General features: G+C 37.8%; 2 protein-coding genes and 2 non-coding genes across 5 annotated transcripts; 2 read left to right on the top strand and 2 right to left on the bottom strand.

The window, feature by feature from the left end:
* Window positions 1–31,309: 31,309 nt before the first annotated feature.
* Window positions 31,310–33,021, bottom strand: LOC130940267 (uncharacterized). Of its 2 annotated transcripts, XM_057868368.1 has the most exons (5): window positions 32,870–33,021; window positions 32,481–32,548; window positions 32,215–32,345; window positions 31,811–32,119; window positions 31,310–31,621 (listed from the first exon to the last, which is right to left on the bottom strand). In XM_057868368.1, the coding sequence occupies exons 3-5, from the start codon at window positions 32,218–32,220 to the stop codon at window positions 31,568–31,570; spliced, it is 369 nt and encodes a 122-aa protein (XP_057724351.1). In that variant the 5' UTR covers window positions 32,221–32,345; window positions 32,481–32,548; window positions 32,870–33,021; the 3' UTR covers window positions 31,310–31,567. The 2 variants fall into 2 exon arrangements, with proteins under 2 accessions (XP_057724351.1, XP_057724353.1); XM_057868370.1 differs by lacking the exon at window positions 32,481–32,548 and having other exon boundaries at window positions 32,870–32,953.
* Window positions 33,022–35,784: 2,763 nt separating this feature from the next.
* LOC130942135 (protein FLX-like 1) lies at window positions 35,785–39,655 on the bottom strand. The gene is made up of 5 exons (XM_057870832.1): window positions 39,399–39,655; window positions 38,590–39,251; window positions 38,144–38,298; window positions 37,853–37,935; window positions 35,785–36,092 (listed from the first exon to the last, which is right to left on the bottom strand). The coding sequence occupies exons 2-5, from the start codon at window positions 39,225–39,227 to the stop codon at window positions 36,000–36,002; spliced, it is 969 nt and encodes a 322-aa protein (XP_057726815.1). The 5' UTR covers window positions 39,228–39,251; window positions 39,399–39,655; the 3' UTR covers window positions 35,785–35,999.
* Window positions 39,656–47,652: 7,997 nt separating this feature from the next.
* Window positions 47,653–47,760, top strand: LOC130943032 (small nucleolar RNA R71). Its single transcript, XR_009071570.1, has one exon. It is a non-coding gene; the product is annotated as a small nucleolar RNA R71 (small nucleolar RNA).
* Window positions 47,761–57,983: 10,223 nt separating this feature from the next.
* Window positions 57,984–58,091, top strand: LOC130942558 (small nucleolar RNA R71). Its single transcript, XR_009071126.1, has one exon. It is a non-coding gene; the product is annotated as a small nucleolar RNA R71 (small nucleolar RNA).
* Window positions 58,092–72,089: the final 13,998 nt, after the last annotated feature.

Below are 72,089 nucleotides of genomic sequence, written 5' to 3' on the forward strand. Positions count from 1 at the left end.
AATACAAACATAAAGAGTTCATAAACTAAATTGGAAAAATATATAAAAGGAATATTGAACCTGTGATTGAAGAAGATGAAATCATAATCCTAATCCTAATCCTAAGAGAGAGGAGAGAACCTCTCTCTCTAAAAACTACATCTAAAACTAAAATTATGAATTATGAGAACTTCCTCATGAATGGATGCATTCCCTCACTTTATAGCTTCTAATCTGTGTTTTCTGGGCCGAGAACTGGGTCAGAAGCAGCCCAGAATTCGCTGGTTGCGAATTCAAACACGCTGATTTTTGCCACTGCGACGCGGCCGCGTGGATGACGCGTTTGTGTCACCTATCGTCAGAGCAACTATGGCAGATTATATATCAAATCAAAGCCCCGGACGTTAACTTTTCAACGCAACTAGAACCGCGTCGTTTGGATCTCTATAGCTAAAGTTATAGCCGTTTGAGTGCGAAGAGGTCAGGCTGGACAGCTTAGCAATTTCTCCAACTTCTTGTATACCTTCCACTTTTGCATGCTTCCTTTCTATCCTCTAAGCCATTCCTGCCCTGTAATCTCTGAAATCACTTAACACACATATCAAAGCATCTAATGGTAATATGAGAGGATTAAATATAGGGAACTTAAGGCTAAAGAAGCATGTTTTCAATCAAAGCACATAATTAGGAAGGCAAATGTAAAACCATGCAAATAGTATGAATAAGTGGGTAAAGAGTTGATAAAATCCACTCAATTGAGCACAAGATAAACCATAAAATAGTGGTTTATCAACCTCCCCACACTTAAATAATAGCATGTCCTCATGCTAAGCTCAAGACTAGCTATAAAGGGATGAAGAGGAATGGTAGAATGTATGAAATGCAACCTATCTATATGAATGCAACTACATGCAAAATGTTTCTACCTACTTAGTTAAAAGTAAATAAACTCTTCAAGACAAACATAAATCAGATTTCACTAATTCAAATCATACAATAAAAAGCAAGTAAACTTGTAAGAAGATAGCTCATGAAAGCAGGGAACATAGAATTAAGCATTGAACCCTTACTGGTAGTGTATATGCACTCTAATCTCTCAAGTGTATAGGGTAATTCACTCTACTCTTCTCTAATCATGCTTTCTAAACCTTGTTCTCCATCTAATCAATCAACAAAATTTAGTATACCAATGCAAACATCATGAGGTCTTTTCAAGGTTGTAATGGGGCTAAGGTAAGGGTGAGGGTATATATATATATATATATATATATATATATATATATATATATATATGGTTAAGTGAGCTATAAATTGAATCTTTGACTAACCAAGCTCTCGCCTAGCATACATACACTCTATATAACTCTAGAATCATGCCTAACTACCCAAAATTTTCACTTTTGTATGATTCCCATACTCATGTACCAAAATTTTTTTTTGATATTTCTTTACTTTTGTCACATGTGCATTGATATTTTCATTAACTTAGCATTGGGGTAATTTTGTCCCTTTATTTATTTATTTATTTATATTATATATATATTTTTTTCTTTTTCTCTTTTTTTCTCTTTTTCTTTTTTGAATCATAAAAGCAAACATAACTTATCAATGCACATGGATTCTCCATTATTTTTCTATTTTAGTTTTTCATGAGTAGGTTCCCAAATTTTCAATATTCAAATAATTTAGAAACATGATACATTCCCTTATTAACCCATGTTCCCACAGTTTCCCCATACTTAATTATTACACAATCCCTATCTTAAGCTAACCAAAGATTCAATTGGGATATTTAATTGTTTTTCTACTTTAAGGCTAGTGATGTGGTAAAATACAGAACAAATGGGGATTAAAAGGCTCAAAGTGGCTTGACAATGGTGATTTAAAGGGTAGGTTTATTTGGGATAAGTGAGCTAAAATCAAACAATGGCCTCAATCATATGCAAGCATGTAAATATACTAAATAATGGACATATAGATTGGAACAAAATATAGATTACAATCATAGAGAAGGGAACACACAGGAATAAAATATTTATGGTTAAATAATGTAACCATATAAATAAGCTCAAAGTCTCACAGGTTGTGTGTTCTTTGGCTCACAAACCATGTTCCAAATACAACTTCAAACAAATTTAAAAAAAATTTCAATTTAAATTAGTGAAATACTATAAAGATTTCTTGAAAAAGAAAATATTACTTCAACCAAGTAGTAACTAAATGCACAAAATCAAATAAATATGCAATGAAACATGCAAATGCAACAACTAATAATAAAAATAAACCATTGGTTTTGAGATAGAAGAGTGACTAACCCATGGAGATCGGTATCGACCTCCCCACACTTAAAGATTGCACCGTCCTCGGTGCATGCTGAGATGTGTAGGTGGACGGGTTGTTCCAACTGATGCTTTCCTTCAAGGATTGTGCAGATGGACTTGTTTGTCTCCCCTTTTAGAAGTTTCTTCCTTTTTCCGTCTTCGGTGGCCAGCCTGGAAGAAGAGAAAAAGAAGAATAGTAATACCCAGAAGTAAAGATAAGAAAATAAATAAAGTATGGGTGGGTTAATGCCAAATAATGAGGGTCTCAATTACATGGTAGCTACAACATGCAAGTGAGAAAACAATAGAAGTCATGGCATGCCAGTGGTACAAAATGTACAACAATGGGGAAGAGAGTGGAGGAGGAGAGATAATATAAATCCATGTCAATGCAAAAGTAATACAAAGAAAAAAAAAAGATTGGCATTGATAATATTACCTAACCAGAATAACACAAGTCACTAAGCACCCAAAATAGTTCAAGAGAAGATGCACAGTTAAATAAGAAAATCAAACACCAAAGGAAAAATAATGAATTTAGAAAAGAAAATAAAAATTATGCACAAAATGAAGATGCAATGAATGAAATATGTAAATAAATTAAGTAAAATAAAATAAGAGATAAGAAGAATGAGAAGGGAAAGAAGGGAAGAAGAAGTAAGTAAGAAGGGAGGGAGGAAAAATTAGGATTGGGGAAGAAAAGATAAGATATTTGGCAAATTAGGATAAGCTGTGCGGCGCAAGCGACGCGATCGCATGGGGCACGCGGTAGCGCGACTTGCGCTGATACTGATTGACGCGGTCGCGTCGGTCACACGGTCGCGTGACACAATTCATGCTACTGGCACGAGGGCAGCCTTGCGCGCGCATAACTCTCTGTTCAAATTATTATTAGTGCCAAATTTTAAGTGACGCTTTAGAAGAATGTGACGCCCACGTGGCCGCGTGGGTAGAATTGTGTGTTCAGCACCAATCCAGCACCACTCTAGCACAATAATTGGATGTGCACCCTTTTACGTCGAAATCCAGGGCACGCAGTCGCGTGGGAGGCCATTATTCCCATATGACGCAGTCGCATTAGCGACGCAGTCGCGTGGGACGATTTGTGCCATTGGCACGCCTCCAGCCACGCTCTCGCGTGACTCTCTGTTCATTTTATTATTCTCTCCAACACATGTGACGCGGACGCATCAATGAGGCAGTCGCGTCGCATGAAACTTTTTTTTTGTAAAATGCAGAATGCAATGCTTAATGTGAATGCTATGCATGATTCCAGGTTCAATAAAATAAAATAAAATTCAAAAACAAACAAAACTAAATAAAATTAAAATTGAAAAAGAAACGATCATACCATGGTGGGTTGTCTCCCACCTAGCACTTTTAGTTAAAGTCCTTAAGTTGGACATTTGGTGAGCTCCATGTTATGGTGGCTTGTGCTTGAACTCATCCAGGAATCTCGACCAATGTTTGTGATTCCAGTAACCTCCGGTGTCCCAAACTAAGCATGTAAAGCCCATAAGAGGCTTCAAACAGATTCTTAGGCTCCCGGGGTAACAAGTGTCAGAGCAGATCCCAGGATCCCAAATCTTTCTTTTACACCCATCCTTGTCGGGATCTGTATTTTTCCAACTGGGTGATAAGTAATTTGAATTCTCACTGCAGCCACCAAAGAGCTTTCTCGACCCATTCAATTGAGCTTTACACCAACATTTGCATTTAAACTTAAATCTTTGTAACCATGATGAACCTTGCAGGACAATTCTTACCACTGGCCATCTTCCTCTTACTCTTAATGTTACAAAGAGTTCTAAGTTGACCATCCGTCTCTAGTATCCCATATTCAAGTGGAATTAGAAAGTTAAGGGATATGAATTTTACCCATTTGAATGTTGTGAAGGATGATGGCAACTTAGGGGGAGGTATTTTTAATGAAATTGCAAGCTCCACTCCCTCGTGCTCTTCTCTGATAATTACCACTTCTTTGCAAGCTTCTTCAATTTCAACCTCTTCCTCTTGGTAGCTTTCTTCCAATTCAATCTCCTCTTCATTGCTTTCCAAGGGCATGGGAGGTTGTGCTCCTTCTTCTTGAATCTCCATCTCTTGATCAACCTCTTCCAAGTCTTCAATTGTGATATGCCTTGGAGGTTGTACACCCTTCTCAGCATCAATTTCAAACGTCTTGGAAGGGGGGTTCTATGACTGGACTTTCCCATGGAGGTTCTGCATCTCCTAAGTCTTCAACCACTTCTTCTTCTTCAATAATTCTGGCTTCCTCCACTTGTTCCAGTACAAATTCATGCTCCGTACTGTTCACTGGAGTTTCTAGTATCTTCTTCATGCTACGTTCTTCATTAGATTGTCCACATGAAGCCATGGGGGTTCCTTGAGTGTCCGAACGTCGGGAAGCTAATTGAGTTATCGCTTGCTCCAATTGACGAATGGTTGCCTGAAATCGATCCACTGTTTCCTTGAAACGATCCTTTGTCTCTTGATGCACTCGGATTTCATAAATAGGATCATAGTGCTCTTGGATTGATGGATATGGAGATGGTGAATATTGAAGTGGTGGTTTTTGTGAGTAATTGGGTTGGAATTGGGGTGGTTCTATATATAGTTCATATGGCTCATAAGGTGGTTGGTATGGTGGTTGAGGGTTAGGGTCATATGGAGGTGAATGGCGGAAAGGGGCTTGTGAGTTCGGTGGTCCAAAGTTATGTTGAGGAGGGGGTTCATAGGCGTATGGTGGTGGTTGTTGATAATCAAAAGAGCGCTCACCATAGCCATTGCCTTGATATGCATCACAGAATGGTTGTTGATAGTCCATTGGAGGTGGTTGTTGCCATGAGGGTTGATTAAATCCTTGTGGCTCCTCCCATCTTTGATTCTTCCAACCTTGATGCCTGTTCTCATTATAGTTTCCATTTCTAACAACAACATTGGAATCAAACTTGAAGCGAGAGGGGTGAGAATTTATAGTAGTAGGAGAAAATAAAAATAAAAACTAACAAAAAGAAAATATTTTGAAAAAGAGATTATTTTTTTAAAAAAAAATTGAATTTTGAAAAATAAGATAAGATAAGATAAAAATTTTAAAATCTGAAATTTTTTTTTATATTTACAAAAACCAATAATAAGGTACACGTTTGCAATTCCCCGGCAACGGCGCCATTTTGAAGAACTGAAGATTGACGGTTTAGAAGTTATAGTAAACTCTCGTTGTAAGTATAGTTACTAAACCAAGCAATCAACATTTCTTACAAACGTTTTGGTTGTCACAAGTAACAAACCCCTTTTTAAAATTGATAACCGAGTATTTAAACCTCGGGTCGTCTTCTCAAGAAATTGCAGGGAGGTATGTTCTTATTATTGGTTATGAGTTTGTAAATTGGGGTTTTAGAGTTTGGGCAATGGGCACAGGTATATTTAAATGACAAGTAAAATAAATTAACAATAATAAAATCTCTTGGCAAGGTATGAAGAACTGGAAGTCCTATCCTAGTTATCCTTATCAATTATGATGAGAATTGGATTTTTCTCCCACTTTGTTAACCTCTAACTATGAAGGTAAGTTAAGTGGATGAATTACTTCGAATCCTCAAGTCCCAGTCTTTCCTTGGGAAAAGTTAGAGTTATTGGATCTCAAATTAATTCTTGAAGAATTCCAATTTTCAATCAACAATGAGTTTGATAACTCAAGAGTCACGAATTATTTAACCAAAGCCAAAAGGGAAAATATCTAAATTAAATTAAAAGCATTCATATAAATAAAACAATCATAAACTGAAATACCTCAAATAACATTAATTAAGAAAATCAATCAAACATAAAGAGTTCATAAACTAAATTGGGAAAATATATAAAAGGAATATTGAACCTGTGATTGAAGAAGATGAAATCCTAATCCTAATCCTAATCCTTAGAGAGAGGAGAGAACCTCTCTTTCTAAAAACTACATCTAAAACTAAAATTATGAATTATGAGAACTTTCTCATGAATGGATGCATTTTCCCACTTTATAGCATCTAATCTGTGTTTTCTAGGCCGAGAACTGGGTCAGAAACAGCCCAGAATTCGCTGGTTGCGAATTCAAACACGCTGATTTTCGCCACTGCGACGCGGCGGCGTGGATGACGTGTTCGCGTCGCCTATCGTCAGAGCAACTATGGCATATTATATATCAAATCAAAGCCCCAAACGTTAAATTTCCAACGCAACTGGAACCGCATCGTTTGGACCTCTGTAGCTAAAGTTATAGTCGTTTGAGTGTGAAGAGGTCAGGCTGGACAGCTTAGCAATTTCTCCAACTTCTTGTATACCTTCCACTTTTGCATGCTTTCTTTCTATCCTCTAAGCCATTCCTGCCCTGTAATCTCTGAAATCACTTAACACACATATCAAGGCATCTAATAGTAGTAAGAGAGGATTAAATATAGGAAACTTAAGGCCAAAGAAGCATGTTTTCAATCAAAGCACATAATTAGGAAGGCAAATGTAAAACCATGCAAATAGTATGAATAAGTGGGTAAAGAGTTGATAAAATCCACTCAATTGAGCACAAGATAAACCATAAAATAGTGGTTTATCAACCTCCCCACACTTAAATAATAGCATGTCCTCATGCTAAACTCAAGAGAAGCTATAAAGGGGTGAAGAGGAATGGCAAAATGTATGAAATGCAACCTATCTATATGAATGCAACTACATGCAAAATGTTTCTACCTACTTAGTTAAAAGTAAATAAACTCTTCAAGACAAACATAAATCAGATTTTACTAATTCAAATCATACAATAAAAAGTAAGTAAACTCGTAAGAAGATAGCTCATGAAAGCAGGGAACATAGAATTAAGCATTGAACCCTTACTGGTAGTGTATATGCACTCTAATCTCTCAAGTGTATAGGGTAATTCACTCTACTCTTCTCTAATCATGCTTTCTAAACCTTGTTCTTCATCTAATCAATCAACAAAATTTAGTATACCAATGCAAACATCATGAGGTCTTTTCAAGGTTGTAATGGGGCTAAGGTAAGGGTGAGGGTATATATATATATGGTTAAGTGAGCTATAAATTGAATCTTTGACTAACCAAGCTCTCGCCTAGCATACATACACTCTATATAACTCTAGAATCATGCCTAGCTACCCAAAATTTCCACTTTTGTATGATTCCCATACTCATGTACCAAATTTTTTTTTATATTTCTTTACTTTTGTCACATGTGCATTGATATTTTCATTAACTTAGCATTGGAAAAATTTTGTCCCCTTATTTATTTATTTATTTATATATATATATATTTTTTTTTCTTTTTTCTCTTTTTTTTCTCTTTTTTTTTGAATCATAAAAGCAAACATAAATTATCAATGCACATGGATTCTCCATTATTTTTCTATTTTGGTTTTTCATGAGTAGGTTCCCAAATTCCCAATATTTAAATAATTTAGAAACATGATACATTCCCTTATTAACCCATGTTTCCACAGTTTCCCCACACTTAATTGTTACACAATCCCTATCTTAAGCTAACCAAAGATTCAATTGGGATATTTAATTATTTTTCTGCTTCAAGGCTTATGATGTGGTAAAATACAGAACAAATGGGGATTAAAAGGCTCAAAGTGGCTTGACAATGGTGATTTAAAGGGTAGGCTTATTTGGGATAAGTGAGCTAAAATCAAACAATGGCCTCAATCATATGCAAGCATGTAAATATACTAAATAATGGACATATAGATTGGAACAAAATATAGATTACAATCATAGAGAAGGGAACACACAGGAATAAAATATTTATGGTTAAATAATGTAACCATATAAATAAGCTCAAAGTCTCACAGGTTGTGTGTTCTTTGGCTCACAAACCATGTTCCAAATACAACTTCAAACAAATTTAAAAAAAAATTCAATTTAAATTAGTGAAATACTATAAAGATTTCTTGAAAAAGAAAATATTACTTCAACCAAGTAGTAACTAAATGCACAAAATCAAATAAATATGCAATCAAATATGCAAATGCAACAACTAACAAGAAAAATAAACCATAGGTGTTGAGATAGAAGAGTGACTAACCCATGGAGATCGGTATCGACCTCCCCACACTTAAAGATTGCACCGTCCTCGGTGCATGCTGAGATGTGCAGGTGGACGGGTTGTTCCAACTGATGCTTTCCTTCAAGGATTGTGCAGATGAACTTGTTTGTCTCCCCTTTTAGAAGTTTCTCCCTTTTTCCGTCTTCGATGGCCAGCCTGGAAGAAGAGAAAAAGAAGAACAGTAATACCCAAAAGTAAAGATAAGAAAATAAATGAAGTATGGGTGGGTTAATGCCAAATAATGAGGGTCTCAATTACATGGTAGCTACAACATGCAAGTGAGAAAACAATAGAAGTCATGGCATGCCAGTGGTACAAAATGTACAACAATGGGGAAGAGAGAAGTCATAATAATTCTCTAAATTCCTATTCCTTATACATCAACATCCTTTGATTCAAATTAAAATATGCACTATTCATGTCATGCATTCAAAATTACAAATAATACCACCACATTTAAGTAAATAAGACTACTTTTAAAATTAGACTCAATTTCTCATGCAATACATCACTTCTTTTTCTTTTGAATTCAAGCTCAATGAGCAATACATGAGGTAATTTTTTAGAGATAAAAGCACTAAAATCATGCAAGCAATCAAAGCAACAGAGAACAGAAGACAACAAAATAAGAATAGAGGAGAAATAGAATGAAAGAAACTCAACCACCTCAGTTATGCTGGTGGTCATCTCATTCCTTCATGAAGAACATTCTTCTCACTTTGGTGTTACACAGAAAGCCATAAGCGAAGCATCAACACCAAACTTAAAGGTTTGCTTGTCCTCAAGCAAAGAAGAACTGCAAACAGAGAGGGATATAAAAGCAATTAATATGATGAAAGAAGGATAAAAAGATAAAAGAACAAGAGAGAGTTAGGATTTCGGAGGGGATGATTTGAAATCAGGCACTGAGGTGGTTTAATTGGGCGTCGCATGCGACGCGTACGCGTGAGGCATGCGTATGCGTGGATTGCACGAACCTCAAGCGACGCGTACGTGTCAGGGACGCGTACACGTGGATAGCCAGCATGGGAAAACAACGCGAACGCATCAGGGACGCGTCTGCGTGGTGGGGCTTGTGCACCCAGCATAGTTCCAGCCCCACACCAGCATAACTTTCTGGCCAAAACATCTATTACGCCGATTTCACTCATCCACGCGTGCGCGTTCTTGACGCGTGCGCGTGGAGTGCCAAAATTGTAATTGACGCGCACGCGTCACGGACGCGTACGCGTAATCCAATTTGTGCGCAACGCACACTTCCTTCGCCACTCCCGCGCAACTCTCTATTCACTTTTATTTTTCACGCACAAACATATGACGCGTACGCATCAGCGATGCTTGCGCGTCGTGTGTTCGTTTTTTTTTTTTTTGAAGTGTCCGGTTCCTGTTCAAAAATATCTGCATGATCAAAAAATAGTGAAAAATCAATAAAAATCAAATAAGTAAGAAAACAACTACTACGAAAAACAACTAAGAATGAAAATGAGCGATCATATCACGGTGGGTTGTCACCCACCAAGCACTTTTAGTTAAAGTCCTTAAGTTGGACATGTGGTGAGCTACTTGTCATGGTGGCTTGTGCTTGTACTGATCCAGGAATCTCCACCAACGTTTCTAATTCCAATGGCCACTAGGATTCCAAGCTAGGCGCATAACGCCTTCGAGCAAGTTGAAGCAAGTGACAAGGCTCCAAGAGTGTTGATTGTGGGAATGAATTCCTGGGTCCCAAACCTTGCTTTTACACCCGTCTTCTTGTGGATCACCATTGTTCTCACCGGGTGGCAAGCAATCTGAATTCTCACAGAGACATCCAAACAACCTTCTAGACCCATTCAATTGAGCTCTACACCAATCCTTGCACTTCAATTTGGAGCATGCAACCATATTGAACCTTGCTTGACAACTCTTGCCACTAACCATCTTCCTCTAACTCTTAATGCCACAAAGAGATCTAAGTTGACCATCTATCACCAGTAGCCCATATTCAAGTGGGAAAGTAAAGGTTAAGGATAGGAATTTTACCCACTTGAATGTTGTATTGGATGGTGATGGCTTTGGAAGAGGTCTTGCAAGCTCCACTCCCTTGTGTTCTTCTTTAAATTCTTCTACCTCTTTGCAAGCTTCATCAATTTCAACCTCTTCCTCTTGGTAGCTATCTTCTAATTCAATCTCTTCTTCATTGCTTACCAAAGGCATGGGAGGTTATGCATCTTCCTCTTCTTCCATATGTGAGGATGGAAAGTTCTCTAATTCACTGGAGTATAAACTCCTTTGATTGGTTTCCTCGCTTTCTTCCATAGGATCTTGCATTGTATCTCTTGGGAAGGAATTTGCTTGTTCCTCTTCCTGGTTCTTGATCATCGTCTGCACATATTTCTCTACATTTTTGACACTTGTCTTTATATCATGTAGGAATTCTTTCATGGGAAGCTCAAGATCTGATGGTATTTGAGATGAATAAGGAGATGGTGACTCTTGGTATGGGTAGAAAGATGACAGTTCTTGATATGGATAGAAAGATGATGGTTCTTGATATGAATATGGAGATGGTGGTTCTTGGTATGAATATGGAGATGGTGGTTCCTGATATGAATATGGAAGTGGTGGCTCTAGATAGTTGGAACATGGAGTATTGAAGTTTCTTTGGTTTCGATTTTACCAACCAAAATTTGGATAGTTCCTCCATCCACCATCATATGAATCACTACTTGGGTGTGAGTAGTAACCCATGTGATCTCTCTCCATTATTTTTCCTTAACACAAAACACCAAACAGAATTAAACGCACCATGTGGTAAACAGGAAAGCAAAGAAGACATAACAGAAATTTTTTTTTCGAAAAATTTTTAAATAAAATTTAAATTAAATTAAAACTAAAACGTCTAATCTAAGCAATCAAACAACTGATAGTTGTTAATCACAGTCAATCCCCGGCAACGGCACCAAAAACTTGGTGCGAAATTTTACAACCCACAAACTAACCGGCAAGTGCACCAGGTCGTACCAAGTAATACCTCAGCTGAGTGAGGGTCGATCCCACGAGGATTGATGGACTAAGCAACAATGGTTGGTTAAACTACTTAGTTAGGCAAACAGAAAATAGTGTTGAGTGTTCAAAGAGAATGAAATAGTAAATTCAGAGTTTGAAGACAACAGGTGAATAAGTTTGGAATAAAATATGGGAGAAAACAGTTAAGGCTTCAGAGTTATCTATTTTCTGGATTGGTTTTTCTTACTAACTATTTTAATCATGCAAGATTTAATTTATGGCAAACTATTGTGACTAGACCCTAATTCCTTAGACCTTCCTAGTCTCCTCTAAAATTCATCAACTGCCAATTCCTTGGTCAATTAATTCCAATTAAAGGGTGATGATCAAATTCCAGTTTATATGCCACAAGAATCCTAATTATCAAAAAATAAGGGGATTATATTTCACGTATCCCGTTAAATACAAACAATTAGAAATTTAGGATAATATGTTTTCAAGCTGTTGTTCAAGTAAAGAGCTTTTCCAAGTTATATAAGAACTCAAGTAGAACATGGGTCATACTTCCGTTCCATCCAAATTCATAAAATAAAGAACGAAAACAATTATTAAAATATAAATCAAAACATGAATTAAAATAGAAAAATAATAGTCTCAATCCATACAATAGACAGAGCTCCTAACAATGGAGGTTTAGTTGCTCATGACTCAGAGAAATTAAGGATTCAAGTAAATTATCTGAGATGGAATGTAAATTGGTATAGAATTCCTTAATGGAAAGTTCCAAATCATGCGCACGCGTCAGGTACGCGCACGCGTCTGGTACGGGCACGCGTCAAGTACCCGCACGCGTCAGGTACGCGCTCGCGTCGTTCCTCTCTGTCATCTCCTTTAATTCTTATGCTGTAGAAACTCCATCAAATCCAGCTGAATGCTACCTATAATAAACATAATTGCACAAGACTCAAAGTAGCATCCATAGTGGCTAAAAGACAATTAATTCTTGATTAAACTTAACAATTTAAAGCAAATTCACTAGGAAAAGATAAGAAAGATGCTCACGCATCACAACACCAAACTTGAATTGTTTCTTGTCCTCAAGCAACCAAAACTAACATAGGCTTGGGATGTGAATTTGTATGAGAATGAGAGTTCGATTAAGCTCATGTCTCTCCTTAAAATGGGGTTTATTCATTGTAATTTTGAACAGTTTTAGCATCTCACTCTCCTTTGAATCAGAGGAATGTCAGTGTCATTTGGAATTAGAATCCGGATCATATTATGAATTATCTGATCTTTCTACTCCAGTTTAATCCTTGAACACAGCATGATTTTCTTTAATTTACTTTTCTTTGGTGCTTTGCACCTTGAGCCTAGCCGTGACTTTAAATGTTTTGTCTCAAGGGTTACTTGACACAGAAACACCACAAGCACTTAACTGGGGGACTCACTTTGAGTTCTGATTTTTCTTTCAGTTACTCCCAGATATTGGTGCTCAAAGCTTTTGGCATACTCAGTTAAACGCACTTGGTATCGACACTAAGTGATATGTCTCAAGGATTACTTGACACAATTACACCATAAGCATATGACTAGGGAAACAACTCTTTGAGCTTTTAATCATGTCTGACCTCCCTAGTCATTGATGCTCAGAGCCTTGGACCTTTTTTTATAGTTTTTTTTTTTGCTGTTTCTTTTGCTTCAAGGATTAAATTTTTATTTACTTCAGAGAAGTCATAATAATTCTCTAAATTCCTGTTCCTTATACATCAACATTCTTTGATTCAAATTAAAATATGCACTATTCATGTGATGCATTCAAAATCACAAATAATACCACCACATTTAAGTAAATAAGACTACTCTTAAAATTAGACTCAATTTCTCATGCAATACATCACTTCTTTTTCTTTTGAATTCAAGCACAATGAGCAATACATGAGGCAATTTTTTTTAGATAAAAGCACTAAAATCATGCAAGCAATCAAAGCAACAGAGAACAGAAGACAACAAAATAAGAATAGAGGAGAAATAGAATGAAAGGAACTCAACCACCTCAATTATGCTGGTGGTCATCTCATTCCTTCATGAAGAACATTCTTCTTACTTTGGTGCTAGACAGAAAGCCATAAGCGAAGCATCAACACCAAACTTAAAGGTTTGCTTGTCCTCAAGCAAAGAAGAACTGCAAACAGAGAGGGATATAAAAGCAATTAATATGATGAAAGAAGGATAAAAAGATAAAAGAACAAGACAGAGTTAGGATTTCGGAGGGGATGATTTAAAATCAGGCGCTGAGGTGGTTTAATTGGGCGTCGCATGCGACGCGTACGCGTGAGGCATGCGTATGTGTGGATCGCACGAACATCCAGCGACACGTAAGTGTCAGGGATGCGTACGCGTGAATAGCTCGGATGGGAAAACGACGCGAACGCGTCAGGGACGCATCTGCGTGGTGGGGCTTGTGCACCCAGCATAGTTCCAGCACCATGATAAACCCCATTTGTAGGGCTTATCTTATGCTTGATTTAGGGGATTTTATAACCCTTTACCCACATTTATGCAATGAAATAGCATAGTTTTGTATATTCTCCTTTAATTGTGCTTAAGAGTGAAAACATGCTTTTTAGGTCTTAAAATAAATAAATTTAATTCACCTTGATTCCATTAGATACCTTGATATGTTTGTTAAGTGATTTAAGGTTTAGGAGACAAAGATTGGATCAAGGGAATGAAGAAAGAAAGCATGAAAAGTTGGAGAACTCATGAAGAAATGAAAGAACCGGAAAGCTGTCAAGCCGACCTCTTCGCACTTAAATGACCATAACTTGAGCTACAGAGGTCCAAATGATGCGGTTCTAGTTGGGTTGGAAAGCTAACATCTGGGGGCTTCAAAATGATATAAGATTTGCCATAATTGCATCGCGCATAGGGGCGCGCACGTGCACGGTACGCGGACGCGCCGATGGTGGCACATGACCCACTTAATGCAACACGTGGCCAGCGATTTTAGAAGCCTTGTGGGCCCAATCCAACTCATTTCTGATGCTATTTAAGCCAAGGATTGAAGGGAGAATCAACATACTTTACATACTTTTAATCATTAGTTCATTTTCCACTCATTAGGATTAGTTAGAAGTAGTTTCTAGAGAGAGAAGCTCTCACTTCTCTCTAGAATTAGGATTAGGATTAGGTTTAGTTCTTAGATCTAGGTTTTAATCTTTGCTTTCTTCTACTTCTACCTCTCAATTCCTTGTTGCTACATTCATCTTCTTCTACTCTTTTGTTGTAGTTTCCTTTATGTTGTTCTTATATTTTGTTGTAGATCTAGTATTGTTCCTTCTACATTCTTCCAATTCAATAAGAGGTAATTCATACTAAATGTGTCTTCTTTGCTTTTCTATTGTTGATCTCTTGTTTTTGTAGTTGTAGATTCCTTTAATTCTTGCATTTAATAATGTTTACTTCTATTGCACTTTATGTGTTTGTTGAAATGTCTCTTTTAGTTTTAGTGTAGATTTTGTTCCTCTTGGCCTAGGTAGAGTAATTAGTGACACTTGAGTTATCTAATTCCTTTGTTGATTGATAATTGGCGAGATTGCTAATTGGTTTGGAGTGCACTAAAACTAGTCTTTCCTTGGGAGTTGGCTAAGACTTGTGGCTCAAGTCAATTCATCCACTTGACTTTCCTTTATTTAGTAAGGGTTAACTAAGTGGTAGCAATGAACAATTCTCATCACAATTGAGAAGGATAACTAGGATAGGACTTCTAGTTTTCATACCTTGCCAAGAGCCTTTTATAGTTGTTAGTTTATTTTCATTGCCATTTACTTTTCATGCTTCTTATCCAAAACTCCAAAATAACTCATAACCAATAACAAGACACTTTATTGCAATTCCTAGGGAAAACGACCCGAGGTTTGAATACTTCGGTTTATAAAATTAGGGGTTTGTTACTTGTGACAAACAATCTTTTGTATGAAAGGATTATTGTTGGTTTAGAAACTATACTTGCAACGAGAATTCATTTGTAAAATTCTATACCATCAAAAATCTAATCATCAAAATGGCGCCGTTGCCGGGGAATTGCAATGGTGTTATGTTATTGGTTATTGTATATATGTGAATAGTGTGAATATGTTTGCTTTTGTTCGCAACTCTCTGTTCACTTTTATTTTTCATGCACACACATATGACGCGTACGCATCAACGACGCTTGCGCGTCGTGTGCTCTTTTTTTTTTTAAGTGTCCAGTTCCTGTTCAAAAATAGCTGCATGATCAAAAAATAGTGAAAACTCAATAAAAATCAAATAAGTAAGAAAACTACTACTATGAAAAACAACTAAGAATGAAAATGGGCGATCATATCACGGTGAGTTGTCACCCACCAAGCACTTTTAGTTAAAGTCCTTAAGTTGGACATGTAGTGAGCTACTTGTCATGGTGGCTTGTGCTTGTACCGATCCAGGAATCTCCACCAATATTTCTAATTCCAATGGCCACCGGGATTCCAAGCTAGGCGCATAACGCCTTCGAGCAAGTTGAAGCAAGTGATAAGGCTCCAAGAGTGTTGATTGTGGGAATGAATTCCAGGGTCCCAAACCTTGCTCTTACACCCATCTTCTTGTGGATCACCATTGTTCCCACCGGGTGACAAGCAATCTGAATTCTCACAGAGACATCCAAACAACCTTCTAGACCCATTCAATTGAGCTCCACACCAATCCTTGCACTTCAATTTGGAGCATGCAACCATATTGAACCTTGCTTGACAACTCTTGCCACTAACCATCTTCCTCTTACTCTTAATGCCACAAAGAGATCTAAGTTAACCATCTATCTCCAGTAGCCCATATTTAAGTGGGAAAGTAAAGGTTAAGGATAGGAATTTTACCCACTTGAATGTTGTATTGGATGGTGATGGCTTTGGAAGAGGTCTTGCAAGCTTCACTCCCTTGTGTTCTTCTTTAAATTCTTCTACCTCTTTGCAAGCTTCATCAATTTCAACCTCTTCGTCTTGGTAGCTTTCTTCTAATTCAATCTCTTCTTCATTGCTTACCAAAGGCATGGGAGGTTGTGCATCTTCCTCTTCTTCCATATGTGAGGGTGGAAAGTTCCCTAATTCACTGGAGTATAAACTCCTTTGATTGGTTTCCTCACTTTCTTCCATAGGATCTTGCATTGTATCTCTTGGGAAGGAATTTGCTTGTTCCTCTTCCTGGTTCATGATCATCGTCTGCACATATCTCTCTACATTTTTGACACTTGTCTTTATATCATGTAGGAATTCTTTCATGGGAAGCTCAAGATCTGATGGTATTTGAGATGAATAAGGAGATGGTGACTCTTGGTATGGGTAGAAAGATGACTGTTCCTGATATGGATAGAAAGATGATGGTTCTTGATATGGATATGGAGATGGTTGTTCTTGGTATGAATATGGAGATGGTGGTTCCTGATATGTATATGGAAGTGGTGACTCTAAATAGTTGGAGCATGGAGCATTGAAGTTTCTTTGGTTTCGATTTTACCAACCAAAATTTGGATAGTTCCTCCATCCACCATGATATGAATCACTACTTGGGTGTGAGTAGTAACCCATGTGATCTCTCTCCATTATTTCTCCTTAACACAAAACACCAAACAGAATTAAACACACCATGTGGTAAACAGGAAAGCAAAGAAGACATAATAGAAATTTTTTTTTCGAAAAATTTTTAAATAAAATTTAAATTAAATTAAAACTAAAACGCCTAATCTAAGCAATCAAACAACTGATAGTTGTTAATCACATTCAATCCCTGGCAACGGCACCAAAAACTTGGTGCGTAATTTTACAACCCACAAACTAACCGGCAAGTGCACCGGGTCGTACCAAGTAATACCTCAGCTGAGTGAGGGTCGATCCCACGAGGATTGATGGACTAAGCAACAATGGTTGGTTAAACTACTTAGTTAGGCAAACAGAAAATAGTGTTGAGTGTTCAAAGAGCATGAAATAGTAAATTCAGAGTTTGAAGACAACAGGTGAATAAGTTTGGAATAAAATATGGGAGAAAACAGTTAAGGCTTCAGAGTTATCTATTTTCTGGATTGATTTTTCTTACTAACTATTTTAATCATGCAAGATTTAATTTATGGCAAACTATTTGTGTCTAGACCCTAATTCCTTAGACCTTCCTAGTCTCCTCTAAAATTCATCAACTGCCAATTTCTTGGTCAATTAATTCCAGTTAGAGGGTAATGATCAAATTCCAATTTATATGCCAAAAGAATCCTAATTATCCAAAAATAAGGGGATTATATGTCACGTATCCCGTTAAATACAAATAATTAGAAATTTAGGATAATTTGTTTTCAAGCTGTTGTTCAAGTAAAGAGCTTTTTCAAGTTATATAAGAACTGAAGTAGAACATGGGTCATACTTCCGTTCCACCCAAATTCATAAAATAAAGAATGAAAACAATTATTAAAATATACATCAAAATATGAATTCAAATAGAAAAATAATAGTCTCAATCCATACAATAGACAGAGCTCCTAACCTTAACAATGGAGGTTTAGTTGCTCATGACTCAGAGAAAATAAGAATTCAGGTAAATTGTCTGAGATGGAATGTAAATTGGTATAGAATTCCCTAATGGAATCCCCGGAATCTCCCTAAAGAAGAAAAGTTTCTCCTTTTTATAACTAATCCTAATTAATTTAAAATCTAATATCTAAAATTAAGATAATATCTTTTCCTATTTTCAAATTCAAATTTGAATCAGAATCAATTAAATAATCCAAGCCTTGTAACGTGGGGACCACTTGGCTTCACTGGATCCGCGTCTAACTTGGCAGAGAGTTGCGCCTTACTTGAGTGCCAAAATGGGGACCAGAAATCGCCCACAGCATTTTCTGCATTCTCTACACGTCGCGCATGTCACGCGTACGTGTCAGTCACGCGTACGCGTCGATGGTCTATTCTGCGTGTCACGCGTATGCGTCAGTTACGCCCACGCGTCGCTGTGTAACTTCACTTTTCACGCGTACTCGTCAGCACGCGCACGCGTCGCCATGGAAAGCTCCAAATCACCCGCACGCGTCAAGTACGCACATGCGTCACTCCTTGCTGTCATCTCCTTTAATTCTTGTGCTGTAGAAACTCCATCCAATCCAGCTGAATGCTACCTATAATAAATAGAATTGCACATTGATTTTGAGAATTGAAAATGAGTTGATATTTAGAAATTTGAATTTTGTTTGATTTTGGAAAAGGATTTAAGATTTGAAAATGGTTTGATTGGGATGCTTGAAGGGTTGCAAAAGTCCTAGTTTTAGAAGAGATGCTGCCAAAATTTTTATAAGTAATTACAAATTTTATTTTGGTTTATTAATGGAAGAATTATGTTTTGAGTATTCGATTGATTGGAAAAGAGTTTATTGAATTGATATAAATTCAAGAATGATATTATGAGTATTTTTTAATGAAAGAAATAAAGTGATGTAAATGTGTATTTAAGAATGGAAGAGTTTTCGAATCTTTGATGAAACGTTTTGAGACCTTTTAGAGAAGATGAAATATTTAAATTTGATTTTGAGAAATGGAATGATTTCCGAGTGATGAGCGGATAATTTATACGCTTTTTGGCATTATTTTTAGGTAGTTTTTAGTAAGTTCAAGCTACTTTTAGGGATATTTTCATTAGTTTTTATGTTAAATTCACATTTCTAGACTTTACTATGAGTTTGTGTATTTTTCTGTGATTTCAGGTAATTTCTGGCTGAAATTGAGGGACTTGAGCAAAACTCTGAAAAAGGCTGACAAAAGGACTGCTGATGCTGTTGGAATCTGACCTCCCTGCACTCAAAATGGATTTTTTGGAGCTACATAACTCCAAATGGCGCGCTCGCAATGATGATGGAAAGTAGACATCCAGAGCTTTCCAGCAATATATAATAGTCCATACTTTATTCGGAAATTGACGACGTAACTTGGCGTTGAACACCAAGTACATGCTGCTGTCTGGAGTTAAACGCCAGAAAAACGTCATGCTCCGGAGTTGAACGCCCAAAACACGTCATAACTTGGAGTTCAACTCCAAGAGAAGCCTCAGCTCGTGGATAGATCAAGCTCAGCCCAATCATACACCAAGTGGGTCCCGGAAGTGGATTTATGCATCAATTACTTACTCATGTAAACCCTAGTAGCTAGTTTATTATAAATAGGACTTTTCACTAGTGTATTAGACATCTTGGGACGCATAGTTCTCAGATCATGGGGGCTGGCCATTCGGCCATGCCTGAACCTTTCACTTATGTATTTTCAACAGTGGAGTTTCTGCACACCATAGATTAAGGGTATGGAGCTCTGCTGTACCTCAAGTTTTAATGCAATTACTATTGTTTTCCATCCAAATCATCTTCATTCTTATTCCAAGATATACGTTGCACTTCACTTTGATGAATGTGATGATCCGTGACACTCATCATCATTCTCACCTATGAACGCGCGTGATTGACAACCACTTCCGTTCTACTTTAGGCCGGGCGCATATCTCTTAGATTCCCCAACAGAATCTTCGTGGTATAAGCTAGATGGATGGCGGCATTCATGGGGATCCGGAAAGTCTAACCTTGTCTGTGGTATTCCGAGTAGGATCCTGGGAATCCGGAAAGTCTAACCTTGTCTGTGGTATTCCGAGTAGGATTCCGGTATTGAATGACTGTGACGAGCTTCAAACTCCTAAAGGCTGGGCGTGATGATAAACGCAAAAGAATCAATGGATTCTACTCCAGCCTGATTGAGAACCGACAGATGATTAGCCGTGCCGTGGCAGAGCATTTGGACCTTTTTCACTGAGAGGATGGGATGTAGCTATCAACAAGGGTGATGCCTCCAGACGATTAGCCGTGCAGTGACAGCGCATAGGACCATTTTTCCGAGAGGATTAAAAGTAGCCATTGATGATGGTGATGCCCTACAAACAGCTTGCCATGGAAAGGAGTAAGAAGGATTGGATGAAAACAGTAGGAAAGCAGAGATTCAAGAGGAGCACAGCATCTTCATACGCTTATCTGAAATTCCCACTATTGAATTACATGAGTATTCCTATCCCTTTTCAATTATTTTATTATTAATTTTCGAAACCCATAACTATTTAATCTGCCTATCTGACAAATACAAGGTCACCATAGTATGCTTCATACCAACAATCTCCGTGGGATCGACCCTTACTCACGTAAGGTATTACTTGGACGACCCAGTGCACTTGCTGGTTAGTTGTGCAAAATTGTGGAAAAATTATATAGAAACCATGGTGTTGGCATCATGTTTTTGGCGCCATTACCAGGGAATGAACAAGCAATGAATATTAACACATGAACAACAATTTCGTGCACCACCGAGCCTCTTCACAATGTTTTAAATAAGAATGAAACTGAAATTGATTTTGATTTAAATGATTTGGTTTTGGTTTACATGACTTGGTTTTAATTCCGATTCGATTATGTTTGATGGTGAATGTGAATGGAATGAGATTACAATGGATGTTGTGAGGACATTGATTTTGTCTCGCTCAAGGATTTGGCAAGTTGAGGATGAAAAATCTCCTCTCTTGTCGTGGTATAGATGTGGGAAAGGTGGAAAGGCATTCTCCTTCGTATGTGGAAAGGCACACTCCTTCGTAATTCATCCAGGAGAAGATGGAAATGCACTATCCTTCATTTGTGTTCCTCTTGGGGATGCACAACCTAGAGACAATTTAATTTGGGAATCGGAGGCCAAGTTGATTTGATTTGGCCCAGAGAACATGGTTGGTTAGATTAGAGGTAAGTTTTAGTTAAAATGGTTTGTTAGTAAGTGGTGAAATGTATAGAATGTTATTTTGCGTGAAATTCTTTATAATAAAAATATGAATTTTAAATTTGGATAATAAACTGATGATCAGTGAAATTAAAAATAGTTTTATTTAAAATATCTTTTTATGACAATACTTAAAAACCCTCTACTGAGAACCTACGAGGATGACGTTCTCACCCCTACAGACTTTCCCTTTTCAAGATGGATGAGGAAGCTTGCAGAGTTTTTGTTAAGTTCTTAGATATGCTATTTCTGTTTGTATACATATGTTATAGATTTTTCTCGTCTTCATTATTATATTCTTGTAAGAGGATAGGAGTCGTGACTGTAATGACATGTATGTATATAATATTTATAAGTTGCTTGAGTAAGAAGTTTTGTATATATGAAATTGCTTGTTTGTTTTCAAGAAAAAATATTTCCATTTTTTTTAAGAAAACAGCGAAATAATTTTGAGCCAAATGCTCCTATTTTATTATTAAATATATGAAGTTATCGTAACACTTCTTGCAATTAGAGTGGCATAGTTGGAAGTGTGACATTCTGATAGTAAGGGTGATACAGCTGTCCTCGCAACTGAAGTACCAGAGAAACTTTTTGACCGAGAAATCTGAGAAGAAAACATTGAATATTGGCTACTCCACCTCTGGGCTCACTTGGCCGGACATGCACGGAGGGACAACAGCTTCACTGTCGACTTCTTTCGAACAAAAAATGGCTTCAACATGAAGAGGAGGAAGATACGAATATGCACGGATTTTTTATTGGAGTTACGAATTTTAAGAAATCGAACGCCAAAGATTCGGGGGTTTCACGGTTTCTTTCTTTCTCTCTCTCTGTTCTCTTTTCTTTTTTCTTGCAAATGAACATTTGCATGGCTAATTAGGTGCTAATGATGGTAGTTTAGGGGAAAGGTGACATAGGGGGGTTTAGGTGTCATGATTTGGGGCGGTTCAAGTTATAAATATTTTAAACGGATAATTACCAATGTAAATGTATTAAAACACAAGTAATAATACATGGGGATTACCATATATAAGTTACTAATATAAATGACATTAGTAACATAATGATTAAAATAAATAAAAATAATATATGATGAATCATTAGCAATTCTAAATTCATCAAGGAGTACTGGTATTTACTTATATCAGCTAATATCGAACTCGATAATAATTATATTATTATTTAAACTCTGTTATGGTTATAGCACATAAAATAAATCAATAACATAATAATAAAATTATATTATCATTTATTTTATTTGCAAGATTCGGAAATGACTCATCAAAATAAAAACTAACTACTGAAACATCAAAACGTCGTTTAGTTATAAAAATCAAGGCGTTACAATAAGTGTTTGTTTACGATTCAAGTTGTTTTTGTAGAATTTATTTTTCCCTTGCATTTGTTATTTGAGGTTTTTCTTCTTTTTTAGAGGGGCAGGTATTGTATCTGAATTTATTTAACATCTATAATGTATTATTAATAGTTATGTGAGTATATTGTTTGGATACATATTTTGTACTTTGATAAAAAAAATATATTGGCTTCTCTTATAACGGGTAACAAGTTAACATCGTAAAGGCTAAACATTAAATAGATAATAAAGAAAAGCAGGTCACTGACGACTTACTTTTAGCATGATCATGACGTGTTAGAGGTTGGGTCATTACAGCCACTCGCTAACCCTAAACCTAAATTATTTAACTTTAATTTGTTATGTATTAGAAAATTTGCAATTAGGATGTTTGTATTAGAGATTTTACTATTTTTCAGATTTAGTTCATGTATTAGTTTAGATTTACGGTATTTTTTAAGTTTGTTTTGATTTAAGGATTTTTTTAATTTGTTTATTGTTGTTAATTTTCTAAGTTTATTATTATTTAAGTTAATTGTTTTTTGAGTTAATCAGTTGATTGTTATTAATTGTCTGAGTTATTGTTGTTAATTGTCTGAGTTAATCTTAACTTGTTTATTTTCTAAGTTAATTATTAACTTATTATTTATTGTTATTAATTTTCTAATTTTATTATTATTTGAGTTAATTATTTTCTAAATTAATTAGTTAATTGTTGTTAATTTTCTGAGTTAATTATGGACTTATTATTTATTATTGTTAATTTTCTAAATTTATTATTATCTGAATAAATTATTTTTTAAGTTAATTAATTGATTATTGTTAATTGTCTGAGTTAATCTTAACTTGTTTATTTTCTAAGTTAATTATTGACTTATTATTTATTGTTGTTAATTTTTTATGTCTATTATTATCCGAGTTAATTATTTTCTGAGTTAATTAGTTGATTGTTGTTAATTATCTGAGTTAATCTTAACTTATTTATTTTCTGAATTAATTATTGACTTATTATTTGGGCATGCTGCTATAACAAAAGATGAACAAAATTAAGCAAAATAGACTTCATCAGAATCAATTATATTTATCTCAGCATCAAATGCAAACAAAAAATTTTATCGGGCAATAAAATCTAAAGAAGACAAACATAGTGTAGAAGCTTTTGTAACATATCGAAATAACATATCGTTATTTGTAACCACCATATTTCTTCATAAAAAGTAATGATAAAATTGTTCAACCTAAAATGAACTACAATCCTACATCCACATACCAAAAAACGGGAGAAAAAATTTACTATGATCAACTAAGAATACGAGTTGATTACAAGAATTTGAACCCAATTGGTAAAACTAGCCAAAGCTTCTACATTTGCCATGAGACAATTAGAAAGAAAATATAATACATAACTCCTGCACCTCTACTGTAAAACTCGGTTAATTAACGGCTAATTAACCCATAAATGAGAATTTATTCTAGAAAGCCAAAAATGTTATTTTTATGGCTAAATGTGATAGAGGAGATTGAGACGAGAATTTTGGTACCAATTTTATAGAATTCGGACCAAGATTGGACCGAACGGGCCAAACCGGGCCAATTGGACCCAAGGTGGGCCCTTGGCCCAACTAAACTAAACCAAAACCCTAGTTTTCAGCACTCTCTCTCCTCACAACACACTCAAACACGCTGAAATTTGAGAGAAAGGGAGGAAGAACACTCTCTCAAGTTCTCTCCCTTGGTTGATCTTCAAACCACCATAACTTTTGATCTAGAGCTCCGATTGCCGCTCCGTTTGCGGCCACGTGTTCACAGCGGAGAGCTCTACAAAACCCATATAATCAATCTTGAGGTAAGCCACGTGTTTCTGTTCGAAATTCCAGCCCTTATTTTCAAGTTTCATGGGTAAAATGTTGAGATTTTGGGTTCTTTGATGTTATAGGACCCAACTCTCTTGAAGGAGAAGGTTAATCTTATCTCCTTGGACCTTGGGTGTGGTAAGATTCTCAATCCTAGTGTAATTTTGTTGTTCTATGATGTTTGGGTTTTGAGATGTTGTGTATGGCTATGATGGTTGTGGCTTAGGTTGTGTATGTGTGGATATTGGAGCTTGATTGGTGACTTTGAAAAGCTTGGAAAGGGTTTGGTGGTGAAAAATCTGTTCTTGGAGGTTTTGAGGCCTTGAGAGCTTGTGGATAAGTGGTTTGGAAGTGCTCCGATTGAGCTTGGGAAATCGGCTAAGGTATGGTTTCGGTTTCCCGTATCTAATATGTAATGTGGTAGGAATACTTAGGCTAGAGGCCCTAAGATAGGCATTGAATTGTTGATGTTGTTGAATGATTGAGATATATGATGTGGTCATATATGTGACGATGATTATTGATGCCTTGGTGGTATGATGTATGAGAATTATGCATGTTGTGATATATGCTTGATGATTGGTTATGGTTGAATTGTGGGTTGAACCATGTTGATGGTGAGTATGATGTTGCTTGTGTACAATAATGATTTATTGGAATTGGTGTTGTTGAGAGTTGGCATGAGGAATAGTATATGATATGTCAATGTGTTTGAGTTTGAGCCACTTGGGTGAAGTGGGGTAAAATGATGAGATAGTGATTTTGGTAAATTGTGGTAATGTGTCAATGTGTGAGTTGAGGAGGCTTGATATTGAATTTGATATATATTGATTGATTTCAAAGAAAAGGGATGAACTTGGCATGTTTTGATTGGTTTTGAAAAGAGTTGGAAATGGCTTGTTTTGAAAATGGCACTTTGTGGTTTTGTATGAAAATATGGTTTTTGGGCACACTTTGGCGGGACATAACTTGGACCAAATTTGTTTAGAAATGAAATTGGATCCGGGATGTCCATGCCGTTCGAAGAACGGGTGAAAAACGATTTAAAATGAGGAAGTTATGTCCGTTAGAAGATTGGGGTTTAAATCTGTGAATTCTGCAGCTTTTAACTTAGAAAATTTTTAGCAGAATGACCCCCTTGCGCGTGGGCGCACTTGGAGCGTACGCGCTGATCTTCCAGAAAATGCCATCCACGCGTGCGCGTGGTGTGCGCGGGCGTGCCGATGGTGCTGCACCCAATGCCCAGCCATTTTCCAGATAGTTATACCAGAACTGTGCCAGTGTTGTGCCTGGGGCACGAGAACACCCGCGCGTACGCGTGGTTGGCGCGTGCGCGTCGATTGGCGAATCTTTAATCCACGCGTTAGCGTGCATGACGCTTGCGCGTCGATGAGTTTTTGAGGCCATCGCGTACGCGTGGCCCTGTTTTCATCCCAAAGTTGATTTTTGAGTTTTAAAAGCCAAATCTCATACTTCTAAGCCTCCGATCTCACCATTTATGTCTTAAATCATTATGATCTGCCTAGCTATTAAAAAGGGGCTAGTAAATGAGGTAACTTGCGAGTGAAGCAAGGGAAAAATGAATGATCAATGAGGATCAAGATGATTATGTGAGATGCGGAGGATGGTGGTGGAAGTGCTTGTTATGCCATGGGTCGAAAGGATATAATTGTTAATGAAAAGGCTGGTTATGGATTTAACCGTGAGCCGGATGGCTGGTTATGGATTTAACCGTGAGCCGGAAAGGCTGTGTATGATATGAATATTGGCTGGTTTTGGACTGAACCGTGAGCCGGATGGCTGATATGGATGTTGATCCATAGATGAGAATTCATGCATGTTTATGCTGAATTAATGATAATTTAGATTTGCACTTCCACTATCAGAGGCACGAGATCCCTGGGAGGAAGCAGTGGCTAGCCACCACGTGCTCCAGGTGGAGGCTCGAGACTCTGTTGACCCTATGTCGTAAGTGTGGCCGGGCACTGTGAAAGACCCGGATGAGCTCGCCCCCGAAATATTCACCAGTGAGGGTGATGGATATGGATCATGTTTATGATCAAGTTTATAACGAGTATAACTCGAGTTGGGGATGCGCGACAGAGGGACAGTCCAATGGTTAGCGACCAGGACTTGTCGGGTTGGCTCTATAACCGACAAGATGATATCATCGGCCACTAGGGACAGGCATTCATCATATGCATACTATGTGAATTGTTTGAGATTGCCTATTTGACTGCATATTACTTACTAATTGTTTTAAATGTCTTAACTGCTCCTATTTGTATATTCTTTGTCTGATATAACTGTGTTTGCTATAATATACTCCTGCTGGTGGTTGGGAGGTTTGAAGGAATTGAAAAGGGAAGTATTAGTTAGACTGAAGAATCTTTAGTCAGATGCCCTTATATGGTTTAGCTTGTTTATAAGCTTTGATATTATCTGGAGGAAGTACTAAGATTGCCTTCGGCTTTCCTCTATTATTATGTATTATATATGTGGAAGCTGTTACCATGCTGGGGACCTCTGGTTCTCACCCATGCGGATTTTGTGGTTTTCAGATGCAGGACGTGAGGTTTCCCGCTGAGGCATGCTGGAGACTTCTAGATTTGCGAAGATCCTTTGTTCTCGGGGCTATGTTTTGGTTTATATGTTTTGTTTAGATACCTTTATCTCCATTAAATAATACAAACTGTGATGACTCCTCTTATGGGAGATTTTGGAGAATAGGTTTTATGTATTTGTGTCCCTTTGGGTTTCCTTTGGGGTTTTCCTTATTTTATCATATGTATATATTGCTATGCTCGGACCGGTTATCTTCGCAGCTGGATCTTGAGTCTTGATATTCCTGTTTTTGACACTCCTTTGTATATATATAATCTCGCGTTGGTTTATCCTTGTTCGTTACGTTATCGATCGGAGTGTTGCGCTTTTGAGTTGCGGTTTTGCTTACCCCTTTTTCTACAAAGGCTCCTAGTTATAATCAATCATTCATACTACTATACGTACTAAATTTTTATTTTAGAGGTCGTAATACCTTGCCATCTCTGAATTATGACTTAAGCATAAGACTCTGTATGGTAGGGTGTTACATCTACAAATATTATAAGTTCTAATAGTACATGAAAATATTCGGCGAAAATATACAACACTTCAATCAGCAACGTGCACACCTTAGGGAAGTAGAAAATATTCAATAGAGTCATCTAATTCAACCATTATTTCAGAAAATTAGCAACTCAAAAAAGTAAAATTAACAAAAATAGTATTATTAACTCAATAATTTGAACATGATGAAAATCAGTGTAGTCTCTAACTTGAACAAGAAGAAGCAATTCCACAACACAGTAAGAAACCAATATCACAATCAAAATGAATGATTAAATAAAATTAAAGAAAAAAATAAAGAAGCAAGAACAACCTTCCACAGTTTCACAACACAACGGTTGAGCAATCATCAACAAACTGTGTTTTCAAAACTCAAAATAAAAAAAATAAAGAGAGTCATGTACTCAACAGAGGTGACCAAGGCTAGAGGGAGAAATAAGGGCTGGAGGCGACCAAGGCTAAGCTCGGTGGACGGACAAATCGTGGCTGGAGGCAGCACAGTTAGAGGCGAGACTGGAGACTACATGACAGAGGGAGAAATCGAGCTTCAAAAGGGCAATGGAAGAACAATGTAGGATGGCATTGACTCGATAAGAGAGAAATGTCGCCAGATGGAGAAGAGGAGGAAGCTACGATTGGAAAACTGAGAGAGAACAAAGGTTGGAGCAGAAGAGGATGGCAGCAACGACACCCTCTAGCGGAGGAAAGGAGTTTAGGGATGGGGAGAGAGAGAGAGAGAGAGAGAGAGAGAGAGAGAGAGAGAGAGAGAGAGAGAGAGAGAGAGAGAGAGGGGGGGGGTAAGGATGGGTGTAAAACAAAACAGTGCCGTTTTTGAGCGGTTTACCATCAAACCAATAATCCTTAAAAAATATGCCGATTCTAGTGGTTCACCGGTTAACTGTTGGTTCGGCTGATTTTTAGACCGAATTTTCACTAAGCGATTTTCAACTAGACTGGCCAGATGACCGATTTTCGATTAATCCGGTCGAACTAGTCGGTCCGATTCGGTTTTCAGAACTATGATAATTATATACTAGAAAAAAAAATTATAACCAAAAAGTAAATAAAATGAAAGAGCAACATCCAATTATCTTATTTAGATAAAATCACTCATAAATCATTACAAAATAACTATCACTCATAAATCATTACAATTAAAAAAAAAATACCTTGTACTTCACTTTGAATGAAAAGTGGATGATCAATAAAAAAACCAAAATTATTGGAATCATTTATAAAAAGATCATGTATCTCTAATTCATCTCATCTTTTTTTGTCATACATAAGAAAATTGTTACTATATTATAATAACCAATATAATACTAAAATACAAAAAACACTAACATTTACTCACAATACTAGCTAAAAATAAAAGAAAAAAAAGTAAAAAAAATATCTTAAAGCAACCAAACCAATATAAATTATAATGATATAAATCTAATATCTAATTCATATAATAAAAAATTACTCAAATCATATTAATATCTACAAATATAAAAAAATATTGAGATCGAAATTAAAAAGAGTATAAAAGACAAACATTTTCCCATACAATATGAACTTCAATATGAAATAATTTTATTTTTTCTAGTATGTTACTATTATTAACATTATCAAATGATACAAATGATTTGCTAAACAATAAATACATTAACTCAATAATATAATAATACTTGATAGTATACCATTATCTGTTAAGCCATCATCAGCATGTTTTGTTATATTTAATTCTCCTACTACCACATAAGACAAAACCAAGCATAACAAAACACATGTGAGAGAGACATCGTAAAACATTTACACAATTAACATAAACAGAAAAGAGAACATGGATATTTTTTGCAAAATAAAATATAAATAACACCAAATAAGGGTAAATAAATTATAAATTATTTGTCAATAACTCAAGAATAATTCATACAAAAAAATTTGGGCGTAATCCTATTTTGGTTCTTAAAGTTTAAAGTGTCTTATTTGAATCCAAAAAAGTTTTATTTAGCTTTAATATGGTCCCACCGTGAGGTCAAAGTTAAATAATTAACGGAATTTCCTACATGACAGCAGTACGAGAACAAGGTCGATAATCTGGAGAACAAGTACAAGCTCTCCAAAGATACAAAATCAACCGTGGATGCATCAATACATTTATTTATCATTCTCTTTAGTTCTATAGAAAATATTTCATTTAAATTGTAAGAAAAATAATAAATAAATGTATTGATGCATACATGATTAATTTTGTGCCTGTGGAGCTTCTACTTATTCTCCAAATTTTTGATCTTGTTCTTGTACTGTTGTCATGTTGGATATTTCGTTAATTATTTAACTTTGACCTCACGATGGGACTACATTGAAGCTAAATGAAACTTTTTTGGATTTAAATAGAACACTTTAAACCTTAAGGACCAAAACAGGATTACGCCTAAACGTAGGGGACTAATTTAATACTTTACTCTTTGTTAAACCATCAGCATGTTTTGTTATATTTAATTCTCCTACTAACACATAAGACAAAACCAAGCATAACAAAACACAGGTGAGAGAGACATCTTAAAATATTTACACCATTAATATAAATAGAAAAGAGAAAATGGATTTTTTTTTTTTTTTGCAAAATAAAATATAAATAACACCAAATAAGGGTAAATAAATCATAAATTATTTGTCAATAAGTCAGGAATAATTCATACAAAATTTGACAAAATGATAAAAGGATAATAATTTTAAGTAATACTTTTTCCATTAATTCATCTATCAAATTTATATAAAACATAAATATTAATAAAAAATAAATAAAATGGACATAAATAAATCTTACTAAGCATAACTAATTTGATAACATGTCTTTGTTTTCTTTATAAACACTTTTTTTCTATATAAACTTACAGCAGAACATAACTAAGACATCTTAATAATACTTGTATCATAAGACAAATAGATAATGAACTTAAGTGATAAAACAAAGAGTATTTTCTTCTCCGCTTGGACTGCATTCATTTGGTCATAGAGCAAATGATGAACTCCTCAACAAAGAATATATATATATATATATATATATATATATATATATATATATATATATATATATATGTATAGTTCAACATATCTGACCAAAACTCAAAAGCTTGAAATAACAAATCACTTATATTTTTCAGTGACAATTGACCTACACAACAAATAGCTATTAGGCATCAATATAAGTATAGTATAATAGCTACGATCCTGTCAATTCACTTACCATAAATAACATCCCTATTTCAATCATTCATAATAAGATGACTTTATCCATTTTCTTTTATTCTTTTCACCAATATTGTCATAAAAAGAGATAACATACATAAACAAAAATAAAGAAATAAGAAAAAAAAAGAAACAGAGAAACAAAGAATGTCAAAAAGAAGAAAAATTAGTTTTGAAATCGTGATTTTAAACTATAAACTATAATATAGTAAAAGACGTAGCTGCTGCATTTTATTCATCATTCACATACTTACACATATAGATCAAAATATCTTACATAACCTTGGAGGCTAACATATAAAATCTACAATCTAACTAAGTCAAATGCCACATGCACGTGACACTATATCTACTCACTAGCATAATAACCATTAAAAAAGAAAGCTACTTACAAAAAAAGATAACCCAACATAGCCCAACATTCAATTTAAGTTTAACAATTGGCAACTAAGAACCTGTGTCAAACATGACAGAAAAAAGCATAACTTCACTATACGATGCAATTTTTTTACACATCTTAAATAGTAGAAATCTTTGTATCATCAACTTAGCATGTCTGCATGAAGATTCTATTGTAGATTTTAATGCCTCTAACTACCTTACACATATATTACATCTTATAAAATAAACTACCATAATATCAACACCTCACAAGACAACTACTTCACATATCAACAATTTTGAGAATTTTTGAGTTGGGACCAATGGCATCTTCAGCCAACTTTTTTAAGTTTCCATTCAAATTTTTTTTAACCTTCAAACTTTTACAAATATTCTCAGTCACTTCTTTCTTGACAACTCTGGGGATCCATCAAGAACACTGGATAATACTTCCTATAAAACAAAAACAAAAAAGATTTTATTTATATTTATATATTTACATAATATGCAATTATACATTGAAAACATAAAAACTACACATAAATTCATTAATTTTATTCCATCTTTGTAATAAATCAAACATATAGAATAAAACTACCATCATAATAACTTATATCAATTTCAATCATAACAAAATATTACCGTGGTTTCTTTAATAGGTGAATATAGTAACATTTCAATTTCAGCATGAAACTCCTCATCAAATCTGTCAGTCACATCCGTTCCATTCATTTTTGTTTTCAACACATCAACATCAGCATTTGTATCCTCTTGTCTAGCTACTTGAGAATCTTTTTCAGCAGCAAAGAAGTCTATTAATATTGAAGGTTCCTTTTTTACATTTGAACATTCCTCCTTTCGAAAAATACATTTTTCCAAAAAATTTGATGGTGTCTTCTTAAAAGGGAAACGTTCAAATCTAATGAACTTAGATTTTTCCAAAGATTTATCCTGCACAATAGACCAACCAAATTACAAACCAACTATAATATAATAAAAAATATATTACAAACAATCACAAAATTTGACTCATAATAAAATCAAACCTTCATCGCAGACCCTTTTCACAAGTCCCAAAATATTTGTCAGCACCAATATTTTTAGTATCTACCTTTAGCAAGAACTTCTTTCTAACCAACTTTTGAAGAAGAACAGGATAACTATCTCCACCTACAACCTATTTGTAACAAATGAAACACTTGATTAGATTTGAAATAATAAATACACAGAACAATTTTTTACACATACAAGAATAAACTAAAATGAAAATAACAACGCAAAAAACACATATAACTACAGCATACACTTGCACCTTTATAAACCTTAGCAACCAAGACTACTATATCATCTCTATTCCCATCCTCAACTGTTATTTTGATTCTATATCAGACAAACAAGCAAATAAAATACATTAATAAGGTGAGGAATTAATGACTAATAATAATAATAATAATAAGGAAATACAGTAGTGTTCTTCACAAAAGAACTTCATTCAAAAATAGAAATGACATCTTTCGGAAAAAAAAAAAAGAATAAAAACAAACTTTGGAGTCACGATGATTACATGATAATCGTAGTAGACACCGACTTAAGGTTGAATAAACAATAATAAAAAAAAGAAACACAATAGTGTTTTTTCACAAAAGAACTTCATACAAAAGAAGAAATAAAATCTTTGGAAAGAAAATAATAAAAACATACTTTGAAGTCATATTGATTACATGATGATCACAGATGTCACAGTAGTAGGCACCGACTTAAGGTTGAACAGCCACATACACAAATTGGATACCATCAAGGTCCTTCATCAACAATAGCTATCTCCATCTCAAATATCATAAATAACCCTTTCTAAAGTTTTAGCAAACATAAAATTCAATTAGTATCATAAAAAAATAAAATAGTATATCTTCTTTCAAAAAATGTTATGTTAAGTTAAAACTAAATATACCTCATTATTATCTTGAAACTCCTCAACAGTACATTTCCTAATTAAACACATGAAATTTTCCTCTAAGAAAATAATTTTTCCATTTTCCTCTGAGAAAATAATTTTTCCTTCTTTTGCAATGAACAATGGTTGAGTACCATTAATTTCCTGCTCAATCATACTAACCACCACCATACAAATAAGAATAACAAATAAAAAATTAGGAATGAAGTAAATATCTATCATATGTTATCCTATATAATACGCTAAAACAGAGCAAACTATCAGTTATGCAAAAAGTATGAACCTATTTTTCAAATTTAAAATTATTTTAAAAATAAAATAACAATAAGAAATAAGAATAAGCATACATAATAAACTAACCAATACAATACACCATTTATGTTCTATTTTAACTGGGTGATTTATTGTTTTCATAGAATACTATTGTTGATTTTTTCTCCTTGATTACTATTAGAGTTGGAGTTGATGTTTGTTACTTGCTTATTTTAAATGAAAAAAGCTACATGAGGGAGGAACAAACTCGATTTATGTAGCTATATGGATTGTATCTCTTGTGGTGGTGCTTTTGATTGTTTGTGACTAGTCTAATTGCTTAATTTCTAGTGTATTTTGCTTATTTTTGAGTCAACTATATGCTATTTGAATTTTGTGGGTTGTATAGATTTGTGTTTTTGCTTTCTTTGCATATTTTTTAATACACATTTTCATCTCGGTATATTCGAAGCACTTATTTCCAAGACAAGTTTGCTAGTATGTTCACAAAGAGAAATTATTATGGTAAGTACATGAAAGTCAAATATATTACTATAACACAATTTAGGCTTGGTTTGGTAAAGCTTTTACTTTTTGAAAGTAGCTTATGAAAGTTATCTTTTAAAAGACAGCTTTTTAAAAGCTGCAGCACCTGTATTTGGTAAAATCAAATTAAAAATGACCTTTAATAAACATAAGCACTACAATTGTGTTTGGTAAAACAGTTTTTAAAAATTAAAAATTTATAATATTTATAACAAAAAATAATTTTTTTTTCAAATTTTTTAAAATTTCATATAATATTTTAAAATAAAATAATTTTAAAATAAAAAAATTCATAATAAACATAGACATAATAAATAAATCTTTTATTTTTTAACTTTAATATTTTATATAAGTATCATAAAATTTCAAATCGAACCTATTTGGATTAGAATTAATTTTGAGAGGAAATAATAAAATTGAATTGAATTCTATCTAAACTAGTTTAATTATTTTTGTTTCAAACTCAGAAATTGAATTCTAAAAATTTCCAACCCCCTGAAAAGGTTTGTTTTGCGTAGAAAATTATTCTCATTTTTTGTAATCTCGGTGCATAGCATAGTAGAGGAAAGTGAAGCTTTTTCAAACAATTTAGCTTGTTGAGCATGCTTATTAATGCGCTAACACACAATTTTACATAGGTTTGCATTTTTGAGATAAACATTTTGCCTCTTTAGAACATTTGAAGGTGGAAACTTGATTTTGGTCCATTTTTGAAGTTCAGTCAACAAATTTCCATCTGCAGTTCTATGCAATTTTTCCTTTTTGCCCTTAAGCATTTCCTACTTTGTTTAGTCCTTTGTGTTGCTTGTTATTTCTCTGTTTCTTTCTAGTCTCCATGACTACTGCTATTTCTGCTAGTGCTAATGGCTCTAAACTCTACTTTCACTGATTATGTTAGTGTATCTCTTACCACTAACAAACTTGTTGGAAGTAATTATGATTCTTGGGCATCTAATATTAAGTTGTGGCTATTATAATCCAGAACATCTCACCAAAAGGGCTGCAGAAATTAATAAAATCGACAGTCCAAAGTAGATTAAGATTGATGCCCAACTCCATGACCTTATCAAGAACACATCCACTCTTCAGTTAAACATATTTTTCGCGCACGTCACTTATGAAGCTATTTAGATGCAAGCAAAAGCACTTTATACTAATGATACACAATGATTATAAGGAATTTCTCAAAACCCTATGAACGTTGTTACCCTTCTTTAGATGGATGGTCATATGTCTGCATATTTATGAAAAATTCAGTGCTTTTTTCACAAGATACATAATACAACTTAACATATTTCGTACTTTTACCTAACAATGGGAGATTTTATAACTACAACCACATCTTATTTCCTCTATATGGGGACAAATACATGACCCAAATGACATTATAGTATTTTATCAAAGATTATGTAAATATCGAACCAATATTGCATATTTTTGAGAATTTCATATTACTTCGTAGAAAACCTACTATGAGCAAATGAAGGATATAAGAACATCATATATTTTTTTCTTGTTTACTTGGGGATGCGGATCATCACTGGCATCTATCTAATAACATAAAATCTAACTATTTTCAGCTTTTCTTCAAAAGCAACAGCTCCAACGTAGATTGTATATGTTGAACAATTTCATACCACTTCCTAGAAGCCTAAAAAAGTGAAGGGATACAAGAACAAATTCTCCTATTACTGTTTTCCTCAGGAGCAGTCATGGTTACCAAGAAAATGATATTTAATTATTTACAAGAAATCCAACTGAAAGGTGCACAATTTTGACAAGAAGCACCCTTGTTTCCGACAGGAGATAGTAATAACAGAAACACTTAGCCAAAGACACAAAAAGAAAGATTGTAAACAACAGATTTCAAGAAGAAACTATAATAGCAAAGTATCCATTAATTGACACAACCATCATTCATCATCAACCTAATATGAGCATTTTAACAGAACTACGACTTTAGTATACATTTAAGTATTTAACAGACAGTTTAGTGTTTACTAAGACCCTGAACAAAATCATCTAGAAAGTTGTAGCCCGAGATACCAGATATAAGATTGCTCAATGGGATAGAAGAATCTATCTGTGTCCTTGTGCACGCTGCATCTCATATGCAACCCAAGCAGCAGGTCCAGACCCATACTGAGGAAAATTCTCCATACCAGGTTGTACCTGAAATTTGCCACCATTAGCTTAAAACATTATCCAGATTAACCCAAAGGTGGCAAAAGTCAACTACATGACCATATACCGCACAGAAGGGGAAGAAAACATCCAAATGCAACAAATTATACCAGTGGACATGAATGAACTATGTTGCTTGCAAGTGATACATACAGTATTTCAACAAGTCAACCAACTGACCAATTAAAACTGACAAGAAAAAAGATCAAATGTGAGTTTGTGACATTTTCCGAGACCGGATAGGTGCAAGTTATGAAGAGCCATCACAATAGCCCAAAACCAACAAATTCAAGCATTTATTGCTTGTGGAAAGAATTCCTACAGAGAAAATATAGGTCCAGATATAAAATAAGTACTTCAATATTTGATATTGATGTTTAAGACCAAAACTCACTTAAGAAAACAGCTCGGGTCCCCAATATGACAACACCACAAATTTCATTAGTGGTGATCAAAGAAGGTGGAAAAGCTCAATTCTCATGGAAACTCCAGAGATAACAGAAAAAAGACGTTAATAAGAAAAGGTGTTGAAGATGGGCATGACAATCTTAGACCAAACAAAGAAGACAGCCTAACTTAGCTGAACGGGGAAGAAGGCAAACTACAAAGCTCTGTTTAGGGTAAGATATCTAGAAATGAGGATAGGCAGAAAAGATGAGTATAGTGGCACAGAACCAAAGTAAGAAAAGTTAATAGGAGTGTGAAACAGATGTATAAAATTTTGGGCCCGCCACCATATGAGTGACGCAACATCACGGAAATCATGGGAGCTACAATGGCAATCGAAATGGCCAGAATATTGTGGCAGTCCACAATGAGAATGGTGGAAATGTAGGTTTGAGTGTACTTTTTTTTTTGTTGCATTTGAGGGCTGTTTTTGACTTTTCAAAAACCCTAACAGTTTACCTTACCAAACTGAACTTCTCCCTCTTTCCTTTCCCACTCTACACACTAAGTCACAATCCCACTCAACCAGAAAATGTCTTCCCTCTTCGCTCTCCCTCCCTCCCCAGTCATGTGTGCCTTCCTGCCACCATCCCAGTGCATCCTCACTGTGTGCCACCACCGGTTGCCCGGCCCTCCTCTTTTTTGTTCCCTCTTTGTCATTCTGCAAAGGAAGGAAGACAGAAGAAGTTCTCTGTTGTTTGCAATCTTCTTCTCGAATATGCTTCCTTTTATCCTTATATTTTGAACTCTTTTTTCCTGTTTTGAACCATAAAATTTTTGTTTTTCCATTCTTATTCCCATTTTTTTCTATTCTCGCCCCTCAAATTTTTTTTTTTTATTTTCTATTCTAAACCCTCAATTGGCTTCTGCTGCTGCTTACTTTATATTAATATTATTATTTATGCCAACTTGTTATTAGTTTTAGTTTTTAATATTTGTTGTTATAACATGAATAAATAGTTTCATATAATTTAGTGTTAATTTGTATACAATTATATTTTTCTAATGTATCCACCATTTCTACCATTTACCGCATCGTCATCTGTGATAACTTTATGGTGGTTTTTTGCTGTTCTATCATGAGACACCATCTGCCATCGAGAACTATGGATGCAGACAAGTCACTAATCGAAATCAAATAGATCATTGACGAGACCATCGATTAGCCATCAATAAACTAGTTCATTAAAATATCATAATAAAAATTATTTATGCATTATTTTCCTACCCTAAGTTGCAAAATCATTAACTTCTTCCAAGGGGCAATTGTGCTGGAATACATTTGGAATATAACAACTTACAGGATTCATGCCATAAATGGCAGGGTAGGGATTTCCAGCATATCCAGCCTCAGCATTGCCATAATTTGCATTATAGCCTGGACCTACCAAATGCAAATACAATTTAAAAAAAAAAAATACAATGGATAGGAAACAGAATTAGAGCAATGATAGACTTAGATTACATGGAAGTAATCAAGCATTTGGTCAATTTATCAGCAAAGCCTCGTAACTTGACTAACTCCAATTAGCCAGCTCATTAAAACAACCCAAATAATTACCAAATACAGACATGTGTAGGCTTGCATATACCTGGATTAGTAGCTGCACGTTGCCTTTTCTCTGCATTTGCAATCTCAGCACGAAGCTTCTCCATCTCACGAGCCATCGAGATTAATTTCTTCTCCATCACTTGACCATGTTCATAGTTTTCTGCAAACCCTTTCTTCTCATATTCAATAGCAGCCCTACAAACCAAGATGCAAAATTACACAACAATCATAATTTGCAAAATCATAATCATAATTCAGAGAAACTTTGCTTAAATTTGAATGATCATAAGACCGAATTACAAGTTGGCTTCAAGTTACAACAATTTCTACTAGTGAACAAACGGAGAGAATGTAAACTTGTAAAAATAAAAACCAACCCTAGATCAATATACTCAACACCTGATACTTGATTTAAAAACAACTAATTACTATGCTACAATGCTATTATAGTAGCACAGAAGAACCTTAGGGGAAAGAGCTAATCACCTTGCACATTGCAATTCCTGTTTCATAGCCTCCACATCGGCCTTCAGAGCTGGCATTCGCTTCAAGTCCGCATTCATCCTGGCCAGGTCCTGTGTCATGGCCTGAACCTGCCCAGTGAGTTCCTGCCTCACAGCGGTAAGCTCCTTAATATCAGTATGAACCTGAAGAAGCTCCACCCTCATGGCCTCCGCGCCGCGAAGCTCGGCCTCCAGATGAACCGACTTGTCGTACAATTCCCTCATCCTCGCATCAGTGTCGGCCCGCAGAGATTCCCTGTAGTGCGCCATCCGTTGCAGCTCGTGCTGCGCGGCCTCCAGCTCCTGCTTGAGGGCAACGTGAGTGGCGGCCAGCCGCTGGTTGTCACCCAGCAGACCCTGAATATCCTGGTGCTGTGCAGCCAGACGCTCCTCGATTATTGCAGCCGGGTGGAGTGGAATGGGCCGGACGCCCAGGCCCATCTGCGATTCCCGCAACTCTTCGAGGAGAGCCGGGTGGGGCGGGGGTACCGGGCCTAAGCCCCGGGCCCCAAAGAGTGGGTCATGGATTGGCGGTGACAAGGCTGTGTGCGGCGGCGGATGATGTGAAGCGCCTTTCATTGGAAGGTGTTGTTGTTGGCCACGGCTCCTGCCAGACGACATCGTTTTGATCCGAAATAAAATAAACTGAGACAACAAAAGATCACAAAGAAAGAATTATATCGGAAAGTAACACAATTTTCGAGAGGAATAAGAAAATAATATAGAAAAAGAAGGAAATTTTTTATTTTATTTTAGAAGGGAATGAGCGAAGTAAATGGAAGAACAAGTTACCTTTGAAGAAAGAGAAGGAGAGGGAGAGAGAGGGCGTGGTTTTAGTGAATGCGGCGAAGGAAAGTTGCGGATGGCATTGCTGGTTGTTGGTGCAACGGAAACCCTAAATCGCAGTGGTTAATGATGGTGAGCGGAGGAAGGGGAGAAAGAAAGTAGCAGATTCTGCCGTGCCTGCAATACTAGCAGTGCTTGCTTATTCCGTGACGGTGAGAATTTCAGCTCTGCTAGTGAGCAACTTTTTTCCTGGACAGCTCGTACAATTTTGCGAGTAATTTTAAGCTCTACAATGTTTTAAAAAAAGTGTTTAAAAAATTTATTTTTTATCTATTTAAATCTATTTATTTTTAAAATATTATTAATGAAAATTTTTTAATAATAAAAAATAATAATAACACAAGATCTATATTTAATTATTTTAAATTAAAATATAACATAAAAAATTAAAAACAAGATATCATAAACTATAATATTTATATGAGACGTGTGGATATGCAGATTTATAGATCGGATCCACGGATATCACTGCCAAATCCACAATCCAATCCTATCATAGTGCGGATCAAATAACATATGCAAAATTCAGATTGAATACGAATAATTACCGCGAATATGCGGATATTGTCCGATTCATATGCAGTCCTAAATAATTTTTGCTCAATTTACTTAACATATTCTTTTTATGTGCAATGCTACATGACTAACAAACATTATTATTTTTTTATACACTCACACACATGAGCATAAATATGGGAGAAAATAGAAAGAACGATGAGAGCAGGGAGGGGGAACCTTTTGAGAATGGAAAACACGGTGAGATTTCTGGCGATGCCGGCGGTGGAAATAAGGGAGAGTGTGGATATAGGTGTCTCAAGTATCAACGAAGAAGGAAATGGCTACGAGGCAAGAGGTGCTAGGTTTGGTAAAGGTAGATCCTTAAAGATCTCCTTAAAAGACAAAGTAGTGGGATCCTCAATTGCTAGAACTCTGACGATTTTGGAGAATCTGGTTGGGAACAAGATGACAACCATAACAATGTGGCAAAATGATTCAGATATCTCTTGGGTTCCGGTTATGGTTTGAAGCACAAGAAGTCCAAATTGAACCTTACAATATGTTATTGTGACCACGATTTTTGGAAAACGTTTCAATTATGCAACCGTCACCCACAAACTTAAAATGTGTGGAGAACAAAAGGAGGATATGAGATTTTAGATGTAGATTTTGGTTACTTTTAATTGAAGTTTGATTTGTTGGAAGATAGAGATCAGGTGCTGTTGAAAGGTCCGTGGATGATCGTTGATCCTTATATCGTTGTTAAACCATATAGCATCTCTTTTTGACCCTCTGAGAATTTCTTTGATTCAACATTGGTGTGGGTTAGGATCTCTAGTCTTAACATATAGTACTATGATGAGGAAGTCATGTGTTGCATTACGGCTACCATTGGAACGTGAATCCGTATAGATTTGACAACCAATAGCGAAGAGAGCCAAGTATGCACAGGCATGTGTGCAAATTAATCTTGACCAGCCAATGGTCAAGAAGATTGGTGTGGATAATGAAATATATGAGGTGGAATATGAACACCTCTATTTGATATGTTCGTCATGTAATTGCTATTGTAATGCCACGAAGGAGTGCCAAAAGCACGAGGCTAGTGTAAGAACTGAGAAAAGGATAATGGGTTGAGTGGTAACACGCTGACAGTAAAGCCATCGCTGATTGGTAATTCAGTTCTTGAAACGGTGAAAGCAGTGCAATTTGAATTTGGTAACATTCTTGGAAAGGAGGCGTTGAATATAGAAAGCCCGATTCTTGAGCCTAGGACGTTGCATGATCTTCTAAATGAAGCCTCAATCCATGCAAATAATGATGGGTGGGTCCCATTTAGTAGAAAGGAAAAAGGAAAGATGTCACATTCCTCTAAAACTAGCCCAACCAAGGAAAGGTCCACTTTGAAGAAGGTTGGGGGAACGCTGGTGGGCGAAATCGTGATCACTACAACTTCGCACAACTAACCAGCAAGTGCACTGGGTCGTCCAAGTAATACCTTACGCGAGTAAGGGTTGATCCCACGGAGATTGTTGGTATGAAGCAAGCTATGGTCACCTTGTAAATCTCAATCAGGCAGACTCAAATGGGTATAGTGATAAACGAATAAAGCATAAAGATAAAGATAGAGATACTTATGTATATCATTGGTGAGAGCTTCAGATAAGCGTATGAAGATGCCTTCCCTTCCGTCTCTCTGCTTTCCTACTGTCTTCATCCAATCCTTCTTACTCCTTTCCATGGCAAGCTTATGCAAGGGTTTCACCGTTGTCAGTGGCTACCTCCCATCCTCTCAGTGGAAATGTTCAACGCACCCTGTCACGGCACGGCTATCCATCTGTCGGTTCTCGGTCAGGCCGGAATAGAATCCAGTGATTCTTTTGCGTCTGTCACTAACGCCCCGCCTGCTAGGAGTTTGAAGCACGTCACAGTCATTCAATCATTGAATCCTACTCAGAATACCACAGACAAGGTTAGACCTTCCGGATTCTCTTGAATGCCGCCATCAGTTCTCGCCTATACCACGAAGACTCTGATCTCACGGAATGGCTGGCTCGTTTGTCAGGCGAGCACTCGGTTGTCAGGCGATCAACCATGCATCGTGTATCAGGAATCCAAGAGATAAACACTAAAGCCTTGATCGCTTGTAGAACAAAAGTGGTTGTCAGTCACCTTGTTCATGAGTGAGAATGATGATGAGTGTCACGGATCATCACATTCATCAAGTTGAAGAACAAGTGATATCTTGGACAAAGAACAAGCGGAATTGAATAGAAGAACAATAGTAATTGCATTAATACTCGAGGTACAGCAGAGCTCCACACCTTAATCTATGGTGTGTAGAAACTCCACCGTTGAAAATACATAAGAACAAGGTCTAGGCATGGCCGTGAGGCCAGCCTCCCAGAGTGATCAAAAGATCTAAAGAAAAAGGTTCCCAAGATCAGAAGATGAAAATACAATAGTAAAAGGTCCTACTTATAGGAAACTAGTAGCCTAAGATGTACAAAGATGAGTAAATGACATAAAAATCCACTTCCGGGCCCACTTGGTGTGTGCTTGGGCTGAGCAATGAAGCATTTTCGTGTAGAGACTCTTCTTGGAGTTAAACGCCAGCTTTTATGCCAGTTTGGGCGTTTAACTCCCATTTTGGTGCCAGTTCCGGCGTTTAACGCTGGAATTTCTTGAGGTGACTTTGAACGCCGGTTTGGGCCATCAAATCTTGGGCAAAGTATGGACTATCATATATTGCTGGAAAGCCCAGGATGTCTACTTTCCAACGCCGTTGAGAGCGCGCCAATTGGGCTTCTGTAGCTCCAGAAAATCCACTTCGAGTGCAGGGAGGTCAGAATCCAACAGCATCTGCAGTCCTTTTCAGTCTCTGAATCAGATTTTTGCTCAGATCCCTCAATTTCAGCCAGAAAATACCTGAAATCACAGAAAAACACATAAACTCATAGTAAAGTCCAGAAAAGTGAATTTTAGCTAAAAACTAATAAAAATATACTAAGAACTCAACTAAAACTACCAAAAGCATACTAAAAACAATGCCAAAAAGCGTACAAATTATCCGCTCATCACAACACCAAACTTAAATTGTTGCTTGTCCCCAAGCAACTGAAGATCAAATAGGATAAAAAGAAGAGAATATGCAATGAACTCCAAAATCATCTATGAAGATCAGTATTAATTAGATGAGCGGGGCTTTTAGCTTTTTGCCTCTGAATCAGATTTTTGCTCAGATCCCTCAATTTCAGGTATTTTCTTTGGAATTCAGAATGATTGGCTTCTTTAGGAACTCAGAATCCAGATAGTGTTATTGATTCTCCTAGTTAAGTATGATGATTCTTGAACACAGCTACTTATTGAGTCTTGGCTGTGGCCCAAAGCACTCTGTCTTCCAGTATTACCACCGGATACATACATGCCACAGACACATAATTGGGTGAACCTTTTCAGATTGTGACTCAGCTTTGCTAAAGTCCCCAATTAGAGGTGTCCAGGGTTCTTAAGCACACTCTTATTGCCTTGGATCACAACTTTATTTCTTTCTTTTTTTTTTCTTTCTCTTTTTTTTTCGGTTTTTTTTTTCGCTTGCTTCTCTTCTTTTTTTATATTCACTGCTTTTTCTTGCTTCAAGAATCATTTTTATGATTTTTTAGATCCTCAGTAACATGTCTCCTTTTTCATCATTCTTTCAAGAGCCAACATTCATGAACCACAAATTCAAAAGACATATGCACTGTTCAAGCATACATTCAGAGAACAAAAGTGTTGCCACCACATCAAGATAATTAAACTGTTATAAAATTCAAAATTCATGCAATTCTTTTCTTTTTCAATTAAGAACAATTTTTAAGAAAGGTGATGGATTCATAGGACATTCATAACTTTAAGGCATAGACACTAAGACACTAATGATCATAAGACACAAACATGGATAAACATAAGCATAAATTTTCGAAAAACAAGAAAATAAAGAACAAGGAGATTAAAGAACGGGTCCACCTTAGTGATGGCGGCTTGTTCTTCCTCTTGAAGGTCTTATGGAGTGCTTGAGCTCCTCAATGTCTCTTCCTTGTCTTTGTTGCTCCTCTCTCATGATTCTTTGATCTTCTCTAATTTCATGGAGGAGGATGGATTGTTCTTGGTGCTCCACCCTTAGTTGTCCCATGTTGGAACTCAATTCTCCTAGGGAGGTGTTTAGTTGCTCCCAATAGTGTTGTGGAGGAAAGTGTATCCCTTGAGGTATCTCAGGGATTTCATGATGAGAGGGATCTCTTGTTTGCTCCATCCTTTTCTTGGTGATGGGCTTGTCCTCATCAATGGGGGTGTCTCCTTCTATGTTAACTCCTACTGAATAACAGAGGTGACAAATGAGATGAGGAAAGGCTAGCCTTGCCAAGGTGGAAGACTTGTCCGCCACTTTGTAGAGTTCTTGAGCTATGACCTCATGAACTTCCACTTCTTCTCCAATCATGATGCTATGAATCATGATGGCCCAGTCTAGAGTAACTTCGGACCGGTTGCTAGTGGGAATGATTGAGCGTTGAAAAAACTCCAACCATCCTCTAGCCATGGGCTTGAGGTCATGCCTTCTCAATTGAACCGGCTTCCCTCTTGAATCTCTCTTCCATTGTGCGCCCTCTTCACATATGACTGTGAGGACTTGGTCCAACCCTTGATCAAAGTTGACCCTTCTAGTGTAAGGATGTTCATCTCCTTGCATCATGGGCAAGTTGAATGCTAACCTTACATTTTCCGGACTAAAATCCAAGTATTTCCCCCGAACCATAGTAAGATAATTCTTTGGATCCGGGTTCACACTTTGATCATGGTTCTTGGTAATCCATGCATTGGCATAGAACTCTTGAACCATCAAGATTCTGACTTGTTGAATGGGGTTGGTAAGCACTTCCCAACCTCTTCTTCGGATCTCATGGCGGATCTCCGGATATTCACCCTTTTTGAGTGAAAAAGGGACCTCGGGGATCACCTTCTTCAAGGCCACAACTTCATAGAAGTGGTCTTGATGCACCCTTGAGATGAATCTATCTATCTCCCATGACTCGGAGGTGGAAGCTTTTGCCTTCCCTTTCCTCTTTCTAGAGGTTTCTTCGGCCTTGGATGCCATAAATGGTTATGGAAAAACGAAAAAGCAACGCTTTTACCACACCAAACTTAAAAGGTTTGCTCGTCCTCGAGCAAAAGAAGAAAGAAGGGAGTAGAAGAAGAAGAAATGAGGAGGAAGGGAGTGGCTTATGTATTCGGCCAAGGAGGGGGAGAAGTGGTGTTTAGGTTGTGTGAAAATGAAGGGGTGAAGAAGGGTTTATATAGGAGAGGGGGGAGATGGGGTTTGGCCATTATGGGTGGGTTTGGGAGGGAAAGTGGTTTGAATTTGAAGGGTGAGGTTGGTGGGGTTTTATGAAGGATGGATGTGAGTGGTGAAGAGAAAGATGGGATTTGATAGGTGAGGGGTTTTTGGGGAAGAGGTATTGAGGTGATTGGTGAATGGGTGAAGAAAAGAGAGAGTGGTGGGGTTGGTGGGGATCCTGTGGGGTCCACAGATCATGTGGTGTCAAGGAAAAGTCATCCCTGAACCAAATGGCATTCAAAATCACGTTTTGAGCCATTTCTGGCGTTAAACGCCGGGCTGGTGCCCATTCCTGGCGTTTAACGCCAGGTTCTTGCCCTTTTCTGGCGTTTAACGCCAGTCTGGTGCCCCTTTCTGGCGTTAAACGCCCAGAATGGTGCCAGACTGGGCGTTAAACGCCCAACTGCTAGCCTCACTGGCGTTTAAACGCCAGTGAATTCTTCCTCCAGGCTGTGCTGTTTTTCTTCCTATTTTTCATTCTGTTTTTGCTTTTTCAATGGATTTTGTGACTTCTTATGATCATCAACCTACAAAATAAGATAAAATAACAAAGGAAAATATATTAAATATAACATTGGGTTGCCTCCTAACAAGTGCTTCTTTAATGTCAGTAGCTTGACAGAGGGCTCTCATGGAGCCTCACAGATACTCAGAACAACGTTGGAACCTCCCAACACCAAATTTAGAGTTTGAATGTGGGGGTTCAACACCAAACTTAGAGTTTGGTTGTGGCCTCCCAACACCAAACTTAGAGTTTGACTGTGGGGGCTCTGTTTGACTCTGATTTGAGAGAAGCTCTTCATGCTTCTTCTCCATGGTGACAGAGGGATATCCTTGAGCCTTAAACACAAAGGATTCTTCATTCACTTGAATGATCAGTTCACCTCCATCAACATCAATCACAGCCTTTGCTGTGGCTAGGAAGGGTCTGCCAAGGATGATGGATTCATCCATGCACTTCCCAGTCTCTAGGACTATGAAATCAGTAGGGATGTAATGGTCTTCAACCTTTACCAAAACATTCTCTACAAGTCCATGAGCTTGTTCTCTTGAGTTGTCTGCCATCTCTAGTGAGATTCTTGCAGCTTGTACCTCAAAGATCCCTAGCTTCTCCATTACAGAGAGAGGCATGAGGTTTACACTTGACCCTAAGTCACACAGCGCCTTCTTGAAGGTCATGGTGCCTATGGTACAAGGTATTGAAAACTTCCCAGGATCTTGTCTCTTTTGAGGTAATTTCTGCCTAGACAAGTCATCCAGTTCTTTGGTGAGCAAAGGAGGTTCATCTTCCCAAGTCTCATTTCCAAATAACTTGTCATTTAGCTTCATGATTGCTCCAAGGTATTTAGCAACTTGCTCTTCAGTGACATACTCATCCTCTTCAGAGAAGGAATACTCATCAGAGCTCATGAAAGGCAGAAGTAAGTCCAATGGAATCTCTATGGTCTCTTTTTGAGCCTCAGATTCCCATGGTTCCTCATTAGGGAACTCATTAGAGGCCAGTGCACGCCCATTGAGGCCTTCCTCAGTGGCGTCCACTTCATCTCTTTCCTCTCCAGATTCGGCCATGGTTATGGCTTTGCACTCTCCCTTTGAATTTTCTTCTGTATTACTTGGGAGAGTACTAGGAGGGAGTTCAGTAGCTTTCTTGCTCAGCTGTCCCACTTGTGCCTCCAAATTCCTAATGGAGGACCTTGTTTCAGTCATGAAACTTTGAGTGGTTTTGATTAGATCAGAGACCATGGTTGCTAAGTCAGAGGGGTTCTGCTTAGAATTCTCTGTCTGTTGCTGAGAAGATGATGGAAAAGGCTTGCCATTGCTAAACCTGTTTCTTCCACCATTGTTGTTGTTGAAACCTTGTTGAGGTTTCTCTTGATTCTTCCATGAGAAATTTGGGTGATTTCTCCATGAAGAATTATAGGTGTTTCCATAGGGTTCTCCTAGGTAATTCACCTCTTCCATTGAAGGGTTCTCAGGATCAAAACCTTCTCCTTCAGATGAAGCATCCTCAGTACTGCTTGGTGCATTTTGCATTCCAGACAGACTTTGAGAAATCAAATTGACTTGTTGAGTCAATATTTTGTTCTGAGCCAATATGGCATTCAGAGTGTCAATCTTAAGAACTCCTTTCTTCTGACTAGTCCCATTGTTCACAGGATTCCTTTCAGAAGTGTACATGAATTGGTTATTTGCAACCATTTCAATTAGCTCTTGAGCTTCTGCAGGCGTCTTCTTCAGATGAAGAGATCCTCCAGCAGAGCTATCCAAAGACATCTTGGATAGTTCAGAGAGACCATCATAGAAAATACCTATGATGCTCCATTCAGAAAGCATGTCAGAAGGACATTTTCTGATTAATTGTTTGTATCTTTCCCAAGCTTCATAGAGGGATTCTCCATCCTTTTGTCTGAAGGTTTGGACTTCCACTCTAAGCTTACTCAATTTTTGAGGTGGAAAGAACTTTGCCAAGAAGACATTGACTAGCTTTTCCCATGAGTCCAGGCTTTCTTTAGGTTGAGAGTCCAACCATATTCTAGCTCTGTCTCTTACAGCAAAAGGGAATAGCATCAGTCTGTAGACCTCAGGGTCAACCCCATTAGTCTTGACTGTGTCACAGATTTGCAAGAACTCAGCTAAAAACTGATGAGGATCTTCCAGTGGAAGTCCATGGAACTTGCAATTCTGTTGCATTAGAGAAACTAATTGAGGCTTAAGCTCAAAGTTGTTTGCTCCAATGGCAGGGATAGAGATGCTTCTCCCATAGAAATCGGGAGTAGGTGCAGTAAAGTCACCCAGCACCTTCCTTGCATTGTTGGCATTGTTGTTGTTTTCGGCTGCCATGTCTTCTTTTTCTTTGAAGAATTCGGTCAGGTCCTCAACAGAGAGTTGTGCCTTAGCTTCTCTTAGCTTTCGCTTCAAGGTCCTTTCAGGTTCAGGGTCAGCTTCAACAAGAATGCCTTTGTCTTTGTTCCTGCTCATATGAGAGAGAAGAGAACAAGAAAATGTGGAATCCTCTATGTCACAGTATAGAGATTCCTTGAGGTGTCAGAGGAAAAGAAAAATAGAAGAAAGAAGAAGGAGAAGAATTCGAACTTTAATTAGATGGAATTCGAATTGTGCATTAAGAAGGAGTGATACTCCATAAATAGAAGAATATGAGAAGGAGGGAAGAGAATTTTCGAAAATTAAGTTAAAAAGTTTGAAAACATTTTGAAAAACACTACTTGATTTTCGAAAATAAGAGTGGGAAAGAAATCAAGTGATTTTTGAAAAAGATTTTGAAATTAGAAATCAGAAAGATTTGATTGAAAACTATTTTGAAAAAGATGTGGTTAAGAAGATATGATTGGTTTTAAAAAGATGTGATTGAGAAGATATGATTTGAAAACAATTTTAAAAGACATTATTTGAAAACAATTTTAAAAGATATGAGTTTAAAAATTAATGACTTGCCTAACAAGAAAAGATATGATTCAAACATTAAACCTCTCTCAACAGAAAAGGCAACAAACTTGAGATGTTCAATCAAATCATTAATTGTTAGTAAGTATCTTTGAAAAAGGAAAGAAATTGATTTTGAAAACATTTGATTGAAAAGATATGATTTGAAAAAGATTTGATTTTGAAAAACTTTGAAAACTTGAAAAAAATTGATTTGAAAAACAAAATCTTCCCCCTAGTGCCATCCTGGCGTTAAACGCCCAGAATGGTATCCATTCTGGCGTTTAACACCCAAAATGCTACCTTTTTGGGCGTTAAACGCCCAACCAGGTACCCTGGCTGGCGTTTAAACGCCAGTCTGTCCTTCTTCACTGGGCGTTTTGAACGCCCAGCTTTTTCTGTGTAATTCCTCTGCTGCATGTTCTGAATCTTCAATTCCCTGTACTATTGACTTGAAAATAGAACCAAGATCAAATAAACAAGGCATGCAAGACACCAAACTTAAGATTAGACACTAGACTCAAACAGAAAACATAAAATATTTTTGGTTTTTATGATTTTATAAATTTTTTTGTGCTTTTTCAAAAATTATGTGAAAATAGAAAATAAAGGTTTCAGAATTCTCAATTTGAATTTCCAGGAATCATTGCAATGCTAGTCTAAGATTCCGGTCCAGGAATTAGACATGGCTTCACAGCCAGCCAAGCTTTCAAAGAAAGCTTCGGTCCAAAACACTAGACATGGCCAATGGCCAGCCAAGCCTTAGCAGATCATTGCTCCAGTAGCAAGATTGATAGAGATCAACAAGCTACTGTGATGATCAGTTGAAACCTCGGTCCAATAAGATTAGACATGGCTTCACAGCCAGCCAGACTTCAACAAATCATCATGAAACACTAGAATTTATTCTTAAAAACTCTGAAGAAAAAAAATACCTAATCTAAGCAACAAGATGAACCGTCAGTTGTCCATACATAAGAACAATCCCCGGCAACGGCGCCAAAAACTTGGTGGGCGAAATCGTGATCACTACAACTTCGCACAACTAACCAGCAAGTGCACTGGGTCGTCCAAGTAATACCTTACGCGAGTAAGGGTCGATCCCACGGAGATTGTTGGTATGAAGCAAGCTATGGTCACCTTGTAAATCTCAGTCAGGCAGACTCAAATGGGTATAGTGATAAACGAATAAAGCATAAAGATAAAGATAGAGATACTTATGTATATCATTGGTGAGAGCTTTAGTTAAGCGTATGAAGATGCCTTCCCTTCCGTCTCTCTGCTTCCCTACTGTCTTCATCCAATCCTTCTTACTCCTTTCCATGGCAAGCTTATGCAAGGGTTTCACCGTTGTCAGTGGCTACCTCCCATCCTCTCAGTGGAAATGTTCAACGCACCCTGTCACGGCACGGCTATCCATCTGTCAGTTCTCGGTCAGGCCGGAATAGAATCCAGTGATTCTTTTGCGTCTGTCACTAACGCCCCGCCTGCTAGGAGTTTGAAGCACGTCACAGTCATTCAATCATTGAATCCTACTCAGAATACCACAGACAAGGTTAGATCTTCCGGATTCTCTTGAATGCCGCCATCAGTTCTCGCCTATACCACGAAGACTCTGATCTCACGGAATGGCTGGCTCGTTTGTCAGGCGAGCACTCGGTTGTCAGGCGATCAACCATGCATCGTGTATCAGGAATCCAAGAGATAAACACTAAAGCCTTGATCGCTTGTAGAACAAAAGTGGTTGTCAGTCACCTTGTTCATGAGTGAGAATGATGATGAGTGTCACGGATCATCACATTCATCAAGTTGAAGAACAAGTGATATCTTGGACAAAGAACAAGCGGAATTGAATAGAAGAACAATAGTAATTGCATTAATACTCGAGGTACAGCAGAGCTCCACACCTTAATCTATGGTGTGTAGAAACTCCACCGTTGAAAATACATAAGAACAAGGTCTAGGCATGGCCGTGAGGCCAGCCTCCCAGAGTGATCAAAAGATCTAAAGAAAAAGGTTCCCAAGATCAGAAGATGAAAATACAATAGTAAAAGGTCCTACTTATAGGAAACTAGTAGCCTAAGATGTACAAAGATGAGTAAATGACATAAAAATCCACTTCCGGGCCCACTTGGTGTGTGCTTGGGCTGAGCAATGAAGCATTTTCGTGTAGAGACTCTTCTTGGAGTTAAACGCTAGCTTTTATGCCAGTTTGGGCGTTTAACTCCCATTTTGGTGCCAGTTCCGGCGTTTAACGCTGGAATTTCTTGAGGTGACTTTGAACGCCGGTTTGGGCCATCAAATCTTGGGCAAAGTATGGACTATCATATATTGCTGGAAAGCCCAGGATGTCTACTTTTCAACGCCGTTGAGAGCGCGCCAATTGGGCTTCTGTAGCTCCAGAAAATCCACTTCGAGTGCAGGGAGGTCAGAATCCAATAGCATCTGCAGTCCTTTTCAGTCTCTGAATCAGATTTTTGCTCAGATCCCTCAATTTCAGCCAGAAAATACCTGAAATCACAGAAAAACACATAAACTCATAGTAAAGTCCAGAAAAGTGAATTTTAGCTAAAAACTAATAAAAATATACTAAGAACTCAACTAAAACTACCAAAAACATACTAAAAACAATGCCAAAAAGCGTACAAATTATCCGCTCATCAAACGCAACATAGGCCTACTCATGCTGGGCATGGAAAAATTCTTAATACTTTAGTGAATTCCCTTTTGAAGCACAAAATTGGGGCATTTTTGGATAAAAACAATGAAGCTTTCTTGTCACGCCACGCTGGGAGTGTTGTCTCGAACCACATGCGCCAGAGACCAGCGCCGCTAAAAGGATCCCTTATTGAAGCTCTTATTCGTACTCGGGGTGGCGATAAGCAACACTTTTATGCTGAAGCGATGGATAACACCTAGAATCTTAGGGATAAAGGACCCATGGTGCGCGAAATTGTGAACAATACTTTTCACAACTCTCATAATCCCTGGTCATGAACTCCAAAAACTTGGTGGTTCAATTCCATGGCATTACACAACTTCGCACAACTAACCAGCAAGTGCACTGGGTCGTCCAAGTAATACCTTACGTGAGTAAGGGTCGATCCCACGGAGATTGTTAGCATTGAAGCAAGCTATGGTCATCTTGTAAATCTTAGTCAGGCAAACTCAATTGTATATGATGATGAACGAAAATAACATAAAGATAAAGATAGTGATACTTATGTATATCATTGGTGTAAGAGCTTCAGACAAGCGTATGAAGATGCCTTCCCTTCCGTCTCTCTGCTTTCCTACTGCCTTCATCCAATCCTTCCTACTCCTTTCCATGGCAAGCTCGTGTAGGGTTTCACTGTTGTCAGCAGCTACCTCCCATCCTCTCAGTGAAAGCGATTGCATATGCTCCGTCACAGCATAGCGGAATTCATCTGTCGGTTCTCAATCAGACCGGAATAGAATCCATTGATTCTTTTGGCGTCTGTCACTAACGCCCCGCCCTCAGGAGTTTGAAGCACGTCGCAGTCATTCAGTCATTGAATCCTACTCAGAATACCACAGACAAGGTTTAGACCTTCCGGATTCTCTTGAATGCCGCCATCAGGTCCTGCCTATACCACGAAGACTCTGATCTCACGGAATGGTTGGCTCGTTTGTCAGGCGAGCACTCGGTTGTCAGGCGATCAACCATGCATCGTGCAATCAGGAATCCAAGAGATATTCACTAAGCCTCAGATGCTTGTAGAACAAGAATGGTTGTCAGTCACCTTGTTCATGGGTGAGAATGGTGATGGGCGTCAATCATCACCTTCATCATGTTGAAGAACAAGTGATATCTTGGACAAAGAACAAGCGGAATTGAATAGAAGAACAATAGTAATTGCATTAATACTCGAGGTACAGCAGAGCTCCACACCTTAATCTATGGTGTGTAGAAACTCCACCGTTGAAAATACATAAGAACAAGGTCTAGGCATGGCCGAATGGCCAGCCTCCCAAAGGTCTAAGATAGCATAAAACAAAGATAGCTACCGAAAAGTCTTCTAATACAATAGTAAAAGGTCCTACTTATAGAAAACTAGTACATAGATGAGTAAATGACATAAAAATCCACTTCCGGGCCCACTTGGTGTGTGCTTGGGCTGAGCAATGAAGTTTTTTCGTGTAGAGACTCTTCTTGGAGTTAAACACCAGCTTTAGTGCCAGTTTGGGCGTTTAACTCCCAATTAGGTGCCAGTTCCGGCGTTTAACGCTGGAATTTCTTGAGGTGACTTTGAATGCCGGTTTGGGCCATCAAATCTTGGGCAAAGTATGGACTATTATATATTGCTGGAAAGCCCAGGATGTCTACTTTCCAACGCCGTTGAGAGCGCGCCAATTGGGCTTCTGTAGCTCCAGAAAATCCACTTCGAGTGCAGGGAGGTCAGAATCCAACAGCATCTGCAGTCCTTTTGAGTCTCTGGATCAGATTTTTGCTCAGGTCCCTCAATTTCAGCCAGAAAATACCTGAAATCATAGAAAAACACACAAACTCATAGTAAAGTCCAGAAAAGTGAATTTTAACTAAAAACTAATAAAAATATACTAAAAACTAACTAGATCATACTAAAAATATACTAAAAACAATGCCAAAAAGCATACAATTTATCCGCTCATCACAACACCAAACTTAAATTGTTGCTTGTCCCCAAGCAACTGAAAATCAAATAAGATAAAAAGAAGAGAATATGCAATGAACTCCAAAAACATCTATGAAGATCAGTATTAATTAGATGAGCGGGGCTTTTAACTTTTTGTCTCTGAATAGTTTTGGCATCTCACTCTATCCCTTGTAATTCAGAATGATTGGCTTCTTTAGGAACTCAGAATCCAGATAGTGTTAATGATTCTCCTAGTAAAGTATGATGATTCTTGAACATAGCTGTTTCTTGAGTCTTGGCCGTGGCCCAAAGCACTCTGTCTTCCAGTATTACCACCGGATACATACATGCCACAGACACATAATTGGGTGAACCTTTTCAGATTGTGACTCAGCTTTGCTAAAGTCCCCAATTAGAGGTGTCCAGGGTTCTTAAGCACACTCTTATTTGCCTTGGATCACAACTTTATTTCTTTCTTTTTCTTTTTTTTTTTCGAATTTTTTTTTCGTTTGCTTTTTCTCTCTTTTTTTTTTTTTTTGCTTTTTCTTGCTTCAAGAATCATTTTTAATGATTTTTCAGATTCTCAGTAACATGTCTACTTCTTCATCATTCTTTCAAGAGCCAACATTCATGAACCACAAATTCAAAAGACATATGCACTGTTCAAGCATACATTCAGAGAACAAAAGTGTTGCCACCACATCAAAATAATTAAACTATTATAAAATTCAGAATTCATGCAATTCTTTCCTTTTCAATTAAGCACGTTTTTACTTAAGAAAGGTGATGGATTCATAGGACATTCATAACTTTAAGGCATAGACACTAAGACACTAATGATCACAAGACACAAACATGGACAAACATAAAGCATAAAAATCGAAAAACAGAAGAATAAAGAACAAGGAAATCAAGGAACGGGTCCACCTTAGTGATGGCGGCTCTTTCTTGCTCTTGAAGATCCTATGGAGTGCTTGAGCTCCTCAATGTCTCTTCCTTGTCTTTGTTGCTCCTCCCTCATGATTCTTTGGTCTTCTCTAATTTCATGGAGGAGAATGGAGTGTTCTTGATGCTCCACCCTTAGTTGTCCCATGTTGGAACTCAATTCTCCTAGGGAGGTGTTTAATTGCTCCCAATAATTTTGTGGAGGAAAGTGCATCCCTTGAGGAATCTCAGGGATCTCATGGTGAGAGGGGTCTCTTGTGTACTCCATCCTTTTCTTGGTGATGGGCTTGTCCTCATCAATGGGGGTATCTCCCTCTATGTCAACTCCAACTGAATAACAGAGGTGACAGATGAGATGAGGAAAGGCTAACCTTGCCAAAGTGGAGGTCTTGTCCGCCACCTTGTAGAGTTCTTGGGCTATAACCTCATGAACTTCTATTTCTTCTCCAATCATGATGCTATGGATCATGATGGCCCGGTCTATGGTAACTTCGGACCGGTTGCTAGTGGGAATGATTGAGCGTTGTATGAACTCTAACCATCCTCTAGCCACGGGCTTGAGGTCATGCCTTCTCAATTGAACCGGCTTTCCTCTTGAATCTTGCTTCTATTGTGCGCCCTCTTCACATATGGTTGTGAGGACTTGGTCCAACCTTTGATCAAAGTTGACCCTTCTAGTGTAAGGATGCTCATCTCCTTGCATCATAGGCAAGTTGAACGCCACCCTCACACTCTCCGGACTAAAATCCAAGTATTTCCCCCGAACCATAGTGAGATAATTCTTTGGATTCGGGTTCACACTTTGGTCATGGTTCTTGGTGATCCATGCATTGGCATAGAACTCTTGAACCATCAAGATTCCGACTTGTTGAATGGGGTTGGTAAGTACTTCCCAACCTCTTCTTCGGATCTCATGGCGGATCTCCGGATATTCACCCTTTTTGAGTGAAAAGGGGACTTCGGGGATCACCTTCTTCAAGGCCACAACTTCATAGAAGTGGACTTGATGCACCCTTGAGAGGAATCTATCCATCTCCCATGACTCGGAGGTGGAAGCCTTTGCCTTTCCTTTCCTCTTTCTAGAGGTTTCTCCGGCCTTGGATGCCATAAATGGTTATGGAAAAACGAAAAAGCAACGCTTTTACCACACCAAACTTAAAATGTTTGCTCGTCCTCGAGCAAAAGAAGAAAGAAGAGAGTAGAAGAAGAAGAAATGAGGAAGAGGGGGAAGGTGGTGTATTCGGCCAAGAAGGGAAAGAAGGGGTGTTTAGGTTGTGTGAAAATGAAGGGTTGAAGAAGGGTATATATAGGAGAGAGGGGGGTAATGGTTCGGCCATTATGGGTGGGTTTGGGAGGGAAAGTGGTTTGAATTTGAAGGGTGAGGTTGGTGGGGTTTTATGAAGGATGGATGTGAGTGGTGAAGAGAAAGATGAGATTTGATAGGTGAAGGGTTTTTTGGGGAAGAGGTATTGAGGTGATTGGTGAATGGGGGAAGAAGAGAGAGAGTGATGGTGGGGTCCTGTGGGGTCCACAGATCCAGTGGTGTCAAGGAAAAGTCATCCCTGCACCAAATGTTGCTCAAAATCACGTTTTGAGCTATTTCTGGCGTTAAACGCCGGGCTTGTGCCCATTCCTGGCGTTTAACGCCAGGTTGTTGCCCTTTACTGGCGTTTAATGCCAGTCTGGTGCCCCTTTCTGGCGTTAAACGCCCAGAATGGTGCCAGACTGGGCGTTAAACGCCCAACAGCTAGCATTACTGGCGTTTGAACGCCAGCTTCTTCTCCTCCAGGGTGTGCTATTTTTCTTCCTGTTTTTCATTCTGTTTTTGCTTTTTTCATTGTTTTTGTGACTTCTTATGATCATCAACCTACAAAAAAAGATAAAATAACAAAAGAAAATAGTTAACTATAAAACATTGGGTTGCCTCCCAACAAGCGCTTCTTTAATGTCATTAGCTTGACAGAGGACTCTCATGGAGCCTCAGAAATACTCAGAACCGTGTTGGAACCTCCCAACACCAAACTTAGAGTTTGAGTGTGGGGGTTCAACACCAAACTTAGAGTTTGACTGTGGGGGCTCTGCTTGGCTCTGTTTTGAGAGAAGCTCTTCATGCTTCCTCTCCATGATGATAGAGGGATGTCCTTGGGCCTTAAACACCAAGGATTCTTCATTCACTTGAATGATCAACTCTCCTCTATCAACATCAATCACAGCCTTTGCTGTGGCTAGGAAGGGTCTGCCAAGGATGATGGATTCATCCATGCACTTCCCAGTCTCTAGGACTATGAAATCAGTAGGGATGTAATGGTCTTCAATCTTCACCAAAACATTCTCTACAAGTCCATGAGCTTGTTTTCTTGAATTGTCTGCCATCTCTAATGAGATTCTTGCAGCTTGCACCTCAAAGATCCCTAATTTCTCCATTACAGAGAGGGGCATGAGGTTTACACTTGACCCTAAGTCACACAAGGCCTTCTTGAAGGTCATGGTGCCTATGGTACAAGGTATAGAAAACTTCCCAGGATCCTGCCTCTTTTGAGGCAGTTTCTGCCTAGACAAGTCATCCAGTTCTTTGGTGAGCAAAGGTGGTTCATCCTCCCAAGTTTCATTTCCAAATAACTTGTCATTTAGCTTCATGATTGCTCCAAGGTATTTAGCAACTTGCTCTTCAGTGACATACTCATCCTCTTCAGAGGAAGAATACTCATCAGAGCTCATGAATGGCAGAAGTAAGTCCAATGGAATCTCTATGGTCTCATTTTGAGCCTCAGATTCCCATTGTTCCTCATTGAGGAACTCAGAGGAGATTGGTACACGCCCACTGAGGTCTTTCTCAGTGGCGTCCTCCTCCCCTCTTTCCTCTCCATATTCGGCCATGTCTATGGCTTTGCACTCTCCTTTTGGATTTTCTTCTGTATTACTTGGGAGAGTGCTAGGAGGGAGTTCAGTAACTTTCTTGCTCAGCTGACCCACTTGTCCTTCCAAATTTCTGATGGAGGACCTTGTTTCATTCATGAAACTTTGAGTGGTCTTTATTAGATCAGAGACCATTGTTGCTAAGTCAGAAGTATTCTGCTTAGAACTCTCTGTCTATTGCTGAGAAGATGATGGAAAAGGCTTGCTATTGCTAAACCTGTTTCTTCCACCATTATTGTTATTGAAACCTTGTTGAGGTCTCTCTTGATTCTTCCATGAGAGATTTGGGTGATTTCTCCATGAAGAATTATAGGTGTTTCCATAGGGTTCTCCTAGGTAATTCACCTCTTCCATGGAAGGGTTCTCAGGATCATAAGCTTCTTCCTCAGATGAAGCATCCTTAGTACTGTTTGGTGCATTTTGCATTCCAGACAGACTCTGAGAAATCAAATTGACTTGTTGAGTCAATATCTTGTTCTGAGCCAATATGGCATTCAGAGTGTCAACCTCAAGAACTCCTTTCTTCTGACTAGTCCCATTGTTCATAGGATTCCTTTCAGAAGTGTACATGAATTGGTTATTTGCAACCATTTCAATCAATTCTTGAGCTTCTGCAGGCGTCTTCTTCAGATGAAGAGATCCTCCAGCAGAGCTATCCAAGGACATCTTAGATAGTTCAGAGAGACCATCATAGAAAATACCTATGATGCTCCATTCAGAAAGCATGTCTGAGGGACATCTTCTGATTAATTGTTTGTATCTTTCCCAAGCTTCATAGAGGGATTCTCCATCCTTCTGTCTGAAGGTTTGGACTTCCACTCTAAGCTTACTCCATCTTTGTGGTGGAAAGAACTTTGCCAAGAAGGCATTGACTAGCTTTTCCCAAGAGTCCAGGCTTTCTTTAGGTTGAGAATCCAACCATATTCTAGCTCTGTCTCTTACAGCAAAAGGGAATAGCATCAGTCTGTAGACCTCAGGGTTAACCCCATTAGTCTTGACTGTGTCACAGATTTGCAAGAATTCAGCTAAGAACTGATGAGGATCTTCCATTGGAAGTCCATGGAACTTGCAATTCTGTTGCATTAGAGAAACTAATTGAGGCTTAAGCTCAAAGTTGTTTGCTCCAATGGCAGGGATAGAGATGCTTCTCCCATAGAAATCAGGAGTAGGTGCAGTGAAGTCACCTAGCACCTTCCTTGCATTGTTGGCATTGTTATTGTTTTCGGCTGCCATGTGTTCTTCTTCTTTGAAGAATTCGGTCAGGTTCTCTAAAGAGAGTTGTGCCTTGGCTTCTCTTAGCTTTCTCTTCAAGGTTCTCTCGGGTTCAGGGTCAGCTTCAACAAGAATGCCTTTGTCTCTGCTCCTGCTCATATGAAAGAGAAGAGAACAAGAGAAATGTGGAATCCTCTATGTCACAGTACAGAGATTCCTTGAAGTGTCAGAGGAAAAGAAAGATAGAAGAAAAGAAGGTAGAAGAATTCGAACTTGATTAGTTTAGAGTTCGAATTGTGCATTAAGAAGGAGTAGTACTCCATAAATAGAAGGATGTGAGAAGGAGGGAAGAGGATTTTCGAAAATTAATTAGAAAGATGTCAAAAACATTTTAAAAATTGATTGATAATTTTCGAAAATTGAAAGTGGGGAAGAATTAAAGTGATTTTTGAAAAAGATTTTGAAATTAGAAGTCAAAAAGATTTGATTGAAAACTATTTTGAAAAAGATGAGGTTAAAAAAAGATTTGATTGAAAAGTTATGGTTTTAAAAAGATGTGATTGAGAAGATATGATTTGAAAACAATTTTAAAAGATATGATTTGAAAACAATTTGAAAAGATATGATTTTGAAAACAATTTGAAAAGATATGATTTTAAAAACAATTTGAAAAGATATGATTTTAAAAAAAATATTAATGACTTGCCTAACAAGAAAAGATATGATTCAAACATAAAACCTTTCTTAATAGAAAAGGCAAAAAATGTTCAATCAAATCATTAATTGTTGGTAAGTATCTTTGAAAAAGGAAAGAAATTGATTTTGAAAACATTTGATTGAAAAGATATGATTTGAAAAAGATTTGGTTTTGAAAAACTTTGAAAACTTGAAAAAAATTGATTTTGAAAACAAAATCTTCCTCCTAGCACCATCCTGGCGTTAAACGCCCAGAATGGTATACATTCTGGCGTTTAACGCCCAAAATGCTACCTCTTTGGGCGTTAAACGCCCAACCAGGTACCCTGGCTGGCGTTTAAACGCCAGTCTGCCTTCTTCACTGGGCATTTTTGAATGCTCAGCTTTTTCTGTATAATTCCTCTGCAGTGTGTTCTGAATCTTCAATTCTTTGTATCATTGACTTGAAAAGACACAATTTAAAAATATTTTTGGATTTTTAATAATCAAAATGCAACAGGAATCAATTAACAATGCATGCAAGACACCAAACTTAGCAGTTTGTGTGCTACTGACACTATATGAGACACATGAACACTCAAGTCAATAGAATTTAAAGATCAAAACAAAGAAGTACATGCATGGATTCGAAAAATATAACAAAAACATGCATTTGACACCAAACTTAAGATGAGACACTAGACTAAAGCAAGAAAAAAGAAGAAATAGAAAATATTTGATGTTTCTTGAAAAAAAAATTTTTTTTTTTTTGGTTTTTATGGTTTTTGTGAAATTTTTTTTTTGTTTTTCGAAAATTAAGTGAAAACATCAAAATTCTTAGTGAGAATTCCAGGAATCAGTGCAATGCTAGTCTAAGACTCCGGTCCAGGAATTAGACATGGCTTCACAGCCAGCCAAACTTTCAAAGAAAGCTTCGGTCCAAAACACTAGACATGACCAAAGGTCAGCCAAGCCTTAGCAGATCACTGCTCCAAAAGCAAAATTGATGAAAATCAACAAGCTCTTGTGGTGATAAGTTGAAACCTCGGTCCAATCAGATTAGACATGGCTTCTCAGCCAGCCAGATTTCAACAAATCATCATGAAACTCTAGAATTCATCTTCCAGAATTTCGAAAAAAATAAGTACCTAATCTAAGCAACAAGATGAACCGTCAGTTGTCCAAACTAGAACAATCCCAGGCATTGTTACCAAAAGCTTGCTCAAAAACTTGAACAATCCCCGGCAACGGCGCCAAAAACTTGGTGCGCGAAATTGTGAACAATACTTTTCACAACTCTCATAATCCCTGGTCATGAACTCCAAAAACTTGGTGGTTCAATTCCATGGCATTACACAACTTCGCACAACTAACCAGCAAGTGCACTGGGTCGTCCAAGTAATACCTTACGTGAGTAAGGGTCGATCCCACGGAGATTGTTAGCATTGAAGCAAGCTATGGTCATCTTGTAAATCTTAGTCAGGCAAACTCAATTGTATATGATGATGAACGAAAATAACATAAAGATAAAGATAGTGATACTTATGTATATCATTGGTGTAAGAGCTTCAGACAAGCGTATGAAGATGCCTTCCCTTCCGTCTCTCTGCTTTCCTACTGCCTTCATCCAATCCTTCCTACTCCTTTCCATGGCAAGCTCGTGTAGGGTTTCACTGTTGTCAGCAACTACCTCCCATCCTCTCAGTGAAAGCGATTGCATATGCTCCGTCACAGCATAGCGGAATTCATCTGTCGGTTCTCAATCAGACCGGAATAGAATCCATTGATTCTTTTGGCGTCTGTCACTAACGCCCCGCCCTCAGGAGTTTGAAGCACGTCGCAGTCATTCAGTCATTGAATCCTACTCAGAATACCACAGACAAGGTTTAGACCTTCCGGATTCTCTTGAATGCCGCCATCAGGTCCTGCCTATACCACGAAGACTCTGATCTCACGGAATGGTTGGCTCGTTTGTCAGGCGAGCACTCGGTTGTCAGGCGATCAACCATGCATCGTGCAATCAGGAATCCAAGAGATATTCACTAAGCCTCAGATGCTTGTAGAACAAGAATGGTTGTCAGTCACCTTGTTCATGGGTGAGAATGGTGATGGGCGTCAATCATCACCTTCATCATGTTGAAGAACAAGTGATATCTTGGACAAAGAACAAGCGGAATTGAATAGAAGAACAATAGTAATTGCATTAATACTCGAGGTACAGCAGAGCTCCACACCTTAATCTATGGTGTGTAGAAACTCCACTGTTGAAAATACATAAGAACAAGGTCTAGGCATGGCCGAATGGCCAGCCTCCCAAAGGTCTAAGATAGCATAAAACAAAGATAGCTACCGAAAAGTCTTCTAATACAATAGTAAAAGGTCCTACTTATAGAAAACTAGTACATAGATGAGTAAATGACATAAAAATCCACTTCCGGGCCCACTTGGTGTGTGCTTGGGCTGAGCAATGAAGTTTTTTCGTGTAGAGACTCTCCTTGGAGTTAAACGCCAGCTTTAGTGCCAGTTTGGGCGTTTAACTCCCAATTAGGTGCCAGTTTGGGCGTTTAACTCCCAATTAGGTGCCAGTTCCGGCGTTTAACGCTGGAATTTCTTGAGGTGACTTTGAACGCCGGTTTGGGCCATCAAATCTTGGGCAAAGTATGGACTATTATATATTGCTAGAAAGCCCAGGATGTCTACTTTTCAACGCCGTTGAGAGCGCGCCAATTGGGCTTCTGTAGCTCCAGAAAATCCACTTCGAGTGCAGGGAGGTCAGAATCCAACAACATCTGCAGTCCTTTTGAGTCTCTGGATCAGATTTTTGCTCAGGTCCCTCAATTTCAGCCAGAAAATACCTGAAATCACAGAAAAACACACAAACTCATAGTAAAGTCCAGAAAAGTGAATTTTAACTAAAAACTAATAAAAATATACTAAAAACTAACTAGATCATACTAAAAATATACTAAAAACAATGCCAAAAAGCATACAATTTATCCGCTCATCAACCCACCATGTAATTCTTTTGTTCATGTTCCAGCTTCTTCATTTGTGGTTTTTTTATGGATCAATTGAATATAATAAGCTGGATCATCAAGAGCACCCAACAAGATGTCTTGGCTACATTGTAAGAATTGGTAAGAAAATTCAAGTCTTCTTTTTTCATTCTACTAGAAACGCATGTTAATTTTGATCATATGAGGGGTTTTTGGTATACTTTGGAATTTTTTTTCTTTGGGTATATCTGAAGCTAGTGGGCACAAAAGGGGTATTTTGTTTTTGTCTTCTGATTCTTATTTTCCTTGTTTAGTTCTTCGAAACACTGAGCAATGTGTAACTATTAAAGTGGACAGAGGAAGAAATTTCTGGGTTTGTAGTGCAGTTTATAGGAGTCCTTAATACTCTAGACGTATCTTATTGTAGAATCATATACATGCTATTTCTTTGAGTTTAACATAACCTCCGGTTATTCTGGCAGCCTTCAATAAGATTGTGTGCTCTTTAGAGGTTAGAGGGGAATAACTTTTTTCTCTCTTGTAGTTCTAATTTGTCAAATGCTCTAAATTTTAGTAATCTTTTTTATTTGGCAACTTTAGGTAGACAATTCACCTGGTTTAGGAAAATTCAAGGTTCTAAGGATATTGCAAAGAAACTAGATAGAGTGTGTAGTAATGGGGAGTGGAGATTGGTTTTTCCAGAAGAATATGCTGAAGTGTTATGTTGTATACATTCAGATCATTGTTCCCTTTTGGTTAGGTGCCTTGGAGCTCCTTTGAGGACGGGTGCCAGGCCTTTTAGATTCCAAGCTGCTTGGGCATCTCATCCGGAATATAAACCTCTACTCAAGAAAATTTGGGGGTCTAATTCCTCAGGTGGGTGCATCTAATGGAAATTATTTCTGATCCAAAAAGCTTCTTTGGAATTCAATTCTAATACTTTTGGCAATATTTTTGTTAATAAGCATAAGCTTGAAGCTTAGTTGGAAGAAGTTCAAAAAAGTATAGAGGTTTCTGATGATGTTGAGCATAGGCAGAAGGAAGAAGGGATTAGGATGGCGCTTAACACCATTTTAGCACAAGAGGAATTTTTCTGGTTTTAGAAATCCAGAGAGTAGTGGATGAGATATAGAGACCGTAATACACAATTTTTTCGCATGCGAACCATTCTCTGAAGAAAAGCAAACAAGATTCATGGTCTTCTAACTAGTGACAGTTCTTGGGCTACAGATCAAGATGTTTTGCAGTGTAAAGTTCTAAAATTTTTTAAAAATCTCTTTTGCTCTACCGAGTGAATTGATCTTTAGTGCCTGTAAGAAATTCCTTTGCCTAGGCTTTATCAGACTGCTTGTGATTGCTTTACTCAACTAATATCTTTTCTGGAAGTCAAGCAATTTGTGGATAGTATGAGCCATTTGAAAGCTCCTAGCGCGGATGGTTTCTAGGCATTCTTCTTCAAGCATTACTAGGATGTTGTAGTGTAAGAAGTTTGGAGGTTTGTTTAGAGTGCTTTTCTTGATGGTCCCTTGAGTGACTCCTTGGTGAAAATGCTTATTGTTCTTATCCCTGAGTGTGAGACACCTTGTGCCTTCAAGGATTTTCATCCTATTAGTCTTTGTAATGTCATACAAGATTATCACCAAGGTTCTACTTAACAGATTGCAACCGTTTTTAGAGGAGATAATTAGCCAAACTTAAAAGGGCATTATTCATGGTAGGGGAGCTCTGGATAATAGTATTCTGGCTCAAGAGATGCTTCATTTTCTTAAGAGCAGTCGAAGAAAGGTGTCATTGCCTTTAAGATTGACTTGGAGAAGGCGTATGACAGAGTTGATTGGAGTTTTCTTGAGGATTCTCTTCCTGTTTTTGGGTTCTCCCAGACTATCATCAACTTGATTATGAATTGTGTGAAGGCCTCAAATCTATCCATCTTATAGAATGGTGTTAAACTAGAGTGATTTCATCATCAGATGGGTCTTAGACAAGGATACCCCATGTCATTCTACCTCTTTGTCATCTGTATGTATAGGTTTTGGCTACTTTTGTTGAATCCCAAGTTAGTTCTGGTGATTGGGAAGCTATGGCCATCTCTCATGGCAGTCCTCGGATGTTCCATCTCATGTTTGTAGATGATCTTCTCTTGTTTTGCAAGGCCAGTAGGTCACAAGTTTAGAGCGTTATGTGATTTATAGAACTTTTTGTAAGGCTTCGAGTATGAAGGTAAATCTTGAGAAAATCAAAAGCTTTATGTTCCAAGAATGTCTCTAATAGTTGAAGAGAGGTCTTGACCAAAGTTTCTCAGATTTGGTTAACTAATGATTTGGGAAAATACTTAGGGTTACACATTGGGCATCCCAAAACTTCTAGAGCCGGATTTGTAAATTCTTTGAATAGAATCAAGTTTAGATTGGCGAATTGAAAGGGTAGGTTTCTCAATAGAGCAGGTAGACTTTATCAGATTAAATTTATGGCTTCTGCATTACCTATTTATGAAATGCAAGTCTCTTTTTTTCCTACCTCTTTTTGCAAGAAAATTAATGTTGTAATAAGGACTTTTCTTTGGAAAAAAAATTGATGAAAGGTGCTTAAATCTTGTTAAGTGGGATACAATTATTACCCCCCGCAAGTTTGGTGGCTTGGGTGTTAGAGATATGAGATATGCGAACATGGCCTTAATGGGTAGGGTTTTGTGGCAACTCCTTCATAGCTCTCATAAGCCTTGGGTCCGAGTTTTGATTCATAAATATGTGTTGCATGATTTTATTCTGGAGGAAAGGATTTTGATTAATGCTTCCGGAATTTCGAGAATCATGAATACTAAGAGAGTGATGCATAGTAGGCTGGCCCGGAGTATTGGTTCTCTTGATCAATCCTTTTGGTTCGATTCTTGGCACCCAAACGGCTATCTCGATAGTTTTGTTCCTTTTGTTCATATTACAGACACAATCTCTTAAAGGTGAAGGACGTTTGGTCTCTTGACTATTGGAACTAGAATATTCTATACACTCCCATTGATAAAGATTTTAAAATGAAGTTGTCTAATATCTTCTCTGTGCGGCATGGTGCAACCGATCTGGATGGATTTGGTATAGTTCTAGTAATAAGGACTATTCTACTAAGAGTTGTTATTGTTGGATTTTGCAACAGAAAATTGCTTGGAATTGTACTGATAATTATCTCTGGTTGTGGCGGTTACGAGTTATAGAGAAAATTAAACTTCTTATGTGGCTTGGTATTCATAATGCCCTGCCAACTAGCTGGCTTCGATTTCACATAGGTCTGGCTGGTTCTGCGGTTTGTTGGTGCAGAATTAGAATACCACAACTGAACCGGCAAGTGCGTCGGGTCATACCAAGTAATACCTCAGGTGAGTGAGTGTCGATCCCACGAGGATTGACGGACCAAGCAACAATGGTTGAAGGATTCACTTAGTCAGACAAGCAGAAAACTGTGTTTTGGGGTTCAAATTGTATTAAACAGTAAATCAGAAATTTAGAAAGCAAGCAGTAAATTGGATGTGTAAGTTTTGTGAGAGAACAGTTAAGGTTTCAGAGTTATTTATTTATTCAGATTAATATCTCTTACCAACTATTTTAATCATGCAAGATCCAATTTATGACAAGCCCTAATTGACTAAACCCTAATTCCTTAGTAATTTAGTCTCCTCTAACCTAATCAACAACTAATTCCTTGGTCACTTAATGTAGATTAAAGGGTTAAATCCAATTCTCGTTTATTAGCCACAAAAATCCTAATTACCCAAATATAAAAGGATTATATGTCACGTATCCTGTTAAGTCTAGGTAATTAGTGATTTAGGAGGAATTACTTTCAAGCTAGTATTCAAGTGAGTTAACTTTTCCAAGAATCAACAAGATTTCATGTAGAACAAGAGTTATTTTCTAATACACTCAAATTCATAAGATGAAGAAACGAAAGTAATCCTTGAATTTAAATCAATACAATAATTAAAATAGAGTGACAAAAGTATTAATCCATAGAATAAACAGAGCTCCTAATCTTAACAAAGGAGGCTTAGTTGCTCGTGGCTCAGAGAAAAAAATTAGGGTTCAAAAGTGTGCAGAATGAGGTAGAAGAGAAGAGAGCCTCGAGGGCTAAATCTATTCCCTTTTATATCTAACTTAATTTGATTTGAAAATAAAATACAAAATAAATTCAAAACTTAAAAGATTGTGTTTTGAAATAATAATAATGAAAAGAAAAGAAAAGAAATTATTAATAAAAAAATCTAAGCCAACGAAACCTTCTTTAAAAATCATATTTGTGCTACTAGCGCTAAACGCCAGGCGCCGCTGAGGCAGAGAGGTTTCTGGTCTTGCTGTCTTCCTGGCACTAAACGCCAGGTTCTGTGTTTAGCGCTGATAGCGTGAGATTCTAGACGCGCTTTACGAGGTCTTCCATACTAAATGCCAGGTCGTGGTGTTTAGCTTCAGCTCAATAGAAAGCTTGCACGCGGTACTAATCATGCAAAGGATTGAGAACTGAATAATTGAAATAGGAAATAAAATATAATAACAAAAAACATAAATAAGGGAAATATCAATAAAAAAAACTCAACCACCTCAGTCATGGTGGCTGCCTCCTCCTAGAAATCCTCGCTAAGTTCCAAAGTCACACCTCAAATGCTCCATCTCCCGCCTCTGGCTCTGCTGCTACTCTACTAACTGCCGAAGGAGGGCAGACTGGTCCTCATGGTCCATCCTCAACTGATCGACAGACAATGCCAGATGTCCAATGGATGATGTCAACTGATCCCGGTAATCCTACAGAGGGGAATAATATTCTTGAGGTATCTCAAGATGTTGAGGCTGAGGTGCGGGAGCCGGCTCCTCTCTCGGGGCTGTAGCATACTCCCAAGCGTACTTCATAGTCTTCTTGGAGATGGGCCACTCAATGGGGATAAGAGTGTAATGGTCGATCCGCACCCTAGCAGCCTCACAGAGGCGGTAAATCAAGTGCGGGAACACCAGCTTAGCGTGGGTGGAGGCATTGGAAGCAATGCTGTATATCTTCTGCAGAATCACCCGCTCCACCTCTACCTCATGACCGAGCATGATACAGTAAATCATCACTGCTTGGTCTATGGTAACCTCAGATTCGTTGCTTGTAGGGATGACGGAGTACTAAATGAACTCTAACCATCCTCTAGCAACTGGCTTCAGATTGTGTCGGCCCAACTGGTAAGGCTGCCTCTCAAAATTAAGCCTTTAGTGGGCTCCCAAAAGGCATATGTCCGTGAGTATCTGCTTCGGCCTCTTATCTCTGTTGACCCTCTCAGTATAGAACTCATCACATCCTCATCCCCGGTCTGTGGTAGGTGTTCATACCCTGGGTCGAGCTGTTCAACCCGGGATGTTCTACAGACAAAGCGACCGACCTCTTCAGGTCAGGACAACCCGACCCTTTCTCAAAGAGCTCGGCCAAGTCACAGGAAAGCCCAAACAAAGGGCCCAAATAGAGGAACACGTCCCAAATCCAAGGGCAGCCCAAGCCCGTAGAGATAAAGGCAGTTCCCTTGAAGATAAGATGACCTCACTTGAAGATAAGATAAAGATAAGATAAGATAACTTATCTTATCTAAGAAGGTCATTCTACGCTATTATAAATACACTGGAGCACCCGGGTATAACTCATACTCTGATTCTACTCAATACCTGCTTAATACCCTTGCTAACTTAACCATCGGAGTCCCTTGCAGGTACCCCCACCCTCCGGGGACGAAGGATCAGCATCATCACCAAGTCCAACGAGTCAGACACAGCGACTCCGACCACGATCATCATATCGGACTCCGCAGCTCCGACCAGCATAGAAGATCTCGTCCGAGATCGACCTCTAGTTTCAGATAACCCTCAGAACATTGGCACCATTGCCAGGGAACCTGGAAGTCATCCCAGCACCATGGCGGACGACCATGACAACAACCACGGCTCAGATCTAGAGGATAGAACGCCGCACAAAAATGCGAATACTACACCAAAAGACACTCCCTAAATCAACAATAAGGACTCCCCAAACGAGGGAGCCCTGGAGGCATTTCAAGACCGGTTAAAACAACTTGAGGAAGACGCTCTACGTCAACGAGAGGCCGAGAAGGATCTACAAAGAGAAATAAGGCGACGCCAGAAATTGGAGAACAAACTCCTAAAACTTGAAGCCGATGTCAAGACTAAAGCCAGCCGATCCACTCCTGAAGATAGCACCTGCAAGGACCAAGATCCATTCACCAAGGAGATCATGAAGACAAGAATTCCAAAAGACTTTAAACTCCCAGACATGACCTTGTACGACGGCACTACGGATCCCAGCCATCATCTCAGCAACTTCAGAAGTAGAATGTACCTCACCGATGCCTCAGATGCAGTTCGTTGCAAAGCCTTTCCAACACTTTAACAAAAATGACAATTAAATGGTTCGATAACCTCCCTCCAAGATCCATATGAATTCTTTGTTAGTTTTTAGTTTGTTCTCTTTATTTGTTACTATTTTTTGTTTTTGCCCTCTCTTGCTATCATGAATTCTCACTTTGGCTATGAGTGTAGTTACAACTATGTTGTAGGTGATGAGAACTATAATGAGAATGTGTATCAAGAATGGGATAATCAAGGATGGGAAGAGCCATATGCTTATGATCAATCCTCATGGCAACAACCCCCACCAATGCACTATGAAGAAGAGCCATTCTATGATGCATATCAATCTAATGGCTATGGTGAATCTCCTTGTGATTTTCAAGAACCACCACCATATGCCTATGAATCATATCCTCAACATAGCCCTCAACCATACTCACAAGCCTCTTTTCACCAAATACCTCCATATGACCCTAATCCTTATCCACCATACCAACCACCTCTTGAACCATATGAGCCACACATAGAACCGCCACCATTCCAACCTCAATACTTCCAAGAACCACCTTCAATAAATGAAAATTTTCAACCACAAGATGAATTCTACCTTCCACCACAACCTCACATGGAAGAATACTCATATCCATCGATCCAAGAGCCATATGATCCCTATCATGATATCCAAGCGGAACAAGAGTCAAGGGATCATCTCAAGGAAGTATTTGATCAATTTCAAGCAACCATGGAGCATGTTGTGCAACAAGTGAAAAAAGTGGAGAATGTTGAACCACCACACCCTAACTATGATGAACCACCTTCCTATTATGAACCATTTCCCCAAAATGATGAACCCTTCCATCCACCCCAACCTCTAATGGATAAAACCCTTGGTGTTCTTCTTCAAGGACAAGAAGAGATGACAAGGGATGTGCAACAATTCATGACCGCCTTGGATGAGGTGGTAAACCGACTAGCATCCCAACTTTTGGACACTCAAGGAACTCCCATGGCTACATGTGGAGAATCTAAAGAGGAGCATAGCATGAAGGAGAGATTGAAAACTCCGGTGGAAAAGGAGGAAGGCTACTTTGTGTTAGAACAATTGGAGGAACCTATGACCATTGAAGAAGAGGAAGAAGTGGTTGAAGACTTAGGAGATGCGGAACCCCCTTGGGAACCTAGAGTTGAAGAAAACCCCTCCAAGAAGATTGAAGTCAATGTTGAGGAGGACTGTGCACAACCTTCAAGGCATATCCCATATGAAGACTTGGAAGGAGTGGCGCAAGAATTGAGTTCCCTTGGTGATGAAGATCAAGCATCGAATCCTAGTGGTGGTGAATCCTTTGAAATTGAAGAACCTTCTCTTGATGAGATAGAAAGCGATGTGGAGGTAGATTTCTCTCAACCTCCCATTTATGATTTGAGTGATGGAGAAGAGTTAGATGAAATTGATGAACAAAGGATCGAATTTGAGAAATCTTGTGAAGAGGTGGAAGTCCTTAGAAAAAGAAGGACGGGAGTTGAATACGCTTTGTCAAGATCTTTGGAAGCTTCTTTGCCTAGGTTGTCATATAGTCCTTCACTTGAGTGGGTAAAACTCATCTCTATTAGCTTTATTGTCCCACTTGAGTATGGTTTGCTCGAAACGAATGGTCAACTTAGGATGATTTGTGGGATAAAGCGTAAGAGAAAAAATGTTTAGTGGATGACGTTGTAAATCAAGGCTCATTTTGGTTGATACCTCAAGGCTTAGATGCAAGGGTTGGGCTAGTGTTCACTTGAATGGGTCTAAAAGGAGAGTTTGGTATCACCTTGAGAATTCATCTTGCTTACCACCCGGATGGATTAATAATGATGATCAACTTCAAGACGGGTGTGAAAATAAAGTGTGGGATCCCGGATTAGAAAAAGAGGATCAACATTGGGAGCCCCAAGTTTGTGAAGAACTCCATCAAGACTTGGCTTAATCCATGAAGAATCTTGGGGCACAATGGAGAACCAAGCATTGGTGGAAGTTCCAAGATGAATACAAGCACAAGCCACCTTGATGAGGAGCTCCCCATAAGTCCAACTTAAGGACAATAAATAAAAGTGCTAGGTGGGAGACACCCCACCATGGTAAAATCTTTTCATTTTCTCTTTTGTAAATATTTGGTAGAATTAGTCTAATTTCATGTTTTGTTTAGTTAGTTGAGTATATTTGGTAGTTTAGTATGTTAAATAAGGTTTTATGTTGTTTTGGTAGCTGTTTGGAGGTTTGGAATGCTTGGATTGGTGCAAAAACATAGCAAAAATTTTTTGAAAAACAAAGCACCATCCACGCGTACGCGCATTGTACGCGTACGCGTGCATCAAGCATTTTCGACCATCCACGTGCGCGCGCCATGCGTGCGTACGCGTGGATTGAGAAGTTCCATATTCCATACATTTTCCAGAGAGTTATGCCTACGCCACGCCAACGTTGTGCCTTTGGCACAACCCCACTCGCACGCACGCGCACATGACGCGTACGCGCCACTCTCGAAATAAACCATCCGCGCGCGGGGCATGCGCGCGTACGCGCGGATTTCCTTCCTTCACCACATTTCTTTTCTTCTCCTCTTTCCATTTCTTTCCTTCTCCTCTCTTCTTCCCTTCTTCTACCCCTCATCCAACACTTCCAAACACCATCGATAACCATTTAGTTAGTTAGTTAATTATTTAGTTAGTTAGTTAATTAGTTAGTTAGTTAGTTGATTAGTTAGTTTTAGTTTAGTTTTCATTTTATTTTCTATCTTTTCATTATAAGTGTTGGATTATTGACTTTGTTTACTATACATTGCTGCCCCTTATTGCCTAAATGCTATTTTAGCATGAATATTTTTAGATAATCTTTGTTGGATTCTATGATTGAGGTTATATTTTACTACTTGGTTTTGAGTTTTTCATGCTTACCTTTTGAAAAATACCAAGTGATGAGAATTGCCTTCGAGCTTATAACTCTTTTGAATTGCATGTTGTAGCTAGCCATCATGTGATTTGAATCCTTTTCCTCGATTAGGCAACCTCTTGATGGATGATGTTGTGCATTTACCTTAGTGCATTGTGTTTATGATCATATGCATCCATATATGTTTGACTTGAATGCTTTCACGCTTCTTCAATGCTTGTTTTACCTTACAAGTTTACTTAAAGCATCTCAAGCACACTAGGATAAGTGAAGTGCATACTTCTTTTGTGACATCACTTTTCATACTAATGTGTGTTCTAAACCGCGCAATTTAGAATTCACATAACTAATATTTCTTAATGTCACACTAATTCACTCACCTCATTCTAGTGATTTACCTCATTCCAACAATGTATGCTTCCTTGCTTTTATATCTTCTCATCTTATGGTGTTATATTTTTGTCTTTCATGACAACTGCACCACAAGCAATAACGGAAGCAAGACTAAGAACACGCAGCAATCCGGAGATTCACCGTACCGCCTTGCTCATCTTTGAGTGCACCGAGGACGGTGCAAACTTTGAAGTGTGGGGAGGTCGTCCGACCGGTCGGCGATTTTGGGTGACAAATTTCTAATCCC

The sequence above is a fragment of the Arachis stenosperma genome, chromosome 7, assembly GCF_014773155.1.
Source record: "Arachis stenosperma cultivar V10309 chromosome 7, arast.V10309.gnm1.PFL2, whole genome shotgun sequence".
NCBI classification, from domain to species: domain Eukaryota; kingdom Viridiplantae; phylum Streptophyta; class Magnoliopsida; order Fabales; family Fabaceae; genus Arachis; species Arachis stenosperma.

Excerpts from the sequence above, each read along its gene's own strand:
- LOC130940267 (XM_057868368.1), bottom strand. Across the intron at positions 31,622-31,810 it reads CACCTATTAAAGAAACCACG|GAAGTATTATCCAGTGTTCT; the intron begins GTAATATTTTGT and ends TTTGTTTTATAG.
- LOC130942135 (XM_057870832.1), bottom strand. The coding sequence starts at position 39,227 with ATGTCGTCTGGCAGGAGCCGTGGCCAACAACAACACCTTCCAATGAAA. Across the intron at positions 38,299-38,589 it reads CAGGAATTGCAATGTGCAAG|GGCTGCTATTGAATATGAGA; the intron begins GTGATTAGCTCT and ends CTTGGTTTGTAG. Across the intron at positions 36,093-37,852 it reads CCATTTATGGCATGAATCCT|GTACAACCTGGTATGGAGAA; the intron begins GTAAGTTGTTAT and ends GGCAAATTTCAG.